Source organism: Seriola lalandi, unplaced genomic scaffold, assembly GCF_002814215.2.
Source record: "Seriola lalandi dorsalis isolate HSWRI2012SDOR001 ecotype SW California unplaced genomic scaffold, Sedor1 jcf7180002054554, whole genome shotgun sequence".
Lineage (NCBI taxonomy): Eukaryota > Metazoa > Chordata > Actinopteri > Carangiformes > Carangidae > Seriola > Seriola lalandi.
In genome coordinates this window covers 352,065-407,690 of record NW_019525107.1, presented here as the reverse complement: position 1 = coordinate 407,690, position 55,626 = coordinate 352,065, and the positions used below count along the sequence as shown (strand labels likewise).

The following is a 55,626-nucleotide window of genomic DNA, read 5'->3' as shown; positions in this document are numbered from 1 at the left end:
CTGATGAGGATCACACGGGCCTGCAATGTCTTTTGTTTGGTGTGTGTAAGTGTGTGTGTGTGGGCCCACTGTACAGTTTTATTAAGTATCTGATGTTAATCTGTCATGGAAGAATAAGTAATTTGCCACAGACAAGACATTTTGTGTTTAAATATCTTGGTATATATGTCAGTTTTGGTTTAATATTATTTTGTAAGTTATTGGTTATTATTTTAAAGTGGTCTAATTAGTCTTAATATCGTTTTGATTTATCTCAGTTGTATTGGTTGATATTGTTTATATACTCCAAAAAATACTGACAGTAAACATCTGTTCCTTTTCATTCTAATCAGTCATTTAAAATATGGACAAACCAAAGTGAATATATATTATGTATATATATATATATATATATATGTGTGTATATATATATATATATACTGCTAAGATTGACAGGTCCTGTAATCATTAGTAGAGCATTAATCAGTTCACTCAAAACAGGTAAACCTTTGTGTTAGCTGAAGAAATCGAACCCAAACACTTCATCATTCCTGCCTAATGTGAGTAAAGCCACTTGAGCACTGTATAGAGTGGAGGGGTGATACACTATATTGAGATCGTTTTTGGTACTTAAAACCACAAATGCATCTTCCTAAGGATATCAAAACTTCAAATAAAACACTGGAAAAGTGTGAAATATCCAACTTTTAGTAATTTTCCTGTGGTAGAGTTGTAACCTCAAATTAATTCAGACACAATTAACACACTTCAGATGGATAATCCTCGCCTGTCCCATGTCAATAATGGCGTCTGTTCTTTTCACTCCCTACACTCTGTTGCTATAATCTCACTTACTGGCAGAAAAATGAAGATGGGAGCAGGGCACAAGCACAACAGCGGCCACTGTGGCCTCAGATTGTAATTACAGCATCATGGTACATTGAATTTGTCTTCATATCCCTTATCTTGAGTCACACATCGTGTTCATCTGTGACACGTTCAAATGTAGTATAACAGAAGCACACATTAATGCTAGTAAACCAACATAGAGTATATGTTAAGATTGTCAACATTAGCCATCATAAGTTAATTTGTTAAAGCCAAGGTGTGGATTTCTGCAGTATAATCTCTTGGAAAATTGAGAGGACTCTTATTGATAGACACAACACAGATATAAAACTGTAAGTCCCCTGACACAGTCTAGAGTGCAGCAGCTTATAAACAGAGCACGAAAGACCTCACATCCAGTCAAGGGCTGAACTATGGCATGAACACAACAGCAAATGTCAAGGGGGGGGGGATTAATAATGACAGCAGTGATCTTCATATAACTGCAGGGACACTGAGGTGCAATAAGGTTGGGATAGACGGTGAAATGGAGCTGTCTGGCACGGTTAAGTTCCTCTTGCGAGAGGTGTAATAAAGACATCACCAGCCTGTAGTCCTTTCATCAGTTCAATATGTCTTTCTATTGTCTGCCACAGTAGATCAATGGAGAGCATGTGGTTTAAAAGTTGAGGGATCAGCTAAAAACTCATCACTGTTTTGTGAGAGAAGGTGGACAGCTTATGTAATTTATATTAGTCATGCTAGCGGCTTTAAGGGTTGCAGCAATGTTGGTCTTTTGGCCAGTCTTTGATCCAGACTGAAACTATTACATTAATTGCCCTGGGATTTTGTACAGATATTTATTGTCTCCAGACAATAAATCCCTCCAACTTTGGTGACCCCCTGACCTTTCCTCTATCACCACCGTGAGGTTGACATTTGTGAAATTGAGTGTTGACAGAAGTTCGTATTTTCTCAGGATGAACCGTAATAATTTTTGCGATCCCTTAACTTTTCCACTACTGCCATAATCAGGTATTTTGGTTCATGATCAAATCTGCAAAAGTGATGGCAGTCCCATCAGCCTCAGTTGTACAATGTGTTTCGTGCTATTTGTGAATTATTTTTGCGGTCAAACTGATTATTATCTTGATGAATCTTTTTCTCCTGTTAGAAAAAGGAAAACTCTACTGTCCTGTGTATACTACACATTTGTTGTTGTTCTTGTTCTTCTTCACAAATGAATAAATATTGAGGAGAGTATAGGAAAATCCTCCCCTCTGAGAATATATAAAACATATATTTACAACACACTATTGATAGCCGTGTTGCTCCCTGAAATATCAAAGCCTAGAGTAATCGATTCATGAGATGAGACCTCTCTGCGTCTGACTCTTTATGACATTTTTGATTGCAGGGCAGTGAGTATTGATCACAACTGACCATTGAACCTCTGCACATGAAATGTGTTTTTCACCTGAATGGTTTGAAGACCGATTAAAGGGAGGTTATATTGACACTATGAATTTTATGATGATTTGGATCTTTCACCAAAACTTTCTGGCTTTTATCTATATGTGATGAGAGGACTCTTCTCTGCTTTTACAACCAATTTGCAGTACCCAAGGCTTTATAAATACTGAACCTACAAAAGAAATAGAATAAACAGATTGTGCTTAATTATGACAATAGCACTTTTTCACAAATAAATCATTTATGTGTATGAAGTGTTTTAGTGTATCCTGGAAAAAGGAAGAAATCCAAATGTTATGGAAAACTACTCATCCAGTGTTGGAATGGTTGACGCTTTTTAATAGAGGGTACAATACAGATGATCAGTTAATTAACCCTACGGAAATAACAACACATCTTGGATGAAATTAAAAGTAGATAATAATACTCTTATACGCTTCTTTTCTGGTGGTGATGGTATCAGACACTATCAATTAGAGGTATGGATATTCAGTCTTCTACTTAACACAGAGGATGTATGCATAACCGCTCTGTTCCAAGATTATCAATCTATTGGTTGCAGAAATTATTCAAGGAACATGCCCATATCCCTCTGCTTCACATTATGCAACAGTATAATGTAGGATGTGCATACATACATGCAATTATGTATAGAATTGCAGAAACACATCGATACAGATTATTTTTCTGACCATCTCAGTATGTTTTAATTCAATATACTAGGTTCTCATATGGGGTCATTTACACCTCACAGTTTGATATTCGTGAGTGCTCGATATTTTAGATGGCTGTAAATGTAACATCTGAGACAATAATATTGACTCAAAACCAAACATGCAGTGAGGCCTCAAAAAAGTTCAAAGTACAATGTGATAACCACCAATCAATGTCGAAATGTTTGCTGTGGCTGTAGACGAAAGGTTTGCTCATATACTGAAGCATTTGTTCACGTGGGTTTTTATCATGACTCATGCTTTAATGCTTCATCCACATCCATAAATTATACAAATGAATACAGATCTCCTGACATGATTACTCATGCTCAGTTTTGATGAGCTCAAAATCTACTCTTAGATTTAATATATGAAAGTGGCAACAAACATTCAGCTCAGAACAGGTGTGGAACAAGTAGCCCACTCATATCCTTTACTTAAGCTGTAGTAACAATAGTGGCAAATACTTTATTACAAGTAAAAGTCCTGTATGCAAAATTTTACTACAGTAAAAGTACATACTTTTCAGTATTTTCCAGAAAACTTTACCAGCATTGAAAGTAAAAGAAGACATTATTGGAAAAAGGTACCTTTTCCAGTGGTATATTATCACATTAGATTATTATTACTGATGTATTCACATCTAAGTAGCACTTCATACTGTTATTAACTGTAGTCATATTTTATTTGTATAACACAATGTTTTGTATAATCGCTGTCCAATGTAAACCATGTATCCCCAAATTTGGTGTGGTAGAGTATTTCAGATTAACTGAAGAATTAAATTTCATCATTTAGAAAGAAAATTCATGTACTTAAATAAAGTTATGTGAACTACTGAAAACCCATTTGATTACCTGAAAAACGAAGCTGGCAACACACCTGTTTTCATGGAGATTCATGGTAAAGTATCATAAAATGGAAGTACCAGAGTAAAATACAAAGTTGTATTTGTACAATCTGATTATCTTATTTTAGCATAAAGACTTGAAACAGGAGGAAACAGCGGGCCATCATGCTGTTTAGCTACATGAGCATATAGTGCTGCACACATCCACCTTCACTTGAATCTACAGCACAGTATAAAGGCTCGAGCCGTCTCATAGCAACCTCTCCTAACCTCCACAATCACTGAGGTCTCTGATACTAATAACCCCCTCTATTCTTAATGACTGTATATGAAAGGTCTAGCACAGTAAATCAAGAAATACATGTGATATATTGTTTCAGTGTGTGTTATAGCATGATTGTCAAATGTGGTTTTGAGATGTTGAGTCACCCTTCAGGATTTAAACCTGAGTGGGTGGAGAGTTTTATGATGCTTCCCATCAATAAACACAGAGTAATAAATGGAGGATTTTCTATTCCAATAAACTAAATAAACTCACATGGACACAGTGTGTGTGCCACACCATCAAAAAATATTAATATAAATGAATTTTGTAACCCTGTTATTTTCTTCATTGACGATTATTCTCAATGGACATAGGAGAGAATGATATTCTTGCAAAGTCTAAGTTAAACAGAATGTTAAAATATGCATCAAGTGTGTCTGTTAAGATTTAATTGAATTATGTTTGAGGGAAATGAACATTAGACCTGATATTCATGTGGGTCTCACATTGTCTTAGTAGTCCAACAATCACTACTGTCTCAGGAATGTCACAGCGACCTGGCCAGAGCCTCACTAACATCACCTCTAAAGATGGACAACCTGCACTAGATTATGACCCCAACAAGGGCACACTGCCTTTTGGAAATTTCTATTGGCTTTGCAGAAATCAGGCATCTAACCATTGCCAGCCTTGCTTTAGTCCGCAACGTGACAATGAAAAGGTACAAGTAAAAGAAAAAAAAGAAAAAGTACAAGTTTTGGGCATTAAGGGTCTTAAAGTACCTTAATTGCCTCGATGAGTTGTGTCTCATAGACTCTGTTGTAACTTCAAGTTCTGGCCATGGTAGTGAAGGAAGCAGATCAATGGGCCAAAGTGCAGTAACTAAGTCCCTGTTGTTACAAGAACATCAATACTACCTCCATGCCCAGGCCAAGGACATTACTTTTTTTCATTCCATTGTGGAAATGTTTTAGGGCACTATAATGGATAACTTTAGACACTCAGAATTTGGAGAGTCAAATCAAACGGGTGAGCGTAAACAGGAATGATTTCAGTCACAGAAGGACAATGAGGGACTCATTTCAATGGAAGCACAACAGCTCTGATATTTATAAATTTGGAAATTATATTGATATTCTGAAAGTTGCAGCTCTGATAGGATCTGTCATTTCCTATCAGTACAATAAATACACTCATTTGTTATGTATGAACTGCCAAGATATTACACAATGAAGATGAGTGTTTGCTTTGTAATATTAATATGGAATTGGAGGGAAACAGGATACGGTGTTTCCAGTGTTGTCTTACCTGTGTAATGAAGGACTTGTATCATTAGGTGGCTACTAACAGCCAATGAGGAGCTAACAACACAAACTATCTGCTTAATATCGACGTAACCACACAGTAATCTCTATAACATGAATTGTTCACTTACTTTCTATAATCTACACACAGGTTTACTCGGATTAAATCGCTTCTCAGTGCCTGATTGGGGAGACACTCTGCTGTGTGGCACAGACAATTCCTGTGGTGTTGCTATGGTGATTAATTGGTCCCTTAATGAGTGATCAGCCTCAAAATTGCATGTCTTCTGACACAGTAATGCACCACCTTTCTGTGTGTTTCAAAGCCATTCTCCATCAGAGAAATTTGTACATGGAATAATGTATAAGTGTCTTGAACAAGTTCAATAAATATGTACCTGCCTCAAAGGCAGTAAGTGAAATGGAAATGTTCCCCTGAAAAAGCAGGTATTATAATTATTGATTGTCAAAGTACATTCACACATTCAAACATGTGGAAACAGGTCAAACATTCAGTCAGACAGAAACACTACTATTTCTGCTGGAACTGAATGTGTTTATTACTCTCCCTTTATTTGAGAGAGTAGTGCTTCACTTCATCGCTGCACTTCAGGGAATCATGGTCCAATGAAGGCAGAGTGACATCATCCGCATTCAACAGAAATATCATCTCAAAACCACCATGCTGGTTTCTCTTTACTAACTTTGATGGTTCTTTATATTAAACAATATCCCAAAAAGTCAAGGGGACGAATGTCACCCTTGTACCCATACTCCCAAACTGAGTGACACCCACACAGCTGTTTTCAATTATTCTGACTGATTAGACCTCTGATCAAACACAAGCAGGCGCAAGAAAAGCATCAGAAAAGTGAGGGAGGTTTCAGTCAAGCAGAGAAAGGGCACACCCTCACAGTGCAGAGCAGAGGTCCAATCAAGCAAGATAAGTGAAAACACCTGTCGGGGCTGCTCCTTTAAGAAATACTATTGTTCCAGTAGGAATTCATATTATGAATATGAATGTGCCTGTTTTATAGTTGGGCTGTGACATCTCCGTTAGACAAATATCGAAAATATCGCTTTCATCTCTGACAGCGTTAATCCAATGCTGTATTTTTCTAAATTAGTTTTTAGATAAGCAATTTTCCCATTATATAAAATATTGAAATGTCTTTCCCCGCTCAGTGTTGTGTAATGAAATCTAATAATCAAGTCATATCAATCTCTTTTCTGCCATGATCCCCAGTATTGTTTGTGTAATTACATTGCAGCAACTGCATCACAAATATATAATATGTAATAAAACGTAAATTATGATTAGTTGTCAGATGCTTTTCAAATGTTGTTTTGGGGATAGAGGGAGGTATTTTATCTACACTTTGAGTTAGGTATGGTTTTGTTCACCGGTTTAAATCCCTGCAGTGCACTTGGTGCATAAAAATCATAATTTTCCATGGGATCTCTCCAGCTTTTATCACTTTTGAAGGAATATTCAGTAAAAAAAAAAAAAAAAAATCAAGTATTTCAATAAGTACTTCATTAGATAACACTAAGGCATATTCAGCAGATTAGCACCTACTTTTGCTTTGAGAGTACTGGAATAATGTATTAGATGTGTTAAAAACCCATTTCCTGTTTTGTGTCTTAACAAATTCTGCTCTCTGCATATGTAGTTTCGGTGAAGAAGCCTCTAGAACAGAGAAATCCATTCAAACACAGGAGGATTAATAGACAAGAAATAATAAACAGTCTCTTCAGTGCAGCATTACGGGCTTCCCTAAACAACACAAAACACTCTGGCTGCCCTTTGATTACACTGTATGTGATGATACTAGGGAGACAAGAGCTCTTGACAGATGCAGTGGATAAATTATTCATTCTCACAAAAGAACAGCTCTTAATTTTGTCTGTCATCAAAAGGTATTAAAATATGTTATACTAGCTGCCACTTATCTTTCTACTGTTACTCATCCTGTGATTTATTCATGATTGGTAAATAAAGCTCTATGTGCTGTAGAGGCTGTGATACACATTCAACAGCATTAAGCTAAATTCTCAGATGGAGGTATCTCAATGATCTTAGGCTGTTTTGTCTTTGATTATGCCACATTAGCCGTAAAATTGGGGCTGTAAGTTATCAGAGATCCAAAGATGAAAGTTAACGTAAATATCATCACATAAAAAAGCTGCTGAACATTTTATTCTCACTGATACGGTTGTAACTGCTAAAACTTTGATTTAAATCTCAACCTTTCCATTATTTTTCACTGGTGGAAGAAGTAGTGAGTAGCCTACTATAAAAATAAAAGTAAAAGTCATCCATTCATAATTTTTAGTACAAAAGTATTTTCAGAAAAATGTACCTAAAATATTAAAAGTACTAGAATGGCCTCAGTCAATGTTGTATAATTGGTTTATTATTATATTGCATTACTGTTAAAAATCATAACAATGCATCATATTTTATAAGTGGATCATATTTTTTGCATGTAAAATAGATCTACAACATAACTAGTAACTTTAGCTGTTAAAAAATGGAATAAAAGTGGAATAAAAAGTACAATATTTATATTTCCTCACAATTGTACAGTACAGCACTTGAATAAATGTACATAGCTTTTTTTTTTTGCTGTAATTATGCCTTTACACGGTTTCATTCTATCATCATACTACATATTTTTATACAGTGAAGTATTTTGTTTTTAAACAGTCTTTGTCCAAGAAGGAGCTTAGTAAATAGAAGCTCTAACCTTTTCAACTCTGAATGAATGACCCTGCATGTTTTGCCCATTTTACGCCCATGGACCATAAGAATTGCAAACATAGCTGTCGGCCTCATGCCTACACATCTGTGCAGCAGCTGCATCTCTTCAGCCATTAAATCCTTGAGTTTACCCACTGGTGAGGTTCTAGTGTCAAATGTATTGTGAGTTATAGGTGAGGTTTCACTCTGAGCTTTACAATGTCTAAGATGTGTACACTATGAACACAGACAAAATGAGCAGTATACGGTACATAATGTTTGCTGCTATTTAAAAAAAGAATTGCACTGGTAACATAGAGAAGAGTTTAAATAGAACAGTTTCTCACATTTCAATTTCATGGTTAAGACATCGCTTGTCTGTGTATGAGTTTTTTGGGAAATACACTTACTTGCTTTAGAAGATTGAAGCCAGTACTAAGACTATAGCAGGGAGTTAGCTTTGCTTAGCATGAAGACTTCAAACGGGGAAACAGCTAGATAACAATGTGCACCTGTAACAACCCTGAGTCTCACCGATTATCATGATACAGTATATATCGTTTGTTAAACACCAAAGAATAAAAACAGAGTGAACTTCAGAGCTGCTGGTAGTAGGATTTTGTTTTCCCCCGTTTCAAATTCTTAGGCTATAAGCTAAGCTAACCAGCTGCTGGCTGTAGCTTCATATTTACTGGACAGACATGAGAGAGGTACAGATAGATGGATGGATAACTCTTGTCAAAAAAGCGAATAAACGTATTTCCGAAATGTCAAACTATTCCTCCAGGACACTTAATTGTGGCAGTGGCAGTGTTTTGAACACTATGCAGACATATGGAAGATTTATTTCATCTTCATTCTTTTTTTACTGTCCTTTTTGGAATACTTTGAACTCTATACTTTGAACTCTATATTGTCTGTTAAAAAAATGTTTTTTCTCAGTTACATTTACATTTCAAATGATGTACAATTCATTCGTTTTTTTTTTAACTAATTCTGGTTTCAGTGTTTATTTTTTCCCCCTGTAATTTATGTTGTAAACTTGTTTAGTGAAAGTGAGTGGGCACAATTTTTATTGTATGAGCCACAAGGAGAGGGACAAAGAAAAACACCTAGTCATACAAAACACAGCTCTTGAGAGATATTAAACCTTACTTAAATAGTTTGTGTTGACAAAGCTTTTAAGCGAAGTCACTGGGGAGAAACAACTGAAGGAAAATGATCATAAAAGGTCCCTGATTATCACTCTTTTTTCTATTTTTAATTGGACTGGAGATATTTTCAGACATCACCTTCTTGTTTTTTTGTTTTTGCAAGTCCCTGTTCAGACCTACCATCATCCTGTTGATCATGCTGCCAAACAACAAAACCAAATAGGCCCACTGGCCAATATTTGTAAGAGTTGTTGCTTTAAAAGTAGTTATAACTCTGAATCATATCTTTAGTGTTTCTCTGGATGATTGCCTTTAGGTCTCTTCTAAATTTGAATATATACATAATATTGAATTTTGTAAAAAAAAAAAAAAAAAAAAAAAAAAAAAAGCTGGAATGCCATAGAAACCTGCAAAGAATAAACACAAGAAAAATACATTCTTCTGTCTGACATTCAACAAAACAAAACCATGTATCATTAATCCATGTTCCATGTTAGAGATGAAAAGAAAATTGAACTGGCACTGTGGGTGCAAGAGAGCCATTAGAAACCTCTTTGCTGTAGGTTTTGCTGTGAGTGTATTTCTGCTTTCATTGATTCTTTCCCTCAGACCCTTGTGACATCTCTTTCATCATAAAAGCTGCTCATATGGAATTTATCAGCACTATACAGCCTGCACGATGTCCAGAGGGACTTCATTGCTTTGTGAGATATTTTCAGCGTGACTGAGAATATGGCTTCTGCGATAGAAAACATATGTTTTGCTAATTATTGTTATTCCAACTGTTATTTATGTTACTGATATGCTTAAATGTAGTTTTGATTATGTTTTTTAAAGTTTAGAGCTGCAACAGGGAACTGGAAAAAAGCAAACAAAGGTGTGCTCATTTGCTCAATCAAACATGGCGAGATATCAGCTAATTAATGCAAATCTAAACAAAAGAGAATAATACATTTGACCTTGAAATGTTCCGTCTGTTATGCTCTTTTCAAACCTGATGTTTGAATAGGGAATTTATATAATGTATGCAAATATGTTACTGTGTCTCTACAGTTTCACTTCAGTTTATATAAATCAATATTAATCACAATTTTCTAAAGAAAGTACTGGATGAGTAACTCTGAAGATTTATTTTAATTTGACACACAAAACTCTCATAAATAAAGAAAATCTATACATGCTTAGGGTTGTAAAGGGATTTATTAATCCCACAGTCCACAGGAAGCTGCAAAGCCTGTTTACAAAATGTATTTGCACAGGATCAACTTCTGGCTCAAACATGAAAGGGATTTACACATGTGTCTTACACTGGTTCTAGATATTCAATACCAATTCACTGTGATATGACAAATCGAGAGCTCCATATGTTGAGAGATGCTGTAGTGTGGCTGACAACACAAGATGACTGCAGTGAGATGAGGGAGACTGCAAACTTGGCGACAACAATTAGCATTTTTCTAAAATGTTTTCGCTGTCAGATTTGTTGCACATCTCCAGTGACTGTAATAACAACTTTATATTCCTTCTCTGACTCGGATGATGTTTTGAATTGGAACTGCCTCCATGGTCATTAGTTCCTGCCTACCAGTTTGTCAGACTGGATGTCTATGATCCAAAGATACAAACTTTCCCTGCATGCAGAGTCACTCTGGAGTCATTTCAGTGGACGGGCTGGGTTACTGTTTTTGTTTTGTTTTTTTCATTTTCAAGTAAATCCAGTGACAAATTGTAGAAGTAAAAGATGAGGCAGTTGGTATATGAAAAACTAGAAATAACACCTTGCAATTGCGGCCTACCTCACTGAGACTACTTTGAGGTTACATCACTGTTTATACAGAATCACATAAAATATTAACCATTTGTGTTATCTAATACTTGCTGTGTGAAGTCTTGACCTTTGAGGAGTTCTTGACATATTGTGTTCAAAATACCAAAATCATGTATTATGAGGTCACAGAGACCTTGACCTTTGACCAACAAAATCTAATCACTTTGTCCTTGAGTGAACGTTTGTACCAAATTCGAAGAAATTCCCTTAAAGACGTTACTGAGATATCACATTCACAAGAATGGGACGGATGGACGAATGGAGGGATGGACATCCCGAAGACATAATGCCTCCGGCTCTCGCTGAGGCATAAAAACATTCTTGCTACAAACTGAGCCTCAAAACACTTAATATTAAAAGTCCTACACGCTCACACAGGTGTTTTCAATCAGTTTTCTCTGGCTAATTAGACTTCTACACATGCTGAAATTAGACGGAGCAATTCTGGGAATTACATGATGTCAACAAACTCTGTGAAGTAATAATGATAATTGTGTAAATGGTCCTAAGCTAACAGGTGCAACAGATGTAACAGGAGAGTAAGGGAGCTGTCAATTAAACTCAGTCTATACAAGCCCACACAGGTCTGCGATGAAATATCACCTCAATAGTGTTCTCTTAAGTGAGAAATAAATTGAATCCTTGTTAAACAGAAGTTGTGCTTTCTCTTGACAAAACGAGTTCACATAAAGTCTGAATATTGTTTCAAAGAAAAATTCAAAATATGTACCCATAGCATCAGTAACACATGTATCACATAAAATACCCATCTTTCCCTTCATGTCTTATTTATGTGCACTAAAATTGGGGGTACAATATTTCACAGTTACGATACTGATGCAAAAGCACCACAACTACGACACCACAAACACAAACCTGTGTCACAGCAAACACAGAGAATATCTACAGATTCGTGTCAGTAAATACTTTTTCTAACAGATGGAAACAACTATGATAACATGATAATAATGTTAAATATTAAAATGAAAGATATCCTTAAATAATTTATCATACACACAATCTGTCCTAATGAACCCAACACGCTCATCAAAGCCTTTATTAAGAGATGCTGAAAGTGCTCGTGTCATCATCCGTTACATTGAACCTCTTGATGGTTTGGCCACTCACGTCCTCCTGCTCTGTCATCGGCTCGTTGCTCTCATGGGATGAATCCTTGATCATGCCGTAATACATCGGCATGTTGTACTCGGCTGCCTTCTCCTTTTGTTGCCAGTTGCATTTGCAGAGCTTTTTGAACGCAACACGAAACTTCTGAGACATGAGGTTGTAAATGATGGGGTTGATGGCACTGTTGGTGTAGATGCACATCCGGCAGAAGAGCAGGAACCAGGTGGTGTTGTAAGGCGGGTCGACGAGGGAGTTGACCACCACCAGTGTTCGGTAAGGCATCCAGAGCAAGGCAAAGAGGATGACCACCACAGCCAGCATCTTTGTTATCTGTTGATACAGAGAAGGAGGTAGAGGAGCAAGGATACAAAGGATGGGAGAGTGATGTTATCATGTGACAATAATAAGGAACAGTACAATTAGCAGGCACAACTGTATGACTCAATCTCAGTGTTGTAGATGTTTAACAAGAATCTGGATCCCTGCTAGCACCTCTGTGAGGCTGCACTTCGTTAGTTGTTAGTTAAACGTCAGCATGCTAACATGCTCACAATGACTGACAAAGTTCAGGTTATGCTAAAATAACTAGTTTATATGACAGGTTGTCTGACCACATCAGAAAGCTAAAGTGTTCATAGTTTCGATCAACCACACTTTAAGGCAAGGCGAAAAGCCAAGAACCCCACGATTATCATTTTAAATATGGAGATTAAAGTTTAGTGTGTTAGCATGCTTACATTAGCTAATTAGCACTAAACACAAAGTAGACCTGAAGCTGATGGGAATTTCATTAGTTTTGCAGGGTTTTGGTCACAAACCACAATTTTTCGACAAATTAAACTTTAGATCTGATGGTGGTAGATGAAAAGTTATTACATTCCATCAGTTGTTGTTGAGACATTTACTCACAAATGTCAACCATATGGTGGTGCTGGAGGAAACGTCAGTAGGATTCATCCTCTGGGGACCATGAATGTCTGTACTAAATCTACCAAAAACGGTGGACCGACCAGCTGACATTGACACTCATACAGCCACTATACTAGCATTATAAAAAGTTATAAATTTGAGGAAATAATCAAGATTTAGATACTGACCTGAGGATTAGCTAAAATTGAAATTTCTTAATCACAAATTATTAATAAGATCTCAACATTTTCTCATAAAGCTGGAATTTTCCAGTACCTGCTTCCTTGCAGAGACTGCGCCCTTGTTGGCCTTGGTGTTGTTGGAGTGACCCTGGTGAACAGACCCTCCTCCGGCTCCGTCGTTGAGATGCGACGGCAAGGGGCTCATGAACAAAATCCTTGCGATGAGTCCGTAAAGCACAGTGGCCACAATGAGGGGGATCACATAAAAGAGAGTGAAGTCCAGGAAATAGATTGGCATGTAGAGGCTCCTGGAGACACGATAGCCACAGGTGACCACCACTCCATTAGCATAGACGGTTTCATGTATGTCCACTAAGAAGAACCACATAATGCAGTAGAGCGAGGTGAAGACCCACACTCCAGCTATGATCCTCTTGGCCCGGGAAACGGTGCATATGAACTGTGCCTTTATGGAGTGACAAATAGCGATGTATCGTTCAATGGTGAATGCTGTGATAGAGCAGGATGACACGTTGATGCCCAGGTACTGAAGGTAAGTTATACACAAGCACCCTGTGTAGCCGTATATCCAGAACGCTACAACATCAGAGATATTAGGCAACCCTGCAGCCAGGAGCACAATGAGGTCTGCGATAGCCAGACTGACAAGGTAACAGTTGGTCGGGGTCACCATGTGTTTAGTGCGCAGCACAACCAGCACCACCATGATATTGCCAGCAATCCCAACTCCACAGATGAGAATCGTCAAAAATATTGTTATGACCTGCTCTTCGAGAGGGTTCAGAGGCATTACTGTCAGATTTAAAACCTGGGTGACGTCCTGGAAGATAGTCGTGCTGTTCTCCATTGTGTTCAAGTCCTGTGGCCAAACTTCAGTCGATCACCAGGGCATGAAACAAGAATCCTAAAGGCAGAAATGCAAATAGAGAATATTTTCTTTGGACTCAGTCTTTGACTTACAAAATTAAAACTGCAACATCTCAAAATACAGTACTGATTTAGTATAGAATTTGAGATGGTATAATCTAATATAAACCTTAAAACAACAGTAATAAATATTTTCATAATAATAATATATCAAATGACAAAAACCTATGACAATATGAAAAGGGGTCACTCGTAGTGATGAACCTACAGAGAATTATCACCTGAATCTGCAGCTTTATACTGAGTGTCAACTCGTTTAGCTGTCTGGCCACAATTTCACTATTTTGATTAACTCCCACTGCTCTCATTGTGTTGTGTTTGGTCATTGATGGATTGATTGATTGAGAACTAGGCGGTCGTTTTCTCAGCAAAAAGCCCTAAAAACCCACCAAACAGCAAAGCATCTGGTGTTCATCATGGAGCACTTAGGTGCTACAGAGCCAGATATTTCCTTCATGAGTCAATGGAATCCAAAACCAGAACCAGACGAGTGAATATTGGACTCTGATTCATCAGGTGGCCAGAAGCATGAATCCAAATCAATGATGGTCTCACTCTGTATTTGCAGGATGTGTAAATAAGCAACTGTTTGCTAACAAGTTCACCATATCAACACTGTAAGAATTTTCACTGTAATTATTTCACAGTAATTTACAATAAAACTACAACACTTTACCGTAAGTTCACAGTTGCCATGCCAATGGAATTACTGTGATAAAGCAGTATTTAGCTGTGGACTTACTGCTAACTACTGTACAGTGAATTGCTGTGAAAGTAATGCAATTATTAGCCAATTATTTCATGTAAATTTACAATTTAAATAATACTGTAAGATATTGTAACAGTCACTTGTTAATTGTGATTTTACTGCACCTACACAACCATGCTTTCATATGCTCAAAAAAAGAAAACAGAACAAAATGATAATTCGTTTTCACTTTTTAATTGAACTGTTCAGTGCCAAGTGCAATTACATTTAACATGACATGCCTTTTTTGTCAAGTCAGTATTATAACATCTGAACAATACAATATATATATTTTACTGCATTATATTGAACAAAATAAACCTTTTATAAAACCTTTTAAGAACCTTTAAACCAATATAAACCTTTAAACGTGGTTCTCAAAGTTTTCTCAAAGTTCCTTCTAATTTGCCTTTTTTGGTCAAGTCAGTATTAAAACATCTGAAAAATAGAATATGTACATTTTACTGCATTATATTGAACAAAATAAACCTTTATTAAACCTTTTTAAAACCTTTAAACCAATATAAACCTTTAAACAGGGTTCTCAAAGTTTTCTCAAAGTTCCTTCTAATTTGCCTGCCACTCAAAGTCCACAAGTTTCCTGCTGAACGTGCTCACATGTGGGTTGATGTTGCCACGCTTCCTCTTCGCCTTCGAGCCCGTTTCTGGGTTGATGCCCAAGAAGCATCTGTAAATCAAATAATCAATAAAGCATTAATATCAGGTGATCTTTTATGTTAAATTAATAAGCATAAAAGCAATACAAGCAATTACGGTAAGTAAACATTTATTAGAGAGGGATAGTTCATCCAAAAATGAAAGTCAGTTTGATTCTCATTTTTGAGTGAAATATCCTTTTAAACAAGGGGGTCAAGGGAGGAATCCAATAAAATGCTAATTTTAAAATGACTATACCTTTGAATGAACTCCAAAGTGCACGAACTGTCCTCAGGGTACTGGAGATTGAGATTGTAGAAGCTGGCGAAAAGCGCAGCCAACCTGCTCAAAATGTTGTTGTGTGGTCCCATCACAACATTTTTTTCAATGGACAGCATCCACGACCTTGGCTTCATCAGGTCACCTGAAATGTACAGATACCCATCATGTACCGTTGTAAGGATGTGGAACGCTGAATGTTTCATTTAGCTGTTTAGCAACATTGAACGCTCAAAGAAAAATAATCAGAAGAGATCAGAATCAGAAGAGACAAGCTACAAAATTGAACAAAAACATGCTCAAAACACCAATCAGCAAGTTACAGTATGTGAACATATGTAATAACTTTTTGATCATTTATAAGATATTCACAATTTTCACCTATTTCTTACAAATATCAAGATAAAATCCAAACAGTACCTTGTACAATCAAGCAGGGGGTGCTTGGCAGAATCTCTGTCCTTTGGACATCAGCGGCAGTGGCACAAGGCTGTAAAATAAGATAACTGTATCATACAACTGTTGCAGCAAAGATTCTGCATGGTGCATAGTTGTCAGTTCACTGGTCTCACTGATTTAGAGATTCATCAGTCAGAACATTATGTGTCATAATGACATGTAATAAGACTAACTGCCAAAAGTTTGAGGGCCCCCTGTGAATTTTTGCTTAGGGTGAAGCCAAAAATGGTTGAGAAACACTTTACAAGAGACATTGGTGTATGAAGAATTACGGGGTGCACAAAGGTTAAATGCAAGTTGTTTTTTTTGTTTTTTTTTCATTATTATTTTTTGGTTTTTTTTCATTATTGTTTTCATTATTTTTATTTTTTTATGCATACAAGTCTTAAAGATACCAGTACTGTCTAATGTAACCACAACATGCTTACTTATCTTTTTAACAACTTACATCAGTCTCAAGCATGATGGAGGTCTTGGGCTCTTTGAAGTATGCCATCAGGAGCAGAAGGACACACGCAGCCTTGTCTGATGTCTCTGGCTTGTAATCAGCCAGGATGTCCTCAATCGTGGGATGACGGCTGAGTTCCTGGCAGAACCGAATGATGGTACTGCCTTTGCTGTTCAGGGCCTCTTGCAATTTAACGAGGATGGAGACATCTGTCAGTAGACCGAAGTGAGCGTAAAGGCCTCTCTGCGAAAACAGAAAAGGCCACTCCTCCATAATCTCCACAACGGCTGGTGCAGGAACACTGTTAAGGTACTGGCGTTGGATAATATATGTCTTCTCCATCAGAGCTTCTGCTGTCTCTGCCCCGCCCTTTCCTTTCTCTGAGTAGATGTTACACAGTTGCTTTTTTATTTCATACAAGGTTTCCATAGTTTCTCCAGCTGGGAGTTCTGTAGGACTCCATCTCACACATCCGTACTGATCTACAGGGGCTCTTGCCATTACTCTGCCCCCCTCTACCACTGCAGTGCGTGATCTTTTTTCTCTGCGTCGCCGTGCAAGGGTATTATTTCGGTTTTTATATTCCACTCTTGTTTTAATTTGTTGGAGAAGAGAGTGACAGCCATCTCCAACAATGTCCCCTTTCTTCCTGACATCAGCGAAACATTTCGGGTAGTCTCGTACAATGCTCCGGGCGATGCTGTGACATATTGCTCTTGTTGGGTTGAGATCATGCTCGAACATTTGGTCCACAACTGCCCTCACCATGTCTTTTCTATCCCCTGGTGATGGTCTTGCTTCATTTGACAATGCATTTCGAATTGCTGCTGGCATCCTGTCCCATCTGACCTAGAAGTCTATATACCATGGGTTGCCAGCCAGTGGAGATGAAGGCAAAGAGGCTTGAACTTCTTGCCGAACTCGAGGATGGGGGATCAGAAGTACTTATGAGAGGTGAAGAGGGGACAGCAGCATATTCAATCTGAACTACTGGAATTGCTAGAAGTGAGAGGACAAAAAAAATAAGGGGAGGCATGAGATAAAAATATTGCTGAAAAAAGTTTAAGTTAATAAAATATTTACATTATGCAATTTGTGCTATTTTACTGATATAATAGGCCAAATGTTCATCATGACCCACTCATGCTCTGATGAAAATAAAAATTATCCAAAAGCTTCAAACTGTTATTTGATATTGGCAGTGCATTTGGTCAACTTTCTTATGGCAGTGTCTAAATTTGTATTTACCTTCATTCTTAAGGCCATTCAGCAGCTTATGACACTGGATTGGTCGAAGGCATCTCTCCAGATCCTTCTATTGAACTAAAGCAAGGTCTGCTCTGCTCTCAACGCCAAGTTCTTCTAACACCTCCAGCACGGAAGTAAGAGTTTGAACAGACAGGCCGGGTAGATGTGTTGAGACTGCTACCTCTATGTCTTCACGATTCATGTTCTTTAAGACCAGAGAGAGTGACAGATCAATCAATTACAGCAATGAACAGTATTCACTTGATGTAGCTTTAGTGTCACAACAGTGGGGACCCTAAGAGTGCCACCACTAAGACAAACTATTCCCATCTCAGTTTGTTTCCAGTTGCAATACCTCTGTTCATCAATCAAGGGTAAGAGCCATCTCAATAACTTAAAATAAATATGCAAACTGTACTATGAAAATACAAAATAAACCATACGTTTGTTCCACTCCCTTAACTTTTAGACTCAAAAAACACAGTTTTTCACCCTAACTCTGGATTTGGCTCCAATTGTAAGATAGACACTTTGAACTACAGCTCAACAAAATATAATTTATATTTCTATTAGGATGGCTGCTAAGTGCATTCCAAAAATGTTGAGGTACAAGTTATACTAAATAAACAGCAACTTTGTGATGAGTTATGAATATAACAGAATAATGTAGTTTGATACTCCACCAAATGCCTCATCAAATTAGCAGAATACACCATCAGTGTTTTTTTCTTGCAACTTAAAGTTATTTTTTACCTCAACAGCCTGCTCCAGTATTCAGTGTCCTGTCTGCTTTTGTCACCTGCCTGTTTAAACTGCCTCTGAAAAAGAATGGTGGAGAGCAATTAGTGTCAGGTTATACACTTTGTAAGCTAGAAGAGGATAGTAGTCAAGCAATGATCAGCCTGGCTGAAATTTTCTAAAAAGCCCCCAATAGAATGGGATCCCAAATTATCTCCTGAAATGGCAACCAATGTACCTTTTACAGCACTACCGTCACAATACCTCTCTCCTCCAGGACTTTAAGGTCCTTGATAAGTGGTTCAAAAACTTTGTTAATCCCAAAGTATTTAAAGTCCTGCTCCCTACATAGGAGGACAAGTTGCATTTGATTTAAAGTGGATCTGTTGTGTGGCAAAATGTCAGTCAGAGTTGAGTACACAGCCAACACTTTGTGTTTTTTTTTTTTCCTGAACCAAGCCAGTTAACAACCTCAAATGCGTCTTGGTATAGTATCAAACCGACTGAGGATGGCTCAGTTTTCAACAGAAGATTACTTTTAACTACCTCTCCATCCTTAACATCCTGATAGACGTTAACTGTGGAGGGTTGCACAAGCGTTGCGGCATACTGTTCTCGCACAGACTCACTTTTGAACAGTGCAGCCAATGTCTCCTGTACAGGTACATACTGAGCAAAGCGCTCTTTACCATTTTCATCATTTCCCAAGAATACAGGCACAGGCTCAATATAGTGGAAACTCTTTTTAAAAGCATTCTTCCTCTTAAAATCTGTGCTCAGAACTCCTGTGTTATAGAGCTTGAGTAGATCCTCTCTGTTTATTTAATCTATAATGTTGCTTATTGTGATCTCAGGAATTCCAAGAACCTTCAATTTTTCACTCAGAATGTTAAACATGTGTGACAGGCCAATTTCATGAGCATTTTGAAAGTCCTCAATGATCGTTTGAATGGTACTTACTGGTAACAATAGCTTAGCTTGTAATTTCAAGTAGAGAAGTGTAAGGTTATGTAAAAATAGGGTTTCATCCACAGCAAATGGCACTTTTGGTTCATGTTGTTCATCAGAAATGTCTGAAAATGAGGGCCCAGGCTCAGGCTGACTCAAAAGCTCTGTGGGAACAGACTTGTGTAGAACCGAATCAATTAGATCCTCTACACGTCTACCTCTATGCTTCCTGGAAACGTGTAAGTCAAAACTGGATGCAACTGTGAAGCTGCAGTCACAACCTCTGAAAGGACATGATTTCCAATCCATCTTTTGTGTGTGTCTTCAAATGCTTTATAAGCAATGTTACAGTATCACACTTGAATGCACAAGACTGAGCCACACACTTTAAGGCTGTGTCCACTTGCTTGCAATGCAATCCTACTGCTTTGTGCTCTCTATACATATGCAATTGTAGAGCAGTGGCTTTGCGGTACATCAGTGTGCAGTCAGGCATACCACACTGATAGTGATAATTGGGAGTGTTACTGTGCAGCTTTATGTGCTTAATAAACTGACTAACATTCTCAGACATAAATGCACCCATTAAAAATATACAGTGGAACATTATTCACCAAAACCATAAAATGAACAAACTAGAAGTGGAATAAACAGGCAAAAATAATAATAATAATAATAATAATGATAATATCTGTTGCTGGTGGTTATGTGAAGAGGAAAATGGACGGATATCCTGAAGCAAAATCTCTTCAACTACAAAGAACCAGGACAACCAATGCAAATCAAACTATATAGAGTACATATAACATATGCAGCAGGTTAATGACCAAAGCTACAATATCAACTTTTTATTCCATCATTTGGTGGCTGTAAAAAAAAAAAGGGGGAAAAAAAAGAAAAAAGCCTTGTTGAAAAGACAAACACTGTGGTTACAAGCCGTTAATAGATACGTGAAATGGGCTTAAATTCACTTATATTACTTTCTGCTCTACTGAGAGCTAGATGCAAGAAAACTAAACTTCTCCATGTCCAACTGGAAATAGCCTCGCTAGCCACTAACAACTCTTTCCACAGTGCTGGATAACTGACCGGGCTTTTTTCCTCACACTGCCTGACCTGAACACGTGTGGCGTAGCTGACGTTAGCTAGTGTGGGCGTTTGCATGGTATCAAACCAAACTAGAAAATTCCAGGGAAAGTTTGAGTACCACGGGGGCTACTGCCGGGATAGGGTTAGGGTTAGGGCAAAAAAATCTTCTCTGTGTCACTGTAGCGATGACATCACGCAGCCCTTGGCTGTAAGAGGTCAGGTCACGACTGGCATTGAAATGTTATACTACTAAGCATTTTAAAAGATGTTTAAAGGCTCATTTAATTGCTGGTCTATAGCTGGTTCTCAATAGTACTTTTGTCTTATTTTTCTTGATAATTTTTTGAAATTTTATTATTTAATATTTCCTTTATTACTTAATATAAGCCTGTTTGGGCTTTCTGCCTCTCCCTGCACTGAGCTTTTTTTTTTGGTAATTTCTTTGTATTTGTATTTTTTATTAAGTGCTAAATAAATAAATTAAATAAATTACACAGTAAGTGTAAGAGTGGAGTATTTTAAATAATTTTTGAACATATTTTGGTGTATAATATTTAGAAGTGAATAAGAAGAGTAAGAAAAAAAGGATGGAGCCATGAGGGTCCGAAGAGGGAGTAACACTTTAAATCTTAAACTGCACAAAAACTACTAATGCAATGAAATCAGTGTTACTGCTAATCTTTGACATGTCCAAGACTCTGATATAAAACAATGTCACATCCCTTCATCATGTATTATGTGGGAAATATCTCATATTCTGTGTTGTTTTTTTTAATAAAACAAGAGGCAATATGTCTTCAAACTGGCATTTAAAGGGTTAAAATCCTGAAAACGAATAAACATTTGGTAGGTTTGAGCAGAACTGAAGTGGTTTAAGAGATGTATGCAAAAAAAAGCAGAAAAAAATATTGATATATGATGATTTTATAGCATTTTCTTTGTATGTCCTTTTTTGGACGCGAGGAACCCCAGAGGGTACAAAATGTGTTACCAGTGTATAATAGACCTGTAACAGTAACTGACATTAGATTTAAAAAAAATATGTCAAAAAAGACACTTTCTTGCAGAAATCCATACCTTCAGCTGTAACACAGCCAAAATGATCAGCAAATCAAAAAAGAAAAGTGAAGAAAATGTACAAAAAAGGACAGAGGGACCCCTGAGGGTTAATAAATCCCATGAACCGCTATTTAAATTACCACTATTATGTTTTTTTCTATGCTAAATTTAACATTTACTGGGGAGCAGAGCAACGCGACTAGAAGTGACAGCGAGAGAGGGCTAGTAGCTTCTCCTCTCCTCTGTCTCAGCGGAGACCGTCACAACTTCATTCACTCTTTTAACAAAACGAAGGAAGCAGTAAATGGACTTACTTACTTATATTTAAGACCTAACTAAATGTAATTTAAGACCTAACATGCGGCTAATGTAAAGCTAGTGGAGCTTAATGAAAAAAACAGCTTCTTACCTCGAGGAAGGATCAAAGGGAGAGCTTTCCCACCACCGACCGCTTTTAAGGAGAATGGAGTAGCCAATCAGAGTTGGTTATCTGGTTGCTAGGCTACGGTTGACACGCCTCGTTCAAATTCAAGTTCCAAAAAACGATGCAGCGTGTGCACGCACACACGCACACAGGTCAGGAGCTGCCGTTGCCATGGCAATGTGAAAATCTGCCCAGAATGACTCAGAAGTTTCTTACAGTCTCTATTTTATTCAGATATTCCTTAAAATGAGTGCGTAAGCTCAGTGCGAAGACAGAGTGAGATTCTTTTGAAATAAAAAGACGATTACATTAGGTGTCAATGAGAGTGAGACAGGTATTGCTGCCGGACTCGGCACCCCCGTTTAAATTTTGTGCAGACCCTGCCTGTCAAAGTTACATTTTATGAATCCCAACAACTATGTCTACATTTTGAGAAATAATTATTTGTCTCCTTTTTACGGTTTGGCCGCGAGCTCGAGTTAAAAATGAAAATAATGGTTATTTTTTACTGCTTCAAGCACTCTAGCCAACAGACGCTGTCACTTTAACTTTGAAGAAAAAGTGATTTCCTCTCCTCCTTTGAGTGCTCATAGTTTGAAAAGTTTACATGTTATGTAAAAACAGTTGTTGTGTTTTGGAGAGAGCAGAAGTTCTCCTCCGTTTTATAGTTTGAATCACATTTCTACGTGCAGGTATGAGAGAGTTCGGTGACTCAGAAAAAAGGTGAAATTTTGTAGAAAAAATGTGAAATTTTGTGGGTTTTTAAAAAAAATTCCAATGCATTCCTAATGCATTATTTATTCCCAGTATTTTGGGAATAACTTTGGGAAAAATTGGAATTTTAACACCAAAAGTCAAAGTCAAGACGCACGTTTTGATATATATTTTGATATATATTACCGGGGTTTTCTCAAAGCTGCGGGACGCGTTACGTGCCAAAATTTGGCGGAAGAATAATAATAAGTGCCCCGAGGCACCCGTGGCACTAACTATCTACTGCACAGCCACAGCCTTACATCAAAATGTGGAGCATAGATTCACTCTACCGTGATGCAAAACGTCGCTGGTTTATAGCTCACACAAACAGTTGATCTAACTACTATGTTAGGGATAAGTTATGTTACCTGCGTGCTAGTCCCCGGTGTGGTAGTCTGCTCGCAGCCTTCAGTGAAGTGGGCCGGGCGTCACTCGGCTCACGTTAAGGAAACCTGGCTCTATAGAAATAAAAGCGTCAGAGAAAATAGTAATTAATATGACGAACACACTCGTTTAAAATGTAAAAATGCAGTGAAAGCAAAGGTGGAAAACGAGGGTGAATTACCTTGACAGAATATGCAGACCCGACTTCTTTCCCTTTCTGTGCTCCGGGTGGCATCAAACGTTAAATTTTGAAAATCAGCGATAGCGTTAGGTCCCACAATTCAGCGCGGTTCATGTAATTTGCTGTGTTTTTGCCGAGGATAGTCTTAATACAGTATTTCACTGTGAAATAATGCAATACAATGCTGTGAAATCCTGGTAATAATTAAAACTGCAAATATCACAGCAGTTTACTGTGGTGGCACTGTTTTTATAGTAGATTTTCGAAATTACAATTTTATATTGTGAAAATTAAAGTTAAATCCTGTAAAAGTGATAATACAGCAATTTAGTGAGAAATATTACAGTTGAATATTGTGAAATCCTGGTAATTATTTACAGTGAATGTAAAAGGTGATGATATGTTTCCACTGCCCCCAAGTGGCCAAAAAAATATTATTGTTATTGCAGGTTTAATATATCAGTGACTGAGATTTTCACACCAACCTCATACTTTTGAGAGAATTAGAATTATCAATTTCAAAATTTATGGCAAACATAACAAAATTATGAATATACCAGCTACTCTCTATTATCGGCTAAAATAAATACTAAAGAAAAGTCCAACATTATATGAAATATTTAACTGTTTTTATTAAACTTTTTGATTTGATGCAAACTAAAGCGAAGGGAAAATAACTGCCAATAGAGATAACATTTCACAAATACAAGCACAAAAATCCATAAAGACGTGTATTCTGCATTTTTTTTAGTTGACTTTGGCAGGAATAATTAAGACGTATTGTCCTCAGCATATAATCATTATCATAATATAGCCATGATTTGTAACGATCTGTTTTTTTAAACTAATATTGTTAGGGTAGTAAAAGTCTAAAGACCCTCACCTTCTCTCCCAGAGAAGTCTGACTACCCTCTAATAGCAAAAAAACTATTACCCTCCTCTTTTCTGAAATAAAGCAGAAATAAAACATTCACAGTTGAATGAAGTTGAGAAAATAAAATCATGGGAGAATAAATTAACATTTTCAAGAGAGGAAAATTTGCAGCTTACCATCCTTTTCCAAGAGGCAGAGCTCACTCTGACATGGTCGCAGCACTCAGGTGCAGTCAACCAAGAAACACAGATGACTGCTTAGTCCTCCTCCAGAGCCGCTCTGGTCGTCCACATATGTCTCTCTCTCCCTCTTTATTTTCCCAGTGCACCCCTCCCTACCTCCCTCTCACATCACACACCACTTTATCCACACTGATACACACTGCTTTTGTTCAGCCACCAACTTGAAAATCAATTCCACCTCCTCCCCATCCAAGCTCAGGATGTCATGTCAACCACTGTGTCCATGGATGTGACCATAAACCCTGTAATTATTGGAAGAATGGAGGAGGTAGCCTGCAATTCAACACATCATCCACTGCAGTGACTCGCCAATGAACTGAAATGGCACTAATTATGAAGCTGACCTTTTTTTTTTTTTTTTTGTCACTTGCAGTCATAATTTAGTTAACACTTCATCTTATATGAAAGGACAAATTGACATCCTCAGATTCGCTGGGTTGACGCTCGTTCATGAGAGGAGAATTAGAAAAAAATGTCTTAACTCCTGAGGGACAAACAGGAACACACATCAGAAGATTAAGATTCTTGCTATTCCTGTGACATTTGGGAAAGCTTTCACAGCTCCCGACAGTCTGTCTGACTGTGTGCTAGATGCTGATGCAGCCGAGTGCACCCAATATCTGAAGACATTAGATTAAGATTAAAACCCATCGTTCAAAAAACAAAAAAAACAAAAAAACTAATCTGTTTCTCAAAGCTATCAAAACAGATTCCAACAAACCACTTTGTGCTTGGAAGCTCTTTGACCCTCAATCTGTAGACAACACTGTCAGTATGAATGCAAATACATGAGAGATACTTGCATTTTCGTAGAAGAATAGTTTTCAGGCGGTCCACCAGACTGTCTCTAATGAACAGATAACAGCTTCACAGGAGGAAAAAAAATCCTGCAGAACAGCTCCAGGTAATTGTCCGCCTTAACTGCTGCATACTAAGATGTCTGTCATATATTGTGTCTAACAACTATTGTCTCTTCATTCACATCTTTATCAATATTTATATCTAATTTTTTTTCCTAACAGCCCACTGGTCTGAAGATAAATGGAGACTCATGCTGTGCATCAAAAATATGTAATAAGTTTCTAAATGTGCCAAACCTTTCAGGCTGAACTTTGAGGAATGAGTAAAATGAAAGACATCTAGGATATTTTCATTTGTCATTTTTAATGTTTTACATCATATATCGTCAATGAAGAGCTGGAACAAGCTGATACAGAATATATTCAGGAGAATAAAGCATATGTTGATTTGTGTGACTTTAAAGCTACTAAAGGAGAGACAGAAGGGGGAAATAGGGCGTTAGGGGTTAATTTTTATTTACATTTTTAGCAATAATCCACCTTTCAGTTAAGTGCATTTCCAATGAGCTTAAGACCAGAGCTGTCACACACTCTTAGTAAGCAACACACTGATGTGGGAATTCATAGTAACAGGAAAATATATGAATTATTTATAATTTCTGGACCATCATCTTTACACAGACTGCTGCTGAATTTTGAGACAATCATGAAGTGGCTAAGAAGTCAGGAGTAAAAATAGATGATAAAGAGGTTTTCTATTATTATTCTAAGATGAGGTCTTCAAATAAACTCCTGAAGCCTCATGGGAATTTTAAGCAGGAGCGTGCTGATATGCAAAGGAGTTTTTCAGAGAAAGGAAGTGATTCTTTTTTATAAGGCCGCACTAAAATAGGCTGGTGAATTATTTTATGTGTGCATGAAACAGATTCATTTAATTTATTATGGTTATCTAGGCCAATACAATATTTAAAAAAAAATTGCCTAGATCTAATCTATCAGTGCTCATTTACAGACTGGAGGTACTATATTATGTACTGTCCTCATTTGTCCAAAGCACCATAGTGGCATCTAGTGGGACTGAGGTGTAAAAAACAAACAAAAAAAAAACCCCACAAGAAATAGCCACAATCACACAAGAGAAAAAACAACACTGCACACACGGCACAGAATAATACAATGTACAGTTTTCTTTCCTCTGAAAAGAAAACAAAGAAGCTGTTACCACGCATGTGTATGTAAAAAAAAAATAAAGAGTGGATGCACACTCAGCAGATGTTGTGCAACATCTATAAAAACCGCATCAGGTTTAAGTGTGGGCGCCTGAGAGGATCCTGTAGAGGGGTGACACGCTTACAAAAGAAAAGGTGTTGGCAGTGACTCATACACAGGAAGCCCCTTCTTCAGTTTATGTCTTTGCTAGAACAGAATGATATACAACCTAAGAAGAACTGTACTGTAGACAACAAGGCTTGGAGTCGACAGCCACACTGACAGCTCTGTGAGGCAGAATTTAACAGTACTGAATAATTAAATTTTGGCCTGATATTTGGATTAAAAGATAAGCTAACAAAGTTATGCATTGTTTGTTGAGACATTTCAATCTCGAAACTAGAGGAAAAGTAAGGAAATCACCAAAATCATTAGATACATGAATTTCTGTACTTCATTTTGTGCCAATTCATCAAGTAACTTTTGAGATTTCACAAAACTTTGACCTGCCGGTGATGCTACATGACAAGTCAGGGGACCTTTAAAGTTATGAGGATTCATTGTTTTGGCACAATATCTGTGACAGATCCCATGACAATCCATTCAATGGCTGTGGAGACATTTCACTAAAACCCTAAATGTTAAACTCATGGTGGCGTCTGAGGAAAAGCTTCATCCTCTGGGGACCAAAATATGCCTCTAGAGAATTTTTTGGAGATATTTCCATCTGGACCAAAATGATGGAATGACTGATATTTCCATGCAGCAGGCAAGGCCAAAAATATCAAAACAACTTCACCCACAGACAACCTGAACAGAAACAGGCTGTTTTTGCTCTTTTTTATTCTGTTTCTCTTGTATTTTCTTCATCAAGTAAGCCATCCTCCTCTCCTCCTGTTCTCTGAAAAAGGATGCAGAGATTTTCCTGCGCAGCCGTCTGGCGTAGACCTCGAGGAACACCAGAGAGTAGCTCATCAGCCAGAGACATCCCAGCAGGAGTGTGACTCTCAGGTCTGGAGCTGAAGTTGTCACATCACAGAGCGAGGGCTCTGGGCTGAATGTCCACTTGTAATCCCTGTGGAAGTTGGTCAGCTCCTGTGTGACGCAGAATTGTGGGATAATACAGGATGCAGGGGAGAACAAGTGGAACTGAAAGACAAAAGCAAATACATGAAAAGCCTAAAAGCGATGAAAAAAATGCTGCATGTACAATAAAAGGAGCAGTCATGGAGAAACAGCCTGTGTACCGTCTTACCTTATAATTGACACTTATGCCGGCAGATGTAGGTGGAAAATCCAGTAACCAGGGCACAATCGCCTCAACTATGTGATGTACAACGTGATCCAAAGCTACTATTGCGGTTATTGCAATGAAATATAACGTCACCACAACCAGTGACATGAAGCAAGAGGTACACTCCTGACTTGTTACTTTACAGCTTGCGGAACTGATATTTTTTTTAGCTGGTCTTTTTTTACCAGTGGCAGTTGCTTTTTTCAGGAGATCTCTGGAGGTGTAGCCATTATCAAACTGAACTGATGACAGATAGGATTTCAAGTAGCGTGCGCATTCAAAGATTAGCAAAGCAACAAAAACAGCAGCAAGGATTCGGTTCGCCAGCAGTTTACACTCTTTCAGCAGGTTCCTGGTGTGTGAGAAGTTGACCTCTATCTGCCCAATCATTTCATTAAACTGCCGTTTGACTTCTGAAACATTAACATTTGTGAAATGATCTAACTTCCTTAAATTAGTCACAAAGCTCAAGTCTTCCCTCTTTATTTTGATGGTTTCTTCAACAAGGTCTCGCTTCACTTTGTTCAAAGGTTCAGATGAATTTAATAAAGTCTTTGTGAAACCCTCAGCGGTGCACTTCAGGATGTGTGCCACCGCCCCTACATTCACTGTAATATTAGGGATGACGTTCACCACTAAAATCATGACAGAGGCTGAGATGAGGAGTTTGCGCCCCTGTTTGGTACAGACAGTGGGCAGAATCATAGTCAGCACGCAGCGCAGAGGGTGACACAGGGATGAGACCAGAACCATGGCCACAGTGTAGATGCAGGTGGTCCGAGCAGAGGCTTCATGGTCATATCTCAGAGTCTTGGACAGCCAGTGATGAAGCAGGCCACCGGTGATGATGGCGAGTGTGAAACAGAGGGACAGCAGAGTCAGGATGTTTCTTCCAGCAGGTGAAGGTGCAGAGTAAACATCCCAGAGATAAAGCAGGAAAGATTTTGAAGCTTGTCTGCAAGAGCTGGCTCTGCTCCTGAGGGTGAAAAAAAAAATACAACTTTAACAACGTTAAGGAATAGTTTGACACTTTGAGAAATACGCTTATTTCCTTACAGATGAGACGATTGATACCACTCCCATTTCAGGATGCTAAATCAGTAGATACCACTTGCAGCATCTTAGCTTAGCTTAGCATAAAGGACAGCTGTAATAAAGTGACACCACATAACACTTTGCCTTTTGTGCGGATTAAACAAAACGAGATATAACATGGTAATTATTGAGCTTTAAAGGTGCAGGTAGAGGGATTTCTTACCATTGGACAAAGTCACTAGCTGTTTCTCCATGTTTCCTGTCTTAATGCTAAGCTAAGATAACTGTGTCCTGGCTCCAGCTTCATATTCAACCAACAGGTATGAGATCTTCTGACTGATCTTCTCATCTAACCCTCAGCAAGAAAGCTAATAAGCATAGCATTGCGGACTTTTGGGAGGCAGCAGAAACAAATTTTGAACATCGACATATCACCATTTAAATTAACGGTGAACTTATTATTTCACATCCAGCAATTACAGAGTGAGATTATCATTCATTTGTAGCTACAGGCCTCCAGATGAATATAAGTCCAGTATTAACTTAGTTGTAGCTTTTTTTGGTGTCTTTCAACTTCAGCGGGAAATATCTGTCTCTTTAGCTGCTTAATGCTCCACTCTGTTCACCAGTTACTGTATCTGTCTGCTGTTTGGTGCTGAGCAGGGACAGAGTACAGTGGGTTTTTTGAGAGCGGTGAGAGTGAACCAAAACAGTAAAACTGCTGCCAGGTAAACAAGGAACTGAAACTTAATGTAAATCTCTTTAAATCCAAGCAGAGCTGCAGATTCAGGTGATAATTCTCTGCTGGTTCATCACTCGCATTGTTATCATTGTTGCATTGTTATTTGATACATTGTTAGAATAAAATACTGATTATAACCACTTTTACTGTAAGAAGCTCTCACAGCCCAAAAATGCACTCACAAGCACCTCTACAGCTCGCTAATCAACACATTATATCTAAATTGTTTAATCCACACACAAACATAAATAGAAAAAAAGAAAATTTGAGGCTTTAGGGAAACTTATGTGCATAAACTATTTATTGACAATAAACAGTTTATTTCTGTAATGACTGTGATGACAAGACTCCTGGAAATCAGTGCGTCCTGCTCTTATAGACAGATAGATAGTTATTAGAATATTAAGGCTGAATTAATAAAATAATATAAACATAAAACATAACATAAAACAATAGAACATAAAAAATCTTACCTGAGAGGAGTAATAAATATCTCTGTGATGAACATCCTCTGACGTTAGATTTAGGAAAAGCAGGGCTGGGAAGTGATGGAGGACTATGAAGGTAAAAAGGGGAACTTCTCTGAACAGTCATGGTCATGTTGATGTTTGTGGGTTGCCTGCAAGTTCCCACGTGGAAAATGAGAAGAAAAACTCTTCTCCATGTAAACAGGAGACATACATGAGACAGAATCATATGGAGAGGCATGACACACTCACACACACAATGTGACAAAGGTCACACTAACCGCAGTACAGTGTTAGGGTGACATACCAGACCAGTGTACACATACTTCGTATAAAATCCCCTTCTACAAAAGTGTGTAGTTTGACACTTGAGCCTTTTAACACTGATCTGCTGGAGGGGGAAAGTTTGGCTGCATTCAGACTCTTTGCTGAGCCGTTTCCTGTTTACTCTTTCCTCTAGTCTGTCAAATAAACTATAAAACTGATAACTGTTTCGCATTTTCAAATCATATATCATATATCATACTTCGAACTTAGGCCCTCCAATCACAGGGCTTGAAAGTCACATGAAAGAAATGAATAAAGACCAATCCATAGCTATTTTTAAATATTCTCTAGATCACGGGACAAATTAAAATAAAAATATATTTGTTTACTACTTAATAATAACTGTTTCTGAATGGCAATAGCAACATTTTGTCAGAAGCTCATCTGTCCATCATCTTCCTCTCTGTCAGTGTAAAGCAGGTGCACTGGAGCATAACAAGCTAGCTGCTTTTAGTTGAAAAAATGTATAAATTAATTATTATTTGTGAACTACAACCCCGAAGGTACATTTCATCAAGAAACATCTACACTCCAAACTTAAAACTCAGTTTTGATAGAGTGAAGCAGCTCGGTTTGAGTATTATCTGTAGGTTGTCCTTTTGTTATTTAGTAGAACTTGTTTTGTTCCTGTGATTAGCTCACACCTTAACAAGCTAACCACTATTCTAGTTGTCTTCTTCTCTTAAGTTACATTTGTTTCTTATTATTACCTTTAATCCTGTGGATTCTGTGGATGTTCGCCAGATTAATGAATCTGTTGTATATCCTATAGGGACTCAATGTTAATCTTTCACTGATGATTCTTTGTTAATCTTTCACTGATGGGCAATGTATAATTTTACAGTGTATACTTGTGTGAAAATATTTAAAAGCTGTGCACCTTCACTCATAGAGGGCAGAAGAACGTTAATAGAACGTCACAAGACAGACACACCCACACACACACTCACACACACACACACACACACACACACACACACACACACATGATCTTATGTCACCAGAGAGAGATGTGATTCAACATAGAATTAGTTATGATCAACACAAAAAAAATGTCAGTTACATGAATTATGAGTAACAACAGAAGATTCAAATATTTATTATCTCTGTTTGGATTCTCAAAAAGCAAAGCTATAAATCTACACTTCTCGTAGTTCGTGTGGTGCTGACAGTAGGGTACATCCTGTCCTGCTCTGTCAGGTAATTTATAGTTTCACATCTAGACACCACAGGACCTTTTGCGCTGACCCTGCTAACACTGAGTAACCACACGGACTTGCACAAGTTACCTATTGTTGTTGAGCCTTGTGACTTCAGACAGTTTACAACACCAAATAAACATTGTAAGGAATTTACCACTGTGTACGCTCCCTGGCTCTTGTTGTGTGTTCAGAGGCCAAAATGTGTTAAAAATTTGCGTTAAACCTGGTTTCATTTAGTTGTTGGTTTTCTATTAAAAATTAAAACACGATTTAACTGGTACAGATATTCTGATAACAAGCCCCTTCTCTTAGCGATAAACCTTCTCGTCACAGGCAAATACAGACACCACATACAACTAAATGATCATAATACAAACTCAAACAATTTATTTGTAACAGCAGTTATACTGTAAGAATGCAAATCACTTTGTAACAAAATTTACACATTCATTAGTTGGGATTCAAACTCTAATGTAGAAAAGATTTAAAATATTGTTTATGCATTGTGGCTCTGGTCACTAAACACGTGCCAGATAATACATAAACAAGTAGCATGATCTCTTAGTGATTTTAACATAAATTATATATTTTTAAAATAATTATTCACAGATGTCTCTCTCATTCTTTCAGCAGAGGTCAGCCTTGTTGCATCAATACAAACAGCACACTCTACGGACTGGAGTTTCAAAACATGTTTTTAAAAAAATACTTAAAAGCTTGAGTTGTTGTTTACTTACAATTTAGTGTGTGCCAAATATAACAGTTCACAGCATGAAATCTTGACAGTTGAGAGCCTAAACAGACACTTGAATACGACAAACTTATTAAAAGCATCATAACAGGTAATAGCTGAAGCTCCCAGAGCATTTTGACATTGTGGTGACACAGTGTAGATGTCTACTGACAGACTTTTGTCCCTGTTTAGTATTAAATCTTTACACAATCCTCTGATACTTCTCCTGTGCTCATGCTGAGACGTGGTGAGGGTTCAGAGAGTAGCGTTGAGCGACTGGACAGACGAGAAGTGCACATCAGTAACAACAGCAGACTTGTTGATGGACTGAGCCCATTCTGGATACGTGTTCAAGTTAAACATTGCAACGCCCCATGTATTCATGGCCAGAGAGACAGAGAGGACACCCAGGATGTTCATTACAATGCCAGTCTTCACCTGCGAGGACATGAGGATATGTGTTAAACTGCAATTCATGTATGATATTGTTGTAAAATGCTGCTGTGATGATCTTACCATGTCTTTGACCATGAGATGACCTGATGCAAAGGCGATGGAGTTGGGGGGCGTGGACACTGGCAGCATGAAGGCGTATGAACATCCTACTGTGGCAGGTATCATGAAGTACAGAGGGTTCACTGAGGTATGAATAGCCTGCAGAGGCAAAGACAAAGACCAAAACATTTTTTGGGACAGGATATACTGCACCATAGCACTATACTGGGCAGGTTTATCTATAGTTGCACTCTTTAAAACCTCAGACCACTGGTGGCACTAGATGAAAAGTCAAGGGACCAAAATCATTGGGATCTATCCACTGGGGCTCATGAATGTCTGTACAAAGTCTCATGTCAATTCATCGAACAGCTGTTGAGATATTTCAGTCTGGAACAAAGTGCCACCTGACTGACACACTGTTAGCATGGCTAGCATGGCTAGCATGGCTAGCATGGCTATATGTCTGTGATATAAACAACAACAATTTCTTCAGTCTAATAAATGTTCGCTTCCCTCTTGGTGTGTGAAGCCATGCAGATGGTTTTGGCTTAATTTGTCAGTAATTTGAGATATCTATATCTGAGATTTCTCTCTCTATTTTGTTTAGTTTAGTTTAGTAGTATTTTTTTACTTTAACTGTGTTCTTTACAGTATAGGTACCATTGCAAAGTGCAAAAGCTCCAGTTAATAATTACTGCCACCAGCAGTTAATGTCCAACAGGCTACAAACATAAGAACATCTATTGAAAGAGTTTAACAAGTCTACTAAGCCTTCGGCCAACAGAAAGGATGAGATCAGCAACAAAACCTGTTCCCTGTCCAGTTCATGAGTTTCCATTGCTTTAGCTAGAGTCTCACAGCTTGTCTGTCTGACTGTCATCTTCATCGGCCCGTTACACAACAGGAACACATAGTTAAATAAAGTCTAACTCTCTACATATCTGTAAGTTGAAGACCAGTCTCACCAGTTCAGCAATGACAGGTAAAAATATGATAATTGTGGCCGTGTTGCTGGCGAACTCAGTGAAACAGGCCAGGAAAGCAGTGATCAACATCACAGCTGCAGCAGGGGGGACCTCGGCCAAAGGTTGGAGGTGGCCTCCGATCCAGGAGGCAAGGCCAGACTCCTGCCAAACGCCACAAGATTGGGGTTAAAGGTCAAAGATAAAATCACAACATAATAAAGCAGAGTGGAGAACAGACCCAAACAGAACAGAGCGGCACAGAGGCAACAGGAGAGAGGGGAGATACATTTTACCACACAGACTTATGACAACGTTTTTCAACTTAGAGTCACTGATCCTGCATCCAGCTGGAAGGAAACTTTAGCAAACAAACTAAATTTGACAGGAAGAGTTTCATATTTGGGGATATCTATTTCTTTGCAGACAATTATACGCTACAACCAGTAGCCTGTTAGCTTAGCTTAATATAAAGACTGGAAACAGGTAAAGAGCTAGCAAGGCTCTGTCCAAAAGATTAAAAAAATTAATCTGCCCACCAGCCACTCTAAAACTCACTAATTAACATGTTACAGCTTGCTTGTTTAATCTGAACAAAAACAAGAAACTGTGAGGGGGTTATAGATTCTTATCCAGGAAGTCACTGCACAGACATCCCCCCAAAACCACAATTTGCTGTTTTTACACTTTGTGTGATTTTTTTTACCCCTCGCTGTTTGTTCCCCTCTATCTCCAGTCTTTATGCTAAGCTATGTTAACCGGAAATGTCGACCTACTGATTTGAGAAACATAAAAGAACATGATGAACACTCATCCAGTTGTAAGTCGTAAGTTTATGGCCGTTTTCACATGGACCAACATCTTTACCTCACAACCTTTGGCCATTGCAAAGCCGCCTCCAAGCAACAGAATGATATTCCAGGGAACAGAGTCCTGGGCTTTCTTCCATGACAAGAGAGGAACATAAGGAGTGTTTGAACCTGAGGAAAAACAACATGGGACAAAACAATAAAAAAAAAACATTGTTTTAAATCAAGACTTTTATATATGCAGCAAAATATAATTCAGTATGAGGCTGTGCTGTTTCAGCAATTGTAGATGTTTATCACAATTGACTTCTCCCTGGAAATAGTTAGGACGTCCTTTTTTCTACAGCGTTATTGACGCAAGGTGAGATTAATGCAGTTGAAGTAAACTTCTTAAGTGGTCGTTCAAAACTACATGTCAGTAAAAACAATGTCTGGTTTACTTCCTGTGAATACAGCGGATGCATTTTACAGCTCACAAATCATTTATCAGTGGCTAGATTCATTTTCAAAACACTCAAAACAATATCAGAAACACGAGCTGAAACTTTGAACTGCCTTTGGCAACCAGAAATATATTAAAATCAGCATTTTAAAGAAAAAGAGGCGCAATTCTTGCCCCATTCGACAATTTGACCTACATTGAAAGGAACAAATGAGCCCCATGATTTGCTTTTTCTGCTTGCATCCAGTGGTTTATTTGACCAGCTGAACATAATATACACAATCGCACGCACACGTGTCTTCAACACACACAAGACACGTGCATACAGTTTGTGCGCATGCTCACACGCACGCACACACACACACACACACACACACACACACACACACACACACAAAAACAAAACCCCCAAAGTGTGACAACATAGCTTTGAGAGCTTATTCTAATCAGAAACAGAGAAACTACAGTCTCACTTCCAGACGGGAAATTTACCCAGACTCTCTAATCTACATTATTAACATTCCTCGGCTTATTTTCACTATTCTGCAACAGAGTCACAGTCTTGAATGTATTTGGATCTTTCACAAATATATCAAAATTAATATTAATTTCTGACATGACCTGATGCAACTGCTCATTTCCAGTTGTTTTAGCTCTTAGATGGATGGCACTCTTATTTCATCCCTTTTTTACCTCACCTTGCTTATTTATAGTATCCAATATTTTATACCATCAATCATTAAAATAATAGTTTGTAATGTTAATTAGAATCAATTCTGTTTCTTGTAAATTAAAAGTATAGGTGTATTGTTTAAAGGTCACTGACCTTGAGGGTCGAACCACCAGCTCAGAGAAGGTTTCTGTGAGGGGAAGAAGAACAATATGGACACAATGATCACACCAGTCACTGCATCTGAGACATACCTGCAGGACAACAAGAGGAGGACATAATTAACCCAAAAGAATAATCAACAGGCATCTCATATCATCTCACATAGATTCTGCAATAATTTCTTTTAACATAAAAAAACTATTGTACTAAATAACAGACTACATCAAGTGTGCCTTTCTTACCCTTTTTTAAAAAACACAGACCAGCCAGTGACAAATTTGGGATCTCGTGTGAACAAGAGAACAGCAAACAATATGAAAAAGAAAGAGATGGCTCCTTCTGCAAAACTGAAATTGAGTAAGAGTGAAAAGTCAGTCAACGGCTCAGTGATAAAAACGTACTCATTCACCATCTATTGCATGAGATTTGAAGACATACACGAGTCCTCACTTTATGGGCCCTAGTTTCCTGTAATCCTCATCTATTACAGCCTTGGCTCTGGCCTCTGCCCGGGCTCTTCGGTCATTCCTCTTGAAACACAATCTGCATAACATAAAAGAGAGAAATTACTGCATATTATAAAGAAAAACAAAGAGTACTCTGCATGTACAATTAAAAGTGTTTTCCCACATATGAAATCAAAACCATAGTCATGACTTTTGGCCTTTACTGATGTGTGTTTGTAGGGTGATTAGTGTGCGTAGCTAGAAATCATAAGGATATCAATACAGGTATCAATTGAAAATTCTTTATTTGCAACAAACACATTACATCACTTTACCGTGTGTTCAATCCCCCATAGAGAAACGCAATCCATATCCATCCCAAAAACAGGAAGAGAAGCATGAGCGGGAAAGCGAATGCAAACCAAGAGCCGAAGTTGATGAGGTCACAGTCTGGGAAGTAGCTTTAAAGCAAAAGAGTTGTTGTCAAACAGAACCGGGAAAAGACCACTTCTCTGTTTGAATGCTGCACAAATTAAAAAGCTGTACCTTTTCAGCTGTCCAATCATGATGAGGTTGGGTGCGGTGCCGGTGAGCGTAGCGGTCCCTCCGATACTGGCCGCATAAGGAATACAGATCAAGAATCCTTTCCACACCTTCAGCTGATACTGCGACTCCGATCGGATCTCCTCAGCTGTCCTCGTGTCACTCTGCTCCGTCCCATCCGTCCTTTTCAAATTATAAGAGACTTATCATTATTTTTAAATGATTACGTTTATTTTCTTAAGTGTCATACTTCCTTAAAAACAAACAAACAAACACAGAATCCAAATACCATCTGGGATTGAAAGGACTGTGTCAAATGATCTTTGTGTTCTTCTTACCCATCTATTGATAGTATTTGTTTTTCTGAGGGCACGGAGGGCAGTGAATGCAGCTTTAAAGTAGACTGACCTGAAACGAAGTGAAGCAAAGAGTTTGTGTGTCAGCTTTACATCATATGTATAAGAGTGAATGAATGAGTTATACTATGAGTTTGAGCTCTTTTAGGAGCCAGTGCTTTTTGGTATATTTAATATATGACTGAGTCAATAAAGCATCATTAATCAATTACCACTTGAATATTTACTAACTTTGTATCCGAGGACTCACTGTATTGGAAAAACTGCACAAAGTTCACATCTTAGATTACATATTAAAGGCTCATGCAAACCAGGTTAACACAATGCTAAAATATTTGCTGTCTGTGTACATCTTTTTTTGTAAAGTGTGGACACATAAACCCACATTACTAAACCTGCATGCATTGATTTTTTTTGGGGCAGTGGTACAAGTTATAATGACAACACTGGCACATCATCACTTGACAACTGACATGACATGACAAACAGGTTGCTTATTTACACATGCAGTCAACATAGAGCTACATTATCATTCATTTGGAGTCATGTTTGTGGTGTCTCGGGTCTCTACCAGCTCCAAACAATGAGTTGGAAGATGCTAAAATGCTCCTTTGTTAATAGAAAAAATATTAATTAAAGCAGCTTTAACTAACAATTAGTTGGCGATTGGTCAGTAAATTTGTAAAAACATAGCTACAATGTACCATTTATTATTTCGCCCTCTGGATCCTCTGTGCACTTGCACTTTTGTTTCAGGGTTTCCAGGTCTCCAAACAGACTCTCCAGGATGGCGTTAGCAATAGGGAGCATCATGGCTGTTGTGGCCGTGTTGCTGAGCCACATGGACAGGAAGGATGAAGTCATCATCATTCCCAGTATGAGCCTGGGAAACAATACGATCCCCAATGTTAAATCAGTAATACCAAACACCATCGCAAACTCCCGCTTCAAGGATTGAGTTGGGTCTATTTTCTTACTGTCAATAAATCACATCAAAAGATCAAAACCAACAATGTTTGTTTATTGATGCTCAGACTTCCCTAACCTGCTGTCATTGCTCTCAGCTCGGAGTCTGCGATGACGAAACACAAAAATCTTTAGAATACCTCTCAAACATTTATACATTTGCTTTTAAAAAAGCTGACAAACAGGAGTCATGATGATGTAGGGGACTGTTTTGAGCTGTGGATTAATACACAGTGAGTGTCGCCCAGTGTAGTGGTAGGTTTTAATAGTTTTTGGACAACAAAGGAGCACTATGGCACAGATCCTACAAACAATACTTGTTAGTGGGATCAAGTTTGTTGGGTTTGGTCTCTTCCTGACAATGAGATAAATATAGAATCACCAGATTTATGCTTTAAACATACTTCCAGCAAAGCTTTCTCACCAGGCTGGTTTGACCCCGACAATACTAAGGACCTTCAGGGCTATTCTGCGATGCAGGCCCCACTCCTCGATTGACGACGCCATCACGAGGCCGCTAAGGAAGAGAAAATTGGTTTCCAGGAAGTACTGGGGGCAGACTTTTTTGGATGGAAGAATTCCCAGTGTTGGGAAGAGACAGACTGGAAGCATCGCAGTGACAGCCAGAGGAAGGGCCTCTGTGCACCAAAACATAGCCATCAGCACCACCACATAAAGACATTTTCCCTCCTAAAAGATAAGCAACATGTGCTGGTTAATGTTCAGTCAACTAACAAAACAATAAAGAGATTTCACAGGTAAAAAGGAAGCAATCAAATGAGCTGCAGGGTTGTGTTTCACAGATGATGGACTACATGTTGTTGGGGGCATCAATGACACAGCATTGCCCTTCAGAAAATAAAACTACTGTGTGTGTGTGTGTGTGTCAGAATGAGAAAGACAGAAAGCATACATGTGTTCATTTGTGTGCTTTTTTTTGTAGAAAATAAATAAGAAAAATTAAATGCATACTAAATGTTGTTGACTGACCTGATATAAACATAAATAATATAAATCTTTTAGATTGATTGAGTTTTTACTAGGGCTGCAACTAACACTTATTTACATTAACTGCTCATCTGCTGAATATTTATTCAATTAAATGATTCATTTTTTTGGCTGATGAAATGTCAAAAATGTTGAAAATATATCAATCACAACTTCCCAGAGCCCATGGTGACATTTTCAAATGTCCTGTTTTGTTCGATCAAAAGTCCAAAACTAAAAGATATACAGTTTACAGTGTTATAAGTCAAAGATCAGCAGCAAATCCTCTTTGAGCAGCTGGAACCAGAGAATATTTGGCAGTTTTTTTCACTATTTGGGCTTAAAAAATGAGTAAACTGCTTAATGTATAATTTCAATAGTTGCATTTTATTATTCTATAGATTAAGAACTTATCAATTAATCGACTGATAGGTTTAGCTCTGATTGAGGGATTTCGTCAACTCCTGTAATCAAGCAATGGGCATTTTATCTGGTCAGTCTTTCGAAAACTATCGATTAATGCAAATTAATGGCGTCTGTATGAAAAATAGGGTCATGAATGAACAAACTGATTTTAGACATTAAACCTCCTGCCTGTGATTTTTATCCATGTCCATATCAGATAAGACAGAGGTGTTTTAGGCCTGTGTGAATCAACGGGACTCGTTCATCATTCATGAAAAATGCTAGAAACGTTAAGATGCACACGTGAACTCGTGAACTCACACAGTGTAAAACCACTCACCTTTTCCGGCAGAGTAAAAAGTAAAGGCAGGAACAGCAGCGGGGTGAGCAGGAGGACCAGCTGTTTGTGGACGGACCACAGCTTCTTGGACACAACTGACATTTTCATCTCCGGAGAGAAGTTTTGCTCCGTCTGAGGAGAAGGAGCTGCGGACTGGCTGAGAGGAGCCTGCTGGGCAGCACTTTGAAGCCTCTGGCTGAGTGTAGAGAAGATTAACTACACGCTTTGGTACACGTTAACTCCTCGTATGTTGGTGTCAAATAGTTAAGCTTTCTGTCAGGTTTCCCACCAGCAGGACTCACTCGCCTTGACAAGAGGAGTGAAGCATCTTTAGAGGCAGGGAGGTGGAAAAGTACAGCTCACACACTCACTACTGCTGAACTGACCATTGACCAAAAACACTGTTTATCTGGCCAGTGATTCTCCAAACTTTTTTGCACCCTTCAGTGGTGCTACATTAGCCTAACTTAACTCTTATTGGGTCCACCAAGAAAAATGAAATAAAATTCATTAAAAAAAAAAGGACAGTTTATTAATTAATTAATGCAACTACATTGTTTTTCAACTGATCAAATTGTTTCTCTTGTTATGTTCTCCCACTGAACAGTGATGTCCCCTTACACTTAAAGTGCTCTTTTCACAACACTTTTTTCTCCAGTGAAGTTGAATAAGACATTTTTTAAATTATGCCTATACATCTTGGTTAATGGACAAGAAAAATATGTAAAATGCAAGAAATAAAACATATTGTGTGACCATAACCATAATGTAAAATTTAAACTTTTAAAATTACTAATGGTAGTGTACAGCTCCACCGTAGCTCCAGCTATGCATTAAAGCTAATTGCTAAAGTTAGCATGGTAACATATGTTTTAATGATAATGATAACATAGCAGGTTAGTTTTGCAGTTAGTTGTTTCAACAAATATACAACAGAATAACATTACATGAAACCAGCCAGGGTATAGGTTCTGAAAACTGCACTGCATTGTGGGAATGTTTTTGGCCCCAATACATTTCAACATGTCAGTGCTGGAGATGGCTTCATCAGATTGAGAACAATTAATTTTTCAACAAAATATCACAAGTTAAAAAAGTTCTTTACCAAAAGGTTAACACGAGAAGACCATCAACTGGTTAAGACTCATTTCCAAGAAATGGCGCAACAATTAGGCTAACAGTTTCTGTACATGTGAGCTCCTTTCCAGGAAAGTATTAAGACATATTGTGGGAAAGTAGTGGCCCACAAAATACAGTACAGTGCTACAGGATTATTGCATGCTGAGTCAGATTTAGCACATGTGAAGTTATATTCTATTATAGTGTTGCATTGTTGCAGTTACATTTCCTTTTTTAATGTAGCCCCGTTGTAAAAGTAAGGGATTAAAACATGTCAGTTCCTAATAAAGTTAGATGACAATAATTCTGTAAAGCAATTAAACTGAGAATAATCTAGTTTGATAAAAAGGAAAAATTGCTAATTTATGGTAAAGTAATCATAAGCAAAATATGATGTAAATAGTTAAACAAGTAGTTAAATTAACAGTTCTAAACAAAATGCGCAACAAACCTCAGTAAACTAAAAAGAAAAAAGAAAGTTGTGTCTTTAGTTTCAGTTACTCTGATTGGTTTTCGCAGGTATCAGTCTGTGTCACCTGTGGTAATTGGTCAGAGGTGTGGAAGAGGGCGGGGTTAAAACAAAACGGAACTACAGAGAGAAGACACGAGGGTAGAAATACTGACAAATCGCTAGGTAAAAACAGCTGGTTAAAGTGTTTGTAAACAGAAGAAACACAGTAGACAGCAGTAACATGTTGTACGAGTGTGTCTGTGCTCAGCTGAAGGCCGCGTGCCGCTGGACCAGAGGACGCCATTGCTAACCGGGCAGGACTCTCGTAGTGTGTCGGTGTATAGCAACTAAAGTTCACTAGTTGTCAGGTCCGAGGACACCATTGCTGATTGGACAATAAACTTTGAGTGTGGCTGAGCAACTACAGTCTACAAGCACAGAGGAAGTCACTGTTGATCGGAAAAAGCGGCTGGTGTTCATCCTGAGGAGGGATCACCGCTGCCATCTAGCTTCTCTCATCGGAGCTGGACCTGTTCCTCAAGGACTGCCGCCAAAACTGTGAGTTGAACTTTCTGTGTGTTGCACTGATGAGGATCACACGGGCCTGCAATGTCTTTTGTTTGGTGTGTGTAAGTGTGTGTGTGTGGGCCCACTGTACAGTTTTATTAAGTATCTGATGTTAATCTGTCATGGAAGAATAAGTAATTTGCCACAGACAAGACATTTTGTGTTTAAATATCTTGGTATATATGTCAGTTTTGGTTTAATATTATTTTGTAAGTTATTGGTTGTTATTTTAAAGTGTTCTAATTTTTTTTATTTGTTTCAATTGTATGAGTTAGTATTGTTTATATACTAAAAATACTGACAGTAAACATCTGTTCCTTTCAATTTTAACGAGTTGTTTGGGATCAGTCATTTAAAATATAGATAAACCAAAGGGAATATATATATTATATATATATATATATATATATATATATATATATACTGCTAAGATTGACAGGTCCTGTAATCATTAGGAGAGCATTAACCAGTTCACTCAAAACAGGTAAACCTTCGTGTTAGCTGAAGAAATTGAACCCAAACACTTCATCGCTCCTGCCTAATGTGAGTAAAGCCACTTGAGCACCGTATAGAGTCGAGGTCGAGTTGTGTTGGTGAGCTCTTCAGAAACGTTATTGGGCTGTACTGTGTCCAGTTAGTCTTTGAGGTCCAGGGTTTGTTGGTTGTTCCTTTCTCATGGGCTCAAAAACAAGACTGTGACTTTGAGGTTGTGGCTCCTTAACTTTGCAACTCTCTCCCTTTCTGTGGACAAATTTAATATTTAACATTTTTTGTCATTCTTCTTGTATTTTATTGTGACAGTTTGTGATATCTGGTCTAGAAAGGAGCTACAGCAAATGATGTATAGTTGTTGAGTTTTGTAGTGAAGGGAAATAAATACATCCCCTGCAGTAAACAGGGTAATTGTGGTTACTCTGTTATGTAGTCCATAATTTGAGTGCTCTACTTTGCCACCACCTTTTGGGGCGGAAATACTCTGCTTTGGGGTTGTGGCAGCAAATATCAAAGGAAACATTGTGCAGATAGAGAAAGATGGATTCCACTAAATATCAGCAAATTCTAATCGTAAGTGTCCTGCAGTCAGTCAAGAAACTGAAACTTAAAGGAGGCAAACTTCTACAATAAGACAATTCTCTATTGTCTTCTTCCATGAAGCTTTTAGTGTGCCAAAGGAATAAGTATAAACGTTTTCAATGTTTAAAAAGGTTAATATAAATTGATTAATTAAATTAAATTATGCATTAATAACTTTTGTGAACTTCTTAGTTATTATATTTATAGTAACCTTTTTTATTTTAAACATTGAAAAAGTTTATACTTATTCCTGTGACTCCATAATTTTCCAAGACCAAATCCCACAGATCTTCTAACATGCACTAAAATAAGTCTTGATTTAGTTGATTGATTTTTATCTCCTCTGACTGTTGTGGTGTTGTCTGAGGATTTGCCAGTAGGTGGTGATCTGTGCACATTATTTTCCACACTGTGTACCTGCTGAGCTGCTCTCAGTGAGGCACCTCGCCTCCTGGATGATCTCTAATCAATATTTACAAAAGGCAGTGATCCATGTAATGTGTTTCCTGCTTTAGTGTGACTTTGTAAACCAGGAGGAGAACTCAGTGGATGATCGCTCCTCTGTGATAGTTTTTACCAGGTGTCTACAGGATAAAAGCTGCTGGATTTCTTCACATCCCCTAACAGTGAAGGTCAACACAGACAGGAGAGCACAAACACAGAACCCAGCATGCCAAGCTGCACTTTCACTTCACTTCTAAAACAGGAACTACTCAAGATTTCATTTTTTTATTGTTGTAATGTCACTGTTTCAGAATAATGTCACTCTTTTTTTGCGCTTAATTTAGGACAGGAACTAAAAGTGTAGCATGCAGTGGGTGAAACCACAAGCTCAGCGACCCAGTTGAGTTTTCATGAGGAAGCTCAAAGCAAATATATTATTTTACATATTCCAGTGTATTGTTTAGATTTTGGATTTAAGTAATGAACTTGATGAATGTTGGTAAAAGATACTTTACAGTTTTCACAATGATTATATACTGCAATAGATTCCATTTACAAATACATGTGTATGTGATTGTGGTTTGTTCCTCTATACAAGGTTTACATCCTCTCATGTCTCTTTGAATTTTTCCAAATTGAGGCCACCACAAACCCCCCCCCCATAAATCTATGTGAAAACAGGAAAAAATACAATAAATAAGAAATATAATCAGTTCCAGGTGCTGATTTCGAAGACTTTTCTGTGTATTTACATGATCTCTTTGAAGTCTCCAAACAGGTCGGGCAGTCGGCTTCACCACCTACGTTGCTCTTGGTTTGAAGACCTGATGCGAATAACCTGAATGATCCGGGAAAGAGACAAAACAACACAGAATAAATCTATTCAATTCAAAGAGTTGTTCATTTGGAAAAAGTCAACCCACTCCATGTAGAAGAAACAAAAACCTATGCAGTTTAGAAAGGCTGCTGTTAGGGGAAATGGTGCCTCAGAGCACCTCGCCCACAGTCTGTCCACAAACATGACTAAACAACAGCCATCTTTTAGTCAGAAATGTCAAATACCCACAGAACTATATAGGGTTTTCACACTGAATATAACTTATCTCTTCAGGATGTTGACTTGGATTGCATTAGATGTTACAATACCGAGTGAAGTGGCTACAGAGTCAGACAGACTAATCCCTCCCAGTTAAATGACTAAATTGATTGCTTGCAATAATGTCCTCTGACACTAAACTTGACATTTGAATTTTTAATAATTGTGCAGACACCAGATTATAACAGTAATAATCTGGTCTAATATGATGACACTTCACTTTAAAAAAGAACTCGACCAGATTTTGCTCTGTTCCCGTTTGGGTTTGTTTTGAGCACTGTAAGTGAGAGTTAGCACTTTTGATAATTGTGAGTTTGAAAAACCCTGTTGATGACTCAGATGTAGTTACATAATTCCTTTTGCAGGGTCAAAACTAGACCTGAAACGATTGACAGAAATACAACCAACAACTGTTTTGATAATCGATTAATCATTTCAATCAAAACAAGCAAAAAAACTAAAAACATTCTCATATGCTACTTTTTTCTCTCATGTAAAAGTTAAATACCTTTTACCTTTTGGACTGTTGGCTGAACTGAACAAGACGTTTGCAGATGTGCTTTAAGAAATTGAGATGGGTATTTTCTGTTATTGTTTAAGGCCAAATGTTAAACTGATTAATGAAAAATTATATTAATCAATAATGAAAATAATTGTTAGTTGTAGCCCTAGTTTAAAACGATTCTATCTTCACTTGACCAAGAATTCTGCTCATATAAATCTCTGCCTTCGCACCCTCAAATGTTGACTAAAACATTTTGTATTGTGCTTGCTCAATTATGTGGTCATTTATTTATGTCTGTATATTGCTGCTGCCTGATCAGTCTCAGAGTTAAAGGGTTTTGTCTCCTCTGCACCTCTGTCTCGAGGTTCCAGTTAAGTACCACTCTAATTATAGATATTTCAACAGAAGTCTGTCATGCAGCTGTACTTTCCGTTCAAACCAGGTGAAGCCCAAGGAAAAATCGCTCTCTCTATTTAAATAAGTGGAAGTAAAAGTTCACATTCTTCAGCCATGTTGTTATCTGCGATATAACCACCAATCTTGAGCATTCATGTGTCACTTTTGAAAAACAGACAAATAAATACATATTTTGCGAAAATCAAATCTTTTCTTGAGGCAAGTGTCCTCCCAAGATGAATGACAGCATTTCAGTCATTTCAGCAAATGACCCAAAACAGCACATGTTTATGTTCAAGTGACAAAGCTGTCTAGCAGCTGTAGTAATTATCACGGGAACAAAGAAGGAATGAAATGTTATTATGTTGTTATTATACAACAACAAAGTCTGCATATGGAGGATGTTGGGGAGCATACATGGAGGAATAACTGAAGAGGCCTCCAGGCACAGGTCCAGGAGCCCACATGGGTCAGACCCTCTTTAAGTGACTTTTAACATTTCTTGTTGGAAAGTCAATCAGATTACTTCAAAGAAATTCTGAATGTCCGCAAAGAGACGCAAAATGACTACAAAGAGATGAACATGCCATGAGATGACAATTTACATGCCTGTGCTCAGGGGCCCATTATTTCATAATCCATCCATGGTTGCATTAATAGATCAACAAAATATTGCACTTTAAAGGACCAGTGTGTAGGATTTAGGGTGGATCTCTTGGCTGACATGGAATATTATACTCATAATTATGTTTACATTTATGTATCAGTTAATCGCTTGAAACTAAGAATCGTTGTGTTTTTGTTAGCTTAGCATGAGCCCTTCATATCTAGACAGGGAGTGGGTTTTTTTCCATAGAGCCCACCATGTTTCTACAATAGCCCAGAGCGGACAAACCAAAATCTGGCTTTAGGGAGGGTCTTTCGCTTTTTTACATAACCCGAAGGCCACCGCCCACGCGCTTGGAAATGGATGGGAGGGATATTCAGTTGGCTGTAGTCTGCAACCTCGCCACAAGATGGCACTAAATCCTACACACTGGTCCTTTAATACAGGAGATCGCTGTTTGTTTCCTCTTTCTGACCACAATCGTTCCCCAATCTTAACCAGGTTTCCCTAAACCTAGCTAAACTTAATCATTATGTTGTCACAAATTCCTTTTTTATTCGGTCATTATTTGTTTGGAAAATGATGTTGATCGGAACAACTCAGATTATATTATTACTGATTATCATTCTTTATCATCTCCTTGCAACCTGATTAGTGTAACTCTCTTTGTAATGGTTGTCTCGCCTTAAGCTCATAAACATGCAGCAGCAAGGCCCTCCCCTCAAGTTTTTTATTTTAAATTAGTTTATAAATGTGGTCTATAAACAATTCACTTGAAAATGATAACATAACCTGCAACAAATCCATATAGTGCATGATAAATAGATAATGCAGATAAATAGAGTTTATTTACCCAAATGCTGATTACACACAAAAGGATTTTCACGATGCTCACTGCCACATAGCCCGTAATGCTCCATATGACTGGCAGGTCCTCGACTTGAATCTGGCAGGATAGGATGGACTGAGTCGTGTTCGACACAGTTGCCATTGTTGTCAGTTCAGGCTGGGTCACACATTCTGTTTTGAACAAAATTAAAACAAAAATAGAGGAAATCAGTGTATGAATGAGATATTTCACTCCAAACCGGTATAAATCTATTACAGCAATAACTGTTGGTGTATTCCATTGTCAATTGAACATGTTTTTTTTTTAGCTGAGTTTAGCTGACTGATTTTATCAAGCAAAGGTATTTGTTCATTGGTAGACATTTATTCAGAATGAATGGGAGAATACCTTTCCAAGCATACATGCGTATGTCACAGTGGAAAGAAAAATGTCAGTGTTTGAGGGGATGGGTAATCTTAAAGTAGGTTTCCTGCTTTTTAATGTGGCTCCGCACCTTCTGTGTCTTTTTTCAGAAGCACAAATTAGGTTAAAGTAGACAAATTTGGGACCATAACTCATAATGTTGCTTTGGCTGTCAAAATTCATACAATTTATAGTGATAAAGGTCTGAGTTTTAGTGCATCTTCAAAAGCTATAACAAGAAATCTCTAACAGGCTTATTTTTGAGCATTAGACATGTATTTAGCCATCTATTCTTATCATATTGTAATATAATGGTATATGTGACAATACATTATATCTGACATATGGTTAAATGGCAAACAGTTAGATTCCAGTCTTGTACAGTACATGTTTATTTGATAATGTGCAGTCCGTGACAGAATTCTGAAACTTTGCTTGTGAAATATGAAGGAATAGAACCTGCTTTAGCTGCCATAAAAAAAATTTATGCATTAAAAATTCAGAGTTTAAAGATGACAGTAAAGAAAACCTGTCCACACACTCTCCTGATACAGCTGATACTGAACTCTGTACAGATGCTCCAATGATGGTCGAAATTAAATTCAAAGCTTACCATGAACTGTAAGGCTGACTTTGAAATTCAGATTTTGACGTCCTATATCCGCACTGATGGCACACTCGTAGGTTCCTGAATCTTCAGGTTTCACCCTGGGAAGCAACAAACTGTAATTTTCTCCAAACTGGGCCACAGAAGTGGAGTCATAGGGATACGTTATGTTTTCACCTTTATCTCTCCTGATAATGCCAACTTGTCCCTTGTCCTTGAGCTGTACAAAGAAACAACCAAAAATGTTTGGATCTCCATATCAAATGAAAGGAAAAGTAGCGGCATACAAGATGTAACAAACTATATCTCTGGCTTCATTATAGCTTAAATTTAGCATAATTTATGCCTGAAAGCCTGAAATGGGTGACTGACCTTGTACCATGTCACTGAGAGGAAATCCATTTTGTCAATGTCATCACCTGAACACTTCAGTGAAACATTTTGACTGCAGTGGGCTTGAATTCCCACCTGACTCTGGGTTGTGTAATGCACCAACAGCAGCTGAGATGATCACACCACAGTTACAGACAGATTCAAGTTTATTAGAGACATTTGGCTCAAAGTAATCCGGTACAGTCATTCTCAAGGCCGTTTATATTGACAGATGTTGATTATTTCATCTATCATCTCCTCCTTTCTGTATAAAAGTTCTACAGCATCACTCAAAAAAGGATTAAATTGACCATTGTAGCCCTCATGAAGATAGAGTGAAATCTTGATGTAAAATGAGCTTGAATTGTATACATAAAAAGTCAGATTTAACTCACCTTAATGAAGAATATCGTGTGTGACATCTTTTACCTTCACTTCACTTGAAATGGAGCCACAGCTTCCTGTCAAAGGCACATATTTGAAGCACTGAGGTATTTTTGGGAGGTATCGTCTAAGAAACAATGCCACCATGTGGGTCTTTAGAGCAGTGCATCATTACTGTTTTACTACTGTTACAACTCATGATCATATTGTTTTTAACAGAACAACCAAAACATTTGAGCTTTGGATCACTTCCTTAAAGATGGAGTAATCGATTCTAATCCAATACACTTTGTCAAATTCAGTAAATGTCTGTGCACTTGCTGTCTGTTCTGTGTGTGTGTGCAAAACAGCAGAATAAATGAGTTTTTAAACAATAACATAGCAAACAACTATTTTCTAAGTAAAGATATAGTGGAGTAATGGCATCCTGAGCAAAGAACGAATTCACACCCCCTGTGAGCTTGTAGTAATCTGAGTTTCTCTGTTTTTTGTTTTGTTTTGGTAGCCAGTTCTGCAGCACGTGCATGTTGTATTTATGTTAGTGCATGTGAGTCCCTCCTGTTAAACTGTTGGCCCTCCCTAAACTGAGTGTTCATAAACACATAGTGAACGCCCACAGGTGAGCACAGTACAGTATGCATGGTTCAGGTAAAAGCCACCTTCCAGAATTTCCTCCACTGAAGAAACCATGTTTTTGTCTAAAAAGGCCTCCAACAAAGAAAGAGATGAGACCAGAGCACAGGCGGACTCACGGATGGCCATTGTCCTGTCAAAACATCCATAAAGATTTAAAGATTTTTACAGGCTCCATCAGTGTTATCCGTGTGGCTAAGTCCAAGGCTGAATTTCTTTCCCAGTCTGAATGTGGAGGCAATAGTGGTGTGGGTTTTCCCAGATGGAGATTTCCTAAATGGCTTTAGCTTGACTCAGAAAGTAACTTTATTTAGTTATGCTTCTTCTTGTGTGTTTAGTGACTCTTTCACTGTGTTAATGAGACCTTGCTGAGTGAGAATGTGAAAGGGGTGGGGGGTTATTGCAGATGAAGCCTTTGCTTTGATCTAAGATGCTGGTGGTATAGTGCAACATCTAGTGGCAGCGACAATCACTTGTGGACTATTTGTGATTTGACCAAATGCTTTAGTGGTGCAGTGTAATTTCCTCAACTCAACTATATGAAAGAAGCAAACAAAACAGCAAAAGGAAACACGAGATGTGTAAATATTATACATGCAATACTATGCACATATGAAAAAAAAAAGACTGCAATAAGTAGGCCTAAGAATAAGGATAAGATAAAATACAGGATATTTTAATTTTTATTTGCTAGACTGAAAGCGGAACCTAGAGACTTTTTATGCTATATTTGATTAAAGTGGTTCAGAAATCTGTATCGCTGTCCAGAGGGGAGGATGTTTGGTTTTAAGATGGACTTTACTTAATTTGTCAATGAGATGCTCTCTCTCACTTACTCACTTACTCACTCACTCACTTACTCACTCACTCACACACACACACACACACACACACACACACACACACACACACACACACACACACTGAGTTATGAGGCTGGCTCATCCTGTTGTTTTCATCTCAGGGAACTCCCCATTGTCTTCCATCAAGCATATTATTTGTATGTGTCGCTCTTGTTGACAAAGGAGGTCGATATATGGTTATTAATAGCAGACTGTCTTTATGGAAAAGGGAAGAGTGAGGTCTTTGGATTCCACCATCTGCATTAAACAATGCCTCATTCAGCAGCAGCTGGCACAGCAAGCTCAACATAGAAATTTACTGATGTTACAACAGAACATCAGTGGAAATGAGGATTTTTTTGGCCGCGTCCTAAATTGGACACCAGTAACTGCAGCTGTGAGAGGTTTTAGATTTCTGACAAAAACATGATACTCCACATTCTTGACATATCTCTCTGTTGTTAGTTAACACAAGGGTGCTGATATACCACTGCTGTTTAATGAAGCACCAGAGAGTGTTATATTTATACAAAGTATGTGTTATAAGCAAAAAAGCAAAAAAAGAAAGTGTGATTTTAGAAAAAATATCTGCGACAAAAACTGCTGAAGTTCATCAAAGTTGGGATTCTCTGAAGGTTTAATTGTGGGTGTAAGTGTGAGTGAGTGCATATGTGACGTGTGCATGTATGTGTTTGATTCTGGCTCTCCGTGTTGTAGCTAAAGGGTGTTGCACGCCACAGTAAATCCCAGACGTTGTTAGCACGCCCAGCTGCTAGAGCAGGTCTCCATGTTTCTGTCAGCGAGGTTGTTCACTGCACACTCTTCAGCCTCTGATTGAGGAAATCCTCTGACTGTTTGCTCTGTTCGCTGAAATGAAACGTCCCAATGGTTCCGCCATCTCTCCCAAAGGCCCCACGCACAGACACTTTCCCATGAAGAGTGCATGCTTACTGGGGTTTGACAGATATAAAGCTCTTTGATGAACCAAAACAGCACCTATGTTTCTGAATCTGATCAAATCTTTCTCAGTTTAATTCAGTTCATACATCATCTTTATTGTCCCAAAAGAGGAAATTGTTTTTGCAACAGGGAAGTGTTAAAACATAAACACAATTAAACACAATAGAACAGATTAAGACAAAACAGCAAATAAAAACCACAGCAATAGGAACGGGCACGTTCCTATTGCATATTTACGCTACATTAGAATTAGGAATTAAGAAATAATTCCTTAAAGAGAGGATGGTTCACATTTGGTTGTGATGGCTTTCAGTGTGAATATTAAATCTCAAACAAAGAAGGCTGCTGCTCCCCACTGATTTGACTGCATTTCAATTCCTGCACCAACAAATTAGTGAGAGTGATTAGTAAGATAAAACAAACCCAAATTTCTGTCAACATTAAAACCATGTAACCTCCCACCCCTGAAAAGAATTTAAGTTTTCATTTAAGTTAGTTAGTTAGCACTTCTTTCAGTGTGAATGACCATAGTAAAAGAAACTCTGGAAAACTTTAATGCCCTAAAACTAAAGATTCAATTAACCAAAATGGTTACATTGAGAATCCTCCACCACATCAGCAGCAGAAAATAACTTAACTTCCTGACACTAGTGGAAAGTAACCTTTGGGTTAACTGTTCTTAAGTGCAAATTTGAGGCATTTTACCCTCAATTTCTCATGCTACTTTAGTCAGAAGGAAATATTCTCCTTTAACTTCACTGCATTTATCTGACTGCTATAGACATGTCTAAGTTTATCAAATACGACATTTATAGATCAAACTACAAGACAGTAAAAAAAGAAAAGAACTTAAGCTTAAAATGGAGTGTTTTTATGTTGCATTATTGCTTTTACTTCAGTATAGGATCTGAATACTTCCTGCACCGCTGCTGACTGATATCTCACATGTAGTAAAACAACAATATAAGACTGATTCAGTAAATTGTCAAATCAAAACCCACTTCTTAATTAGAAGGAGCACACACACACACACACACATCTCAAACATCTTTTATAATAAACATATGCAATTCACACCGACGAGCACTTTTATGTTCACTCAGAATACAGGGATTTCTACTGTTACATCTTGTTTAGGTCTATTGGATATGACTGTAACTGCCTGACATGATGTCCTGCCTTTGTGGAGGAGTTGAGGCTGCAGAGCTGCATCATGCTGCCTGTTCAATTGTTTACTTAAGGAAGCGAAAATCCCTTTAAGTCGGTATCGCTGGATTCTCACCTCTGCCTCTTTGGCAGGCTGCTGAGTACTAGGGGTTGATTGTCGGAGCCTGCAGCAGAACGGGGCTATGTTCCGACGATCTGTATTGTTCCCTAATTTCTTCTCTGGGATTTCCTCCTACCAACTCCCCACACCCACCCCTCCTATTCACTGCGCAGCCCTCCATCATCCTCCCTCTGTCTGAAGGCCTTGCCAAAGTCTCTGGCACATGAAAACAATTGTTCTTGTATGTTTGAGGAGACACAATCAGCTCCTCAGACAGGGCCCCCACCCCCACCCCCCACAGAAGCTCGGCTGACGGTCAGGCAGACAGACTTCCTCCTCCGCCTCCTTCTCTTTTCGGAAAAGTGGTCATGTTCAGTTACATCGGAAGTGAGGTATCTGAGTCTTGAGCCACAAAAGTGACTCAGAACCATTAATATTTTTGACATGCAGGTGGAGTGAGGGGCCATCTCCCCAGCCAGTGAGTGTTTGAAACATGCTGAAACAGACTCTGAGAGCAAGAGCTATTAAAAATTACCATGTGCAGGTTTGTTTCTAACAAGAGCTCTCTGGCAAGACTACAAAATCCCGAACATAAGCACCCATCTGGGAATCAGGACTGCGCTCCCAGATGATGTTGAAAAAACGCTTTACATCCTTCCTGTTTCTGGATCATCTATTTTAGATTTTTTTTTTTTTTTTTTGAGGCAAGGACAGAAACATGTTTCAACAGTCAGTCTGAGGAGTGATTTTGTGTTTAATCTCAGAGACATGGCTCAACAGGACTCATGAATTCGTTCTTCCTAAATCTGTTTCCTCTTCTGCTTGTTTAGATCACACAACTGTTATTCAACATGAACACACTGAGATGTCACATCACATCAGTTACATTTATGCACGAATGAGGTAGACACAAACATGAAACTGCAGTCTGCAATGTGCAATAAAACACAGCTGCACAATGGGCAACATAAAGACGACAATTTTTACACACTCAATATTGTTTTAAGGGATTTTTATTGTGCAATTGAACTTTATTGCTGTAGTGCAGCCATCTTGCATCTAAATCCTATACACATAACTTCTAATCGTCATGAAATCTGTTACTTCTATTTTATCAGGTTTTTTTTCAGCATTTAATCCCATCCACTAAAACGTACTTGGTTTACCTGGTTTGGGTCAATATAGCACCTACGCAATACTGTTTTGACTTTACCCAGGACCCATGTGTAGAAAACCACCCAAGACAAGGATTTGTTTTCTACCAGTGCTGCCAGTTTCTGTGGTTTTCTTTCTTTTCATTTAACTGGTTGGCTAAAACTCTCTTTGAGCTGCTTTTTGTTCTGTTTCCACCAAGAAAAAGTTAGGCTGCATTCCCATAAATCTGCCCCTCCTTTCATCTGAGTATTATGATTGAGACCGACAGGGCACTGAGTTCAGCTCGACATGCAGTGACCGACAGCTAATGACGTCAAAACCAAATGTCATTTCAGTTCATAACAACAGAAACTGAAATTTTTTTTCCCCTAGTCCAAAAATATTGCTCTGTTATAAAAGCTTACATCTGTTCAAATGGGTGAAAATGTCATAAACAATAATTGTAATTTTAAAGACTTGAAAATGAAAATGAAAAGTGGTTGGGTTATTTTTTATCAGTCCAATATGGCAACACGGGTTTTGGTGTTTATTTTTTCTCAATACTACCATGGGTTATCTGCATTTTTTTATTTTCATTTTTTACACATTCATGTCAATATGTGTTTTTGATTGATTAATAATATGTGTATCCTTTGCCATGTTGATATATTACCATATTGTTTGGTACATCTAACAATAAAGTTTTAAGGTAAAACTTGAGCTTGAGTTTCAGTAAATAACCCAACAGTAATAAAAGAAAAATAACACTGACGCTGGGTCAAAACAATCAATATGTACTGTGTGGGTCGTACACTGACCTTAATTTTCAACTCAGTAATTTTTACTCTGCCGCAAAAAAGGAAGGACCTCTTTGTCTCTGTGCTACTTAACCACATGGTTGTTTATATAAAGTTACAAAGGTGAATTCAGGCTTCATCCATCAAAGAGATGACAATGAAATATAGCAGAAATAGAAAATAAAGAAAAGTAACAAGTGTTTTGCTGCTGTTGTTCTCATTTTTTAATATATATCTTTCACAAAACAATAGCGCACAGACTATCAAGGTCATTTTTCATCTCAGGTCACAAAACTGGCAGGAGGTGGAACTGCAGTCGAGCTTCATTTCATGTCCGCTGAAATTCTTCCTGCTCAAAACCTCTGTTGGGATTAAGAGATGCGAGTGTCCACGGAAGAGGAAAAACTCACCAAATTGAAGCTGTAAACCTTTGCAGTGGTCCCCAGGTGGATCCTCGCCTGTCAGACATGTTAAACAGATCCACACTGACCTTATTTGCTGCCTTTGCCTCCCTCCCCCCTCTACACCTCTTCTGATGCTCTCTGCCATCAATTTGTTACCTCTCATCTTGGGGGGAAGAAAAACTCTCCTTCCGATTTTGTTGAAAACTCACTATTTGGTTCGCTCACTCTGAGGAGTACCACCAGAGAGCCGTACATCTGGGTCCCAGCGCCGGATGATGTCAAGACTGGCACTGACCCAAAGCCCGCCGCACAGAGAGTTCCTCGGAGAGGTCGGCTGGGCGTTGTTTTCCCTTCCTGTGCCTCCGTGACATCTTCCTGCCGGGGGGAGCCTCGGGGAGCCATTTGGGGAGGCCCGGGCCCCCGAGCATGGAGAACTTAGCACAGCAAATTCCAATTAGCCTGACAGGGCAGGTGGGGGAGGT

At 38.1% G+C, this 55,626-nt stretch overlaps 5 protein-coding genes across 6 annotated transcripts; all 5 read right to left on the bottom strand.

The window, feature by feature from the left end:
* Positions 1-10,413: 10,413 nt before the first annotated feature.
* Positions 10,414-14,277, bottom strand: LOC111661898 (thyrotropin-releasing hormone receptor). The gene is made up of 2 exons (XM_023415593.2): positions 13,451-14,277; positions 10,414-12,595 (listed from the first exon to the last, which is right to left on the bottom strand). Exons 1-2 carry the CDS (start codon positions 14,222-14,224, stop codon positions 12,197-12,199), a joined length of 1,173 nt encoding a protein of 390 aa, XP_023271361.1. The 5' UTR covers positions 14,225-14,277; the 3' UTR covers positions 10,414-12,196.
* A 951-nt stretch (positions 14,278-15,228) lies between these two features.
* Positions 15,229-24,281, bottom strand: LOC111661897 (uncharacterized). 2 transcript variants are annotated; one of them, XM_087176437.1, is made up of 7 exons: positions 23,526-24,281; positions 18,897-18,961; positions 18,144-18,348; positions 16,896-17,894; positions 16,409-16,478; positions 15,968-16,133; positions 15,229-15,740 (listed from the first exon to the last, which is right to left on the bottom strand). In XM_087176437.1, the coding sequence occupies exons 4-7, from the start codon at positions 17,727-17,729 to the stop codon at positions 15,620-15,622; spliced, it is 1,191 nt and encodes a 396-aa protein (XP_087032563.1). In that variant the 5' UTR covers positions 17,730-17,894; positions 18,144-18,348; positions 18,897-18,961; positions 23,526-24,281; the 3' UTR covers positions 15,229-15,619. The 2 variants fall into 2 exon arrangements, with proteins under 2 accessions (XP_087032563.1, XP_023271360.1); XM_023415592.2 differs by lacking the exon at positions 23,526-24,281 and having other exon boundaries at positions 18,897-19,000.
* Positions 24,282-25,983: 1,702 nt separating this feature from the next.
* On the bottom strand, positions 25,984-30,588 carry ocstamp (osteoclast stimulatory transmembrane protein). The gene is made up of 3 exons (XM_023415598.2): positions 30,392-30,588; positions 28,103-29,117; positions 25,984-27,996 (listed from the first exon to the last, which is right to left on the bottom strand). The coding sequence occupies exons 1-3, from the start codon at positions 30,424-30,426 to the stop codon at positions 27,643-27,645; spliced, it is 1,404 nt and encodes a 467-aa protein (XP_023271366.1). The 5' UTR covers positions 30,427-30,588; the 3' UTR covers positions 25,984-27,642.
* A 1,207-nt stretch (positions 30,589-31,795) lies between these two features.
* slc13a3 (solute carrier family 13 member 3) lies at positions 31,796-40,528 on the bottom strand. The gene is made up of 13 exons (XM_023415541.2): positions 40,234-40,528; positions 38,926-39,191; positions 38,240-38,418; positions 37,518-37,587; positions 37,183-37,362; positions 36,972-37,097; positions 36,641-36,733; positions 36,433-36,537; positions 36,185-36,282; positions 34,975-35,087; positions 34,111-34,272; positions 33,164-33,301; positions 31,796-33,085 (listed from the first exon to the last, which is right to left on the bottom strand). Exons 1-13 carry the CDS (start codon positions 40,339-40,341, stop codon positions 32,903-32,905), a joined length of 1,821 nt encoding a protein of 606 aa, XP_023271309.1. The 5' UTR covers positions 40,342-40,528; the 3' UTR covers positions 31,796-32,902.
* A 3,629-nt stretch (positions 40,529-44,157) lies between these two features.
* Positions 44,158-49,194, bottom strand: LOC147818597 (uncharacterized). Its single transcript, XM_087176436.1, has 5 exons — positions 49,119-49,194; positions 48,724-48,852; positions 48,358-48,571; positions 47,346-47,512; positions 44,158-44,726 (listed from the first exon to the last, which is right to left on the bottom strand). The coding sequence occupies exons 1-5, from the start codon at positions 49,143-49,145 to the stop codon at positions 44,682-44,684; spliced, it is 582 nt and encodes a 193-aa protein (XP_087032562.1). The 5' UTR covers positions 49,146-49,194; the 3' UTR covers positions 44,158-44,681.
* Positions 49,195-55,626: the final 6,432 nt, after the last annotated feature.

Coding starts and splice junctions, on each gene's coding strand:
- LOC147818597 (XM_087176436.1), bottom strand. CDS start 49,145: ATGTCACACACGATATTCTTCATTAAG. Junction 48,572..48,723: donor TCTCAGTGACATGGTACAAG/GTCAGTCACCCA, acceptor TTCTTTGTACAG/CTCAAGGACAAGGGACAAGT. Junction 44,727..47,345: donor TGTGTGTAATCAGCATTTGG/GTAAATAAACTC, acceptor CGGATCATTCAG/GTTATTCGCATCAGGTCTTC.
- LOC111661897 (XM_087176437.1), bottom strand. CDS start 17,729: ATGCCAGCAGCAATTCGAAATGCATTGTCAAATGAAGCAAGACCATCA. Junction 16,479..16,895: donor CCATCATGCTTGAGACTGAT/GTAAGTTGTTAA, acceptor CTTATTTTACAG/CCTTGTGCCACTGCCGCTGA. Junction 15,741..15,967: donor ACTTTGGAGTTCATTCAAAG/GTATAGTCATTT, acceptor TTTGATTTACAG/ATGCTTCTTGGGCATCAACC.
- ocstamp (XM_023415598.2), bottom strand. CDS start 30,426: ATGTTCATCACAGAGATATTTATTACTCCTCTCAG. Junction 29,118..30,391: donor ATATTTATTACTCCTCTCAG/GTAAGATTTTTT, acceptor TTTCACCCTCAG/GAGCAGAGCCAGCTCTTGCA. Junction 27,997..28,102: donor GCATAAGTGTCAATTATAAG/GTAAGACGGTAC, acceptor TTTGTCTTTCAG/TTCCACTTGTTCTCCCCTGC.
- slc13a3 (XM_023415541.2), bottom strand. CDS start 40,341: ATGAAAATGTCAGTTGTGTCCAAGAAGCTGTGGTCCGTCCACAAACAG. Junction 39,192..40,233: donor TTTTTACTCTGCCGGAAAAG/GTGAGTGGTTTT, acceptor CTTATCTTTTAG/GAGGGAAAATGTCTTTATGT. Junction 38,419..38,925: donor GTCGGGGTCAAACCAGCCTG/GTGAGAAAGCTT, acceptor ATTGTTTCCCAG/GCTCATACTGGGAATGATGA.
- LOC111661898 (XM_023415593.2), bottom strand. CDS start 14,224: ATGGAGAACAGCACGACTATCTTCCAGGACGTCACCCAGGTTTTAAAT. Junction 12,596..13,450: donor CAGTCTCTGCAAGGAAGCAG/GTACTGGAAAAT, acceptor CTGTATCAACAG/ATAACAAAGATGCTGGCTGT.